Below are 72,089 nucleotides of genomic sequence, written 5' to 3'. Positions count from 1 at the left end.
AATCCTTTCATGTATGCTAGGGAAGTAGAGCATGTATTGCACACATAGTTTTCATCTGAGGCATTCCACTAGTTTTTACAAAAAAATGAAGAAAAAAATTCTTGTTCTGTGTAGTTAGTTTTCCTCTTTTTTCTGTTTTCCAGAGAAATAGTTTTACAGGCTAACTGGATACAATACAATGAAAATGAAATAAATTTCACAATTAAGATACAAATGTCTAGTTGAGGCAAATGTGGCAAGATGTATAATTTGTTCTGAAGAAACATTTTGTTCTGCATATAGATACAAAACACAAACATGCCAGATGGGGATTTTTGAGTTTGAAAAAGACATACAAACAAAAATCCTCATCAAATACTAGAACTGGAGAAGATCTTTCAAAAGAGATCATAAAAACCAGTCCCCTGCCCTCACAGCAGGACCAAGCACCATCTAGATCAGGGCTGGGCAAAATATGATCCACAGCCTGGATCCGGCTTGCAAAGCTGCCAGATCTGGCCTATGAGACCCTCAGCTGTCTCCCTGCCTGCCCCGCCCCACCCCTGCTTGCCACTTGGTAAAGCCACCTGTGGAGCCATGTGGATCTCTGAATGCTGAGAGCCTGGGGGAGATGCTTCTCACACTGCTCCCACCCCCAATAGCTCCCATTGGCCAGTGTCCGGCCAATATCTGCTGCCTATTTGCAGGACAGGCAGCATGTGAAGTGCCCCTCCTCCCTCATTCCCCAGGCTCACAGCAGAAAACATGGCTTCTGTAGCTGTTGTGAGCATGTACAGAGGCATGGAAGGCAGGGACCCTTGCTAAGGAACCTGCTGGGCTGTTGGCTGGAAACTGCCCAGGTAAGGTCTCCCAGCCAGAGCCTGCCTCTGGCAGCCCAGCCCCTACCTCTCCCAACCCTCTGCCTCTCTTCTGCACTGCTACCCCACATAACCCAAATCTTCTGCACCCTGCACCACCCCCATACATCTTCCTAGACACTGCATCCCCTCCTACACCCCTCGTCAGGTCACAACCCCCTCCCAGACTTTGCACCCCAATCTGCTGTCCCTGGTCACAACCCAAATCCTTGCACCCACTCCCTGCACTCCTGCTCTAGGTTATAACACCCTTCCAGATTCCGTACTGCTTCCTCCTACGCCCTCCCCCAGGCCAGAATCCTCTCTTGCACCCACATCCTTCCTAGACCGTGCATCCCAATTCCCTGCCCCAGGTCACACCCTAAATCCCTGCACTCCTACCCAAAGTCACACTCCCCTCCCAGACCTTGCACTCCCTCCTGCACCCCCAAGTTCATGGCCCTGGGTCACAATCGCCTGCTTCACCCAAACTCCCTCCCAGATCCTGTACCCCAGTCCCTTACCCCAAGCTCCCGTGTGCACCCAACCTCCATCCCAGACCCCCACACCTCCTCCATTAATATAATGGAAGAGTGTGGCCCTCAACCACTTACCAAATTCTTGGAGTGGCCCCCCATCAAAAATCATTGCTCAACCCTGATCTAGATCATCCCTGGCAGACGTGTATCTAACCTGCTCTTAAAAATCTCCAATGATGGAGATTCCATAATCTCCCTAGTCAATTTATTCCAGTACTTAACCACTCTTATAGTTAGGAAGTTTTTCCTAATGTCCAACCTAGGCCTTCCTTGATACAATTTAAGCCCATTGCTTCTTGTCCTATCCTCAGAGGTTTAAGGAGAACAATTTATCTCCCTTCTGCTTGTAACTTTTAGGTACTTGAAAGCTGTTATCCTATCCGCTATCAAAGTCATCTCTTTCCCACACTAAACGAACCCAGTTCTTTCAGTCGTCCCTCATAGGTCATGTTTTCTAGACCTAATTTTTGTTGCCCTTCCCAAAATCTTCTACAATTTCTCCACATCTTTCCTGAAATCTTTCCAGAATTGGACATAATACTCCAGTTGAACACACCTCAGAATGCTCTTTACTTGAGAGACTTAATGGCTCAGTGTATCAGTAACATATCTCGGAACATATCATGTTGGGGATACTGGCTCAAATGCAGGCTAAACTGGTAGTGACTAAACATTACTCGCTGATATCTACCTTTGAGTCTGGTGCCCAAAGGGGAAATGTGAACATCACAATTACAACAATAACCCCATTGACATATCTGTGGTTGAAATCAACTGATATACAAAAAATGATGGAGACTGACCTACCATTTCACATTTGGAGGTCACTACCCATAATCAAGATTAGGAATAGCATGGAGAAACTTGTATTTTTGTTATTGTCTCTATATATAAAAAAGTTTTTCCTGCTGGATGACAGAATGATGTCATCAGCGTAGACTCTCTCAGTGAAGTGAAAGTGGCCAGAGAGAGGTAGGTAGGTGAGTGTAGCGAGGAGAGGGTGCAACCCCCTAGTACCTCTTATACTTAAACTAGACTTCAGTCTCTAGGGGTACCTCTACACAGTGGGGTTATTTTGGGATACCTCCGGTCTTCTAAACACTCCTGTTATTTCAAAATATTTTTTGAAATAATGGATGCGCTATTCTGGCATCCCTCCAACCCATGAGGCTATGTGTAGACGGCCCCCTCTTGTGCAAGAGAATATGTAAATGAGGCAAAGCGGTGAATATCGCCGTGCCTCATTTGCATACTTAATGAGCTGCCATTTTTGCGCAAAATCCCCTCTTGCACAAGAGCCGTTCTTCCTGGAAAAAAGTGTCAGAATGGTTCATGCACAAGAGGGGGGATTTTGCTCAAAAAGGAGCCATACAGATGGCTCCTTTTTGCACAAAAGCCCCTTGTACAAAATGGCGGCAAATTAAGTATGCAAGTGAAGTGCAACAATATTCACCTCTTTGCCTCATTTGCATATTCTCTTGCACAAGAAGGGGCCGTCTGCACTGTTCCACGAGGAGTACAGGTAGTTCGGAATAGGAAGCCTAATCCGAACTACCTAGTTCATGCCGTGTGTAGCCGCGGGCACGGAGTCCGAACTAGCGGACATTTAATAATGGCGGCGCCCGGCAACATGCAAATGAAGCCCGGGAAATTCAAATCCCGGGCTTCATTTGCAAGTTCGTATGACTACATTAACCACCCTAGTTCGAACTAGGGTGGTAGTGTAGACATACCCTCTGTGAGGTCTGTCAAAGTCCCTGTTCCAAAGGGTTTTAAACTCATATTCCTTCTTTTGTCATCTCAAGAAACCATGTCAGAAAAGGTCTAGTTAGGAATGGCTGGTTGGGATAATGGATCTCAAATTCTTTCACATCAATAGCTCCGCAGTTCGCTAGAGATGTTGAACAGCTCCCCAACTTGGCAAAAAGGAAAACAGGACCTGAGGCTTTACAGACAGCTTGTTTTATTATCCTTACCACATATTCTGCCTCACTATTACTCTGGGGGCTATGTCTACACTGCAGGCTTCTTGTGCAAGAACTTTTTGCAGAAGAGATCTTCCACAAAAAGTTCTTGTGCAAGAGCACATCCATGCTGCCATCTACTTTTGCGCGAGAGAGCATCCACGCTGCCATGGATGCTCTTGAGCAAGAAAGCTCTCATGGCCATTCACAGAATGGCCATCAGAGCACCTTTACTTTTTCCCTGTTGTCTGTCCACACACCTTTTTGTGCAGGAGCTCTTGTGCAAAAAGGCTTATTCCTTGTAGAAAGAGGAATAACTCTTGCGCAAAAAGCCCTGTCTTCTGATGATCGACTGTACTTTTTCTTGCACAAAAGCACACTTGTAGTGTGGATGCTCTGCGAGGTTTTGCGCAAAAACTCTGCAGTGTAGACATATCCTGGGAGTACCGAAGGCTGGATGGGATATGAACAGCTGGGCTGACAGCCTCGACAGGCCCCTGGGCAAGGTGTGGGGGCCCTCGAGTGGAAAGGGCAGGACCAGGGCAACAGAACCACAGCGCCTGCTCCCACCCTCAGTGCTACTGGAAGCACAACACTCCTGCCTCCCCAGACAGCCCCAAGAGCTGCCAGGAACGAGTAACGGTGCTCCAGCAGTGATTGAAAGGGTCTGGGGCTCCAGGTGCCACTGCTGCCATGGCAGCAGTGTCAACAGCCAGAAGTACCAGGCCTTCTTGAATGGCAGAGCCCTGGGGCAGTTTCCCCCTTTGTCCCTCACCCCGCTGGTAGGCCTGGAGATGGATGAAACCAAAAGTATCTACAAAACTCTTTCACCAACCTTGTCTCCCAACTAATGGCACATGCCGGACCAATGGAACCTTGTCTCCCAACTAATGGCACATGCCGGACCAATGGCAGTTGGTCACATTTTACTTGTGTATAAGATTTCTTAAAGATTCATTCTGCATTGAGGTGGCAGTTGTGCTCAGGATGTTACATTTCAAATCGAGCGCCTCAGAATTATTAGCAGTCATGAGCTGTAACAAGGACTGACTCACCACCACAGGTGCCTCCTGCTGGACACTGTGGAACACCCTCTTTTGGCTGGTCTCTTGCCCTCTGTTACTTATTTTTCCTCAACCTCTGTGTTAGGACCCACATCCCTCCCAGACCATGGGGCCCTTCCCTTTGGGTACTGGCCCTGCTGCAGTGCTCCTACCCCCTATGCCCATCATGCCTCAATGACCCACTTCCAGTCTTCATCTAGCCCCTGTCACAGGGGAAACTGCAGACTGAAATGGCCACTCATCATTGGCAAAGGGGTGTGAACCTCTGCTATCGTGGCTATGTCCCTTAGTACCCTCGGGCCTTGCATCAGGCCCTGCAGCCTGGGAGCTTGCCTGGCCAGAGCTTCCCCAGCTCTGCCTGCCTTTCCCCAGCCCTACTCTAAGTCATGAAGCCTTTAGCTTCCCTGGCAGCTAGATCCCTCCTGCTCCCCAGCTAGAACAAGAGGAACACTTATTTATACAGCCGCAGATGGGCCCTAATTGGCTGTCCCTGCCTCAGCTGCTGGCTCCATGGCTCCAGCCCTCTCCCAGAGCTGGGTTTTAACCCTTAAAGAGCCAGTGTGGGGCAGATGCCCCATCATATGAGCAGAAGAGGAGTACACAAAAGAACAGGCTAGTTGCTTATAGTGGTGAAATACAGGTTCCAGTGTTATAATCAACTAACCATCCATTATCCTGTTTCTTAGAACAAGATTGATGGGATGTAGGGATCCTTCTTTTACCTGGCTACCTCTCAGAGCTGCGCTAATTAGATTTTCTTGTTGTTCTGTAGGCAAAGGTCAGAAAATCTTCCTTTCAGTGACCAGACATTATAATGGGCCTGTTTTATGGGATGTTGAGCACATCCTTGAATTGACAGTCATCAGCGGGGCAGGAAGTCATCAGCAGCATGTCTGATCAGACCCTATGGCACAGTATAACAAATTCAAAGTAATTATTTTCCTAAAATGACATAAAATAGGTGATCAGGTTTAAAAAGAAAAAAAAAAGGCCACCGCGATGTAGGCTCAAAACTAGGTTGTGAGGCCCCCCTGTTGCTCAAGACATCATTATAAACCCTCTGTAATATAGAATAAAAAATAAGTGTAGTGGAAAGTGTTATAGTAATAAAATTAATTAATCCTTTGCAAATAAGTGCTAGATTGCAAATGGCTTTCTTCTTGCAATACGTAGGAGCAAGCAGCAACAACCCCTCTTTGTGGCCTGCTTGGATCTTTGCTCTGTCAATGGAGGGAATTTAACTTCTGCTGTATCAACACCCATCTTATACACATGGGCAGACAATGAACAAAAAAGGGCAAGGAGTGGGTGAGGACTTTGGCTAAGGTGATAGAGCACTGGACAAGGATTTGGGAATCCTGGGTTCCATTAGTTCTGCCAGTGGTCTACCTTAGGCAAGTCACACCTCATTTTGGTGCCTCAGTTTCCCCTTTTGTAAAATAGTAATAAAAATACTGAGTACCTTCATGCTTTGAGGTCTATTGATTAAAAGTGCTCTATGAGAGCTAGGTAATATTAACCTGCACCCCTTAGGGAGCATGGTGCACCCTCTAAAAGCTTTCAGAAAAGTATTCTCCTGGAGGATCATCAAGGGAGAGATACAGAGTCACAGTTCATCCACAGGGCTGCTCTCAGGTTAGTACAAGCCGTCTACTCCCTTTCGTACAGGGCGAAACATAAAGTCTCAGATTATCCTAATAGGTAAGAGTGACTCCTCAAGGCAGACAGTAGCATATAATGGCATAAGCAGCCTCCTGATTCCAGGGGAGCTATCCATGGAACAAGGTAATATTTATTAGAATTAAAAGTGGCAAAAATCTAGTCTGTCATCATCAAATGCAGCCATATATAATGACTTTCCCAGGCATTGCTGTGAATTTTGAAGGGTATTCTGCAACTGAGGGTTAGTTTTCATGGGGAAGTTTGCCAGTTATACCAGTAGAGCAGTGGTTCTCAAACTTTTTGGCCCATGGCCCACTTCGCTCAATGCAAAACTTTCTGTGGACCATCAGTTGCTAATGGAAACTCACCGTTAATTGCATATTTACACCCAACCCATTTTGTTAATGCTGCAGCTAGGGAGAATGGTTTAATTTAACCAGAAAGACTACATCTAGATTGCACTGTTAAATTGGAAAAAGATACGCAATTTGTGGTAAGCAAATTGCGTATTTTTTTCGATTTACTTTAAAAATAGGCTCTTTCAAAATTTGGCGCGTCTTCATGGTACCAAATTGCAAAAGAAAGTGCTCTTTAGAGCCATCCCTTATTCCTCGTAGAATGAGGTTTACAGGGATGGTGAAAGAGCATGTCCATTCTTTCGAAAAAATGTTCTAAAAAGTGGATGCGATCCTTGGACGTGGTGTTACTTTTTCGGGATACGTCTGCTATCCCAAAAAAGCGATGAAGTCTAAATGTAGCCTAAGAAAGGAAATATTAAATTATAAAAACAGATTACGTGCTTTAATTTTCTCATGTTAATTTATCAAACTTCATTTTAAATTAAATAAAATATGAATTTATGTCCAACACAAAAGGTTTTCTTTATTTATGGCTGAGGTGGGGAACCTTTTTTGAATCGGGGGCCACAGACCCACAGAAAAATTAGTTGGGTACCACACAAGTGAGAATAAAAAAAAAAAAAACCTCCAAAAGCCCCCAACCCTCATTGTTGCCCCCAAATGAGACACCTCGCTCCTCTGGTGCTTCAGCTCCATGGGGCAAGGGGGAGGGACAGGGAGGACTGAGGTTCAGAGCTTCTCACGGGCCAGAATTATTCTTCTGGGGTTCTGGGGTCAGTGGATTTTGTGGGACCCCCCAGGCTTTGGGTTGGGAAGAAAAATGAGGGGTTCAGTGTGTGGGATAGGGCTGGCAGTGAGAGGGATATGGATGGGGGTTCAGGATCTGGGTGGGAGGTAGGGTGCAGGCAGGTGTGCGGTCTAGGTGGGAGGTGGCATACAGGAGAGGGTGAGGGTGCAAGGCCTGGGTGGGAGATAGCGTGCAGGATCAGGCTTGGTAGTAGGATATCTGGCCAGGAGGGAGGATGCAGAAACAGGGTAAGGTGCAGAAGAAGGATGGGTGTAGGGTATCTGGCCAGAGAGGAGGGGGCAAGAGAAAGGGAAGGTGTAGTGTGTGGCCAGGAGGGAGGGTGCAGGAGCAAGAGCAGGTTTAGGAGCAGGGTGGGGGAGGGTGTCTGACCAGGTGGGAGAGTGCAGGAGCAGGCTGAGGAGTGCGAGACATGGGGGATGGGAGGAACACTTACTTGCTTTCGCACCTCAAGTAGCTCCAGCATGGTGTTCCAGGCATGGCCTCCCACTGTTCCCATTGACTGCAACTCTGGCTAATGGGAGCAGCAGGGAAAGCCTCCAAGCAGTGCATCCCTGCACTGTTGTTTCTCTAGCCGGGGGAGCAGCAGCACATGAAGCCGCTTCTGGCTCCACGTGTTCTGCATGAGCCCAATCTGCTCCGCAGAGGGAAGCCAGAGGTGGAGCTCCAATCTTGGGCGGTGGGGTGCGGGAGGCTGGAGCATCAGTGCGATCTCCCAAGTGCAGGAAAAGAGAGGGAGGGAGTGGGGGGAGGGCTGAGTTCAAGCCACAGACCACCTGGAAGCTGTTTGAAAACCACTGCAGTAGAGTTCCACTTATATAGTGTTGTGCCAGTGTATGTCTCTGTGTGGATGGTTATTCCAGAGAGTGTCCACATGGGGAATTATACCAGAATAACAATATCTGTGTCATGCCATAATTTATACCACTTTAACTTTCCATGTAGACAAGCCCTAAGAAAGTTTGGCAGGTTGGCTCTAATTCTGTTTTCTCCTACTTTCTGTGGTAAATGTCTTGCTTTCTGTAAAGCACAGGCTTCTCTTCATTCCACAGCTACAGGCTCAGCTCCTGAATACAGCCCTTTGATACCCTGTTCACATCTCTTTGAAAGTGTACACTCCACCTCCTCTTCGCCTCCCACATCACTTTACTTTGTGGGGAAGTGACACCAGGGCAGGTTTTGCTCTTATCCTGGCCTTTTCTCCATTCAAAGGACTCTGAGCCCTCTTTTTCATTTTGTGTGTGTGCACACATCCCATTCAGCGGGTTTTGTGTCAGTGTTTGATGATTTATTGATAAATAGACAGTGTCTTGTTTCTTTATCCAACTTTGATCCCAAAAAAAACCAAACAACAACAAAAAACCCCACACCACAGGCAGAAGAACAAATAAATAGTTAGTGTGGAGAATTTTCTGACAGTCACTAATGACTGGGACTTGTAGTTACGATTGCTCTGATTGTGGATCCATGTTGTTTAAATGTTTTGTTTGTATTTATTTATTTACTAGAAGATTTACCCGGCATTGCTCAGGTCCTTATCTCAATTAAATGAAAATGTACATGCTTCATTTAAATCATTGCTTTGGGTTTGGAATGAGGGGTTCAGTACACAGGCTGCTCCAGGAAGAGAGGACTACTCCAGCCCTCTCTCACCATAGCAGCTGGGGACATGGTGAAAAATGCCTCTCCATGGTCACTGCAACTATAGCAGGCACAGTTGGGGGAAGGGTGCATGTCCCTCTGCTCAGGTAGGTCCAAGTTCCTCTGCTGCCTGCATTCCCTAGTCAGTGAGGAATGCAGAAAACTGTGCACTTTCCCCTCATCCTCCAATGAAGGGGAACAGCCAGCAATGTTCCTGTATAAATCAGAGGGTCCCCCCCCCCCAGCTTCCCTAAAGGGTGCATGGGGGGTAGGAGGCTCAGGGCTGGAGCAGTCTGGGTATGTCTACACTACCCCGCTAGTTCGAACTAGGAGGGTAGTGTAGACATACCCTCTCAGAAGAACCTGCCTGCTGATTCTGTCTTTTTTCTGCATAGTTTTGTAAGAAGCAATCCAGTTCCAGGCACATCCCATTTTCCTAGCTCAGCCAAATCCTTACCTTGCTTTAAGGTACAATAAGAGGAAGCTGGATACCAAATTTGGCTGAACTAGCTCTTACCATTTAGAAGGAATTCTTGAACAAACAGCTTGATGGACACTCAGACAAACTTGCTCAAATATATTGCAGTTTTATTTATTTACATATATACTTACTTATTTACTTTCTCTTTTAAATTCAGATACGGTCACTGCCACAAACTGTGAATGCTGATCAGTTTAAAATAATTACAAAGATGTGCTGTTTTTCTGAACATTAAACAGTGAAATATCCTGGCTTTCAAATGAGATCCTCCATCAAAGCTCCCTAATAAACACACCTTCAACACATTCTGACCTCTTCATTTTTCCTTGCAAAGATTAATAATAGGTAGCTTAGCAACGATGCCTGTATTGTCAGCACATGTTAGAGACTTGGCAGCATTCAAGGTCGATCTGCAATAAGCTTAGATTGAATGCCATTAACTATACACCACTTTGCCTCTGGAGTTTATTGCTAAATTTTTATTCTAGGGGGGAGAAAATATAGTGCTGACACAGCTAATATGTGGACCACATTGGAAGGTGTGGGAACAGCTTGTATGACTCAGGAGTGAAAAATGGTCCTAGCTTCCATTTTGAAATTAAATCTGCATGACTTATTAGTAAGCAGAGTGGCAAATTCTGCACACAACTTCAGACATTAACAAAATGTAAATAGTTATGGAAAAAATAGTTACCATTACTTTGAATAATGCCACATGAAATAGTGCAAAACTAACGACATTGTGAATTTGGAAGAAGAAACCAAGTTGAATATCATTAGGTCCAATCCTGTGAGGTGCTATGTATCTTCAACTGCCAATGAGTTTTAAAAAATGAAAAACAGAGAAATACAGAACCAGCAATGCCAGCTCATGACTTTCTGACAGTGGCCTTATTTTCCTGTCCTATCTGGGTCCAATTCTGCATCTCATTACACTTTATATAGGCCCCAATACATTCATAATGTCCCATTGATGTCAATTATCGGAGGGGTAGCTGTGTTAGTCTGAATCTGCAAAAGCGACAAGGAGTCCTGTAGCACCTTATAGACTAACAGATTTATTGGAGCATAAGCTTTCATGGGCAAAGACCCACTTTGTCCGATGCATGTAGTGGAAATTCCAGAGGCAGGTATTAATATACAGGCATAAGAAAAGAGTTCCAATCAAGAGTAAGGCTAGAAATAACAACATTAATTCAGTCAGGAAGGATGAGGCCCACTTCTAGTAGCTGATGTGTAGGTGTGAATACCAAGAGAGGAGACTGATTGAATTGACCTCCCTGACTGAATTGACCTTGTTATCTCTAGCCTTACTCTTGATTGGTATGCTTTTCTTATGTCTGTATATTTATACCTGCCTCTGGAATTTCCACTACATGCATCTGATGAAGTGGGTCTTTGCCCACAAAAGCTTATTCTCCAATAAATCTGTTAGTCTATAAGGGTACGTCTAGACTACATGCCTCTGTCGCCAGAGGCATGTAGATTAGGCTACCAGGCATAGGAAAATGAAGCATCAATTTAAATAATCGCCGCTTCATTTAAATTTACATGGCTGCCATGCTGAGCCGATCAGCTGTTTGTTGGCACAGCGCGGTAGTCTGGACATGCGGGTGTCGACATCAAAGGCATTTGTCGACCACCCAGGTAAACCTCATCCCAGGAGGCATATCTGGGTGGTCGACAAATGCCTTTGATGTCGACACCCGCGCATCCAGACTACCGTGCTGAGCCGACAAACAGCTGATCCGCTCAGCGCGGCAGCCATGTAAATTTAAATGAAGCGGCGATTATTTAAATTGATGCTTCATTTTCCTATGCCTGGTAGCCTAATCTACATGCCTCTGGCGACAGAGGCATGTAGTCTAGACGTACCCTAAGGTGCCACAGGACTCCTCATCGCTATTGATGTCAATGGAACTTAAGGATGTGCTTAAAATAAAGCATGTACAGAAATGGTTTGTTGAGTAGAGCTGGCTGGGTGCAGGGTGAGTTCTTAGTAATTTAAAGGTGCAGAACCAAAAAAAAAAAAACCCATAGTATCTCAGCTTCATGGCTATACTCCATTGATATTAGGCATATTTCTTCACAGGCAACTCTTCTCTCAAGTTCCAGCTCAAAGGGTGAAATTTAGGCTCCCTTGAAATCTATAGGAGCATTGCCCAAATTCTATTGAGTTCAGCGAGACCAGGATTTTGCCCAAAATATTCCACAGATTGGAATAACCTACAAGCTTCAGAATATTGATCTGAACAAAACCTTTGGAGCTTCTAAGTTTTGCCATGCACTAAGCTTTGTGTCACTGCTGTTACCAACTCTACTTGCAGAACTATTTGTTAGATACTCAAAACACTGAGTAAAACAAGACAAAGGGCTGGAAATGTCTCACTGAAACTTTCAAGCTTTAAAATGCTGTAATATTTATCTTCTGCCTCTGTCATGATATATATTTGTAGCTAGTGGTACTAGATGTTTATCTATCCCAAATGCTGTGATTCCACATTCATGTTTTATTGCTGCATACCAGGGATATCATATGCAGAATTCCCCCTTTCTCCTAGTATATATTTTTATATTTGCTTTTATGTATGGGGTATGACACACTTCTGGAGCTTGGATGGTAAGTGAAAATGACAAACATATTTTGGATTCTGTTTATGAATCTACTATGAGCAAACAGTAAATGACCCTAGGGCATCAAGAGCTTTTGTCTGTACCTCCTGTTAAAAATCTTACAGTTCCTGTGGAATACAAAAAAGCATAAACTGTAGCCAGGAACACTGAATTGGATATAAAATCATTTGTATTTGTTAGTATAAACTGTAGCCAGCAACACTGAATTGATATAAAATAATTTGTATTTGTTATCTAGCAAACATTGAAAGGGAAGTATTAAAATTTGTTGTTTTTATAAGAATAGGTAAACTAGAGAATTGTAGGGATTAGAACTGGAATAAACTCATCCCCAATACCTCTTGCCCCATCTATTGAAGGACTATTTCCTACAAGTAAATTTTGGGTGTTTTGTCTAAAATAATTTCAGAGTGATGGGATTTCCTGAAGTACCCTGGAAGGAAAGTTCAAACTTCAAATCCCATTGAAGTCCACTGGACTTTTTGCAGAGCATTCACTGTTACTTAGACATATTTAGGCCACTGGGCATTGATTCCATTAGCAAACATCAAGGTACAGGTAGGACCTTTCTCTCCGGTCCAGGACTCTTTGGTCTGGCAACATCCATAGTTTGGTCCCTGCTCCCAGCCACCAAAGCTCTCTGGTCCAGAAACATCTATGGTCCTGCTGAATCACGGATGTTGTGGCAGAGACAGAGGTCCTACCTGTACCATAACATCATGGTCATGTACGCAGAGGTTCATGCTAATGGAATCAATGCACAGTGACCTAATTAAAGGGAGTTTAAGGTGGAAATCAGATCACTTGACATTTTAGGGTTCTAAGTATGGTCCTAGATCCATAACTTTAGGTACCCAGGTTTGAATGGGAATGTTCATACGTATTGTCAAAGCTAGGCAACACAGCTTGAATATCAAATGTCAGACACAATGAATTGCTTACAATCTACCTGTAGTCTGGGAGGTCTTTGTTGATATTATTTGACGATTGTTTGCACAAGGAATAAACTATATGAGGAGGGAGCTCCTGGCAGGGCATTTTCTAGCCCCAGTTAGGAAAGCATCCTTAGTAGAAATGGGGTGATAGATTTTTATTTTTCTTGGATGCAAAGTAGCTATTCATCTGGTGAAGCACTGGAATGGGTTACCTAGGGAAGTAGTGGAGTCTCCATCCCTAGAGGTGTTTAAGTCTTGGCTTGACAGAGCCCTGGCCGGGTTGATTTAGTTGGGATTGGTCCTGCCTAGAGCAGGGGGCTGGACTTGATGACCTTCTGAGGTCTCTTCCAGCTCTATGGTTCTATGATTCTATGAATGTCAACAAACAAATTTCAATTTTGGTTGATATTTTTCAGCTTCCCATTTTTACCAATGGAAAACTAGCCTCCCTCCCCCCCAAAATTGGTAACAATTTGGGGGGGAGGTGGAAATTCAATTCAAAATTCAAATTTGGCTTTTCAGTGCAAAACTGAAAAATTCCATAGAAAAAGAGAGTATCCTTTTTATTACCGCTGTCCCTAATCAGGCAAATGCTATTAAGTGTATGCTTAAGTACCATAAGTTCAGTGGGATTAAAGGATGCACTTTAATCATCTGCTTAAGAGTTTTCCTCAGTACGGATGGACTTAAGCAACTGCGCAAGTACTTTCTGAAACAAAGGCCTATCAGAAAGCCCCACAGCTTTGAAATTGAATCTCTGCTTGGGATAAAACAGCCTGGATCTGGTTATCTTTACGCCCTACCACAGACATCTATTAAGATGGGGCTTGGGTAGGATTTGTCAGGTAGCGACCTATTCCTCAGGCACTTGCTTTCTGGCAAGAAACAGATAGGAGTGGAAAAGCTTCCTTGTTGCCATCAGAGACATAATGGGCACTAATTAAACTAACTAACACTTGTTTTCAATTTTTAAATGGTCTGGCAGACAAGTCTTGGGAGTGGAGAGTTTTCTTAAAGTGGCCTGCTGCACTTGGAATGTACTTTTGAGTCACGGCACATAGTATAGGGAGGGGTGGTCTTTTTTAGCAATGTCTTGAGTGTAAATAAAATATATTCCCAGTCCTTTGCTGAGCTATCATCGTAAATCCACATGCCTGTGGTCTTTGATGTATGGAATGATGCCGTATTCATTTCAATGCTCTGTGTGTGCCAGAGACAATAAAACGGTCTCCTGGAGGAACAATATCTGAAGTGTCTTTGCCAGGGAGAATCAAGCATTCAGGAATATATCATTCTGATCAGTCTCAGCAATCATATGTGTGTTTCTTTGGGGCATACAAATCTTTAGTCTGCTTAAATGGCATGTTGTTTGACTGGGCATTGTGAACATGTGTTGCACTTATCCTCATGGCTTGCTTTTGAAAAGGACTGCAGATAGCATATACACTGAAGAAGGAACTTTGGAAATAAACACTCAACTTTTGAAGTTCTTTCAGTGAAGGAATATCAAGCCCTTTTACATTTAAATGTAATGAATGAAGGGGCTGCAGAGATTAATTTTGGGGGAAAGATTAAAAGAATTACAGGGCCTAGATTCACCTCGTGTGACACTGGGGGTACGTCTAAACTACATGGCTCCGTCGACGGAGCCATGTAGATTTGTTTGTTCGGCAAAGGGAAATGAAGCCGCGATTTAAATAATCGTGGCTTCATTTAAATTTAAATGGCTGCCCCGCTCTGACGATCAGCTGTTTGTCGGCAGATCGGGGCAGTCTGGACGCTCCCCTGCCGACATGAAAGCCCTTTATTGCCCTCCCCGGTAAACCTCATCTTACGTTCAGGTTGGTGCGGGAGTGTCCAGACTAGCGCGCTGAGCCGACAAACAGCTGATCAGCTGTTTGTCAGCTCAGCGCTGCAGCCATTTAAATTTAAATGAAGCCGCGATTATTTAAATCGTGGCTTCATTTCCCTCTGCCGATCAGCCTAATCTACATGGCTCCGTCGATGGAGCCATGTAGTTTAGACACACTCTGGGAGTTGCAAAATACCTTTCCTGAGCCATCCAACCCTAGAGTGGGATTATTGTAAAGAGAGGTGGGTTGTTGAACTGGTACTTCCACCCGTGATGTTTCTTCCCCTTGGAGTGTTTAGCTTCTGCCAGTGGTTCCCTTGTTCTTTAGACTGTCCTCTGCTTTATCAGCCAGGCCATTGATGCGGTTCTCGAGGTCACATTTTACCATAGCCCCAAAAAAGTCCCCTCCACCAGTGCAGGGGGCGTTGAATACGATAGAGAGCGATGAATTCATTTACCCAGGCTACAAGCGGCATTTAAAGGGTTGCAGCAAACCTGGTGTTCTTTGGTAAATGGGTCTCATTCTCCTGCTGTGTGAAATCCATGTCTTGCTAAGGCAGGGGTGAGCAATAATTTTTGACCGGGGGCAGGGCCTAATCCAGAAGGGGTGGGGCCAGAATGCTTCTGGGCTTCCTCACCCCCAGAACATAATTGGTCTGGGGGTGGGGGACCCCTCCCTTTCCACCAGGCACCCATGCCCCTGGCAGGGCAGGAAGAGGCTTCACACACTCCTCCGCCCCCAGGTCCTGATTGGCCTGCGGGCATGGGGAGCACGCGAAGCCTCCTCCTGCCCTACGAGGAGCACACGGCACTCCCCCACCCCCAGGCAAATTAGAGCCTGGGGGCTGTGGAGCATGCAACACTTCCTCCTGCCCTGAGAGCAGCACACAATGCTTTGAAGCACCGCGTGCTGCTCGCAGGGTGGGAGGAGATGTCACGTGCTCCTCTGCCCCCAAGCCATGATTCGCCTGGAGGCAGAAAGAGCACGCGAAGTTTCCTCCGCACTTCCCCCCCACCCTGCGAGGAGCGCACGGCACTTCAAAGTGCCATACGCTCATGCAGAGCGGGAGCAGGGTGAGGGAAGCTTCGCACAGCTCCCCCACCCCCAGGCCAATCAGAGCTTGGTGGCGGGGGAACACGACATGTCTCCTCCCACCCTGTGAGCAGCGCGCAGCATTTCAAAGCACGGTGTGCTGCTCTCACAGGGCAGGAGGTAGCTTCGCACGCTCCTCTTCCCACAAGTTGCAATTGGCCTGGGGGCAAGGGAGTGGCAGGGCCTCCGCGGGCCAGATCAAACCGCTTGGTGGGCCGGATCCAACCAACGGAGGCCCTTTTGCCCACGCCTGCCCTAGCGAGTCACAGATTTGCAGGACTGAGCCAGGTCTGCAACGTTCACTTCACAATGGCTGGTGTGACACCATTGACCATGATAACTCTGGCCCTGAGTAGTCTGTGTGTGTTTGATTGAAATGTATCACCTTCCTCCACTCCTACCACAGGGGAATTTGGTGAGCACTTTGCACCACCATAACATCCAACTGTTGGTCTTTGCACTGCTGGGGCCTCTGCTCCCGAAACCTTGGCTGAATTCGGCACAATATCTCTAGCTTGAATAAATGATATCTACAAGGGAATATGAAAATGGTCCGCTGGCATTTGAATGGAGTGAACGAATGAGGGATGTGAGTTGTTTAGAGGCGCCAAAGGAGAGATCACTTGGTTTAATGAGGATGAAACTGAGCACAGGGAAATTTAGGTAGGACGTAAATTCTAATAAAAATCCTAAAAAAGTATAACACACAGTGGAAGTGTCTCAAGTGGAAATGGAGGAACTTGAAACTAGATTCATTGGAAACTGGAATGTAAAAACCACTGAAAAATACAATGCGGGGAACAATACAACAAAGACAAGGAGATAAATTTTTCCTTTGTAATTTCCGTGCTTCAGTACTTCAGGAAGAGATTTGCAGTCAAAGACAGGAGTAATGGCACCATCCTGATGTATAACTATTGGATTTGGTGGGGCTGCTGTTATGCAGTGATTTCTGCTGATATCAGGTAAAGGCCTGGCTGAAATGGTTTTTCTTTTTTGCATATCTTTGTACTTAGTTAGTAAAATGTCACTTTTGATACTTGTGATAAGAGAAAATGCAATTACAACACCAGATCTAAGTGTATAATCTTCCAGTAAAGTCAACTTTTTTCACTTGTGCTCCTGCAACCTCCGTCATTCCCTGAGTTGTTTATGATTTACTCTTGGTATCTTGTGTTAAAAACATCAGGCACAAACCAATATATCCCAAGAAGAATCCACACTTAATAAACCTAAAAGATAAGCTAAGAAGATGGATTAATGAATCATGCTTGTATTTCTATTCCTTAATTCCCATCACAATACTGATTCAAAAACTCCATTTGGAAAGCTTCTAACACCATATAACTTCACTTACTTCTGAATTGTCTTGTTAGATGTTTCACAAATGCATTTACATATTGACCTGCGTGGTACAACCAAGTTTTGGTACAGCTCAATAGCATGCTCATAGGAAATCAACTACAAGTTTGTTTTACTTATTCACATTACATTTAGCACTGGAAAATCCCTGTTGATTTGATTATGAAGTCTGAACACTCTTTCTTAAGCAGTAGGAGCTTCTGCTGTTTGACAGTCAATTCAGCTATTAATTCTTGGATTCAGAATTATAGTAGAAGTTCTGTCCTCTTTATATAGAGCTCAGTTTACTGTGCACATGGCGAAAAACCCATTAATCACAACACACCCTCTGCTACTGCCTTGTGATCCTTAATTAAACAGTTCCTGCCTGAAAACATAGTGTAAAACCAGGCCTGGCTTTCATCCCATTTATTGACTGTAGGTGGCACAACCTTTCCATCAACATTAAGCAGCCCCATGAAATACATTTGGAGTGAGCTTGATTACTCTGACTTATGCATTTGAGTAGCCCCACTGAATATACTAGGGCTATTCTGGTGACTAATGAATATCCACTCAAGCTCCCGGAGGATCAATGTTCTTATTACATATAGCAGAAAATCCCTGTTTCTTCAGGAGATAAAAAGGGGATGTGTCATGATCTAGTTGCCAGTTAATCAGCAGATCATCATTTCTTATATTCATTGATTAACTTTACAAATAATCTAGGGCAGATTGTTAATTCAAATGTGTTTTTCACCAATGGAAAACTGGTCTCCTAGATTGATGTAAACACAGGATGTGTCAAAATGTTGCTCATTGAATTATATAAAGCACTGCATTGCAGTTTTTAACTACCATGTTGAATCAGGACTCGGCTAACAAAACTGATGCCCAAAAGCAATACTACAACATTTGTTAATGGCTTTGGAATGGTTACAGATTAGCTTCATGGCTATTCTCACTACCGGTAAATCAGTGCATGTGGTTTGACAACTGGGCAGCAAAACTGTTCCAGGCATTGATCCCATCTGGGATAGCTAGAATTGGTAAACCTGCGGGAGCCAGCTGAAATGGGAAATGGAGCTGCGTGAATATTCTTTACAGGTAGCATGGCCTAAAGAATAGGGCACTGGACTGGGAGTCAGGAGACACACATGGACTCATGTTCATTAGCCATGTTACATCTGGAAAAGGGGGTCATTATTGGTTTGTGATAATGGGAAGAAGAAACTGGATTTCAAGCAATTTGCATTTTGTAATGAAGGCAAAGGCACCAAACGAGCTCAATCTAGTTAGAGACATAAAGGGTAACAAGAAAACATATATTCTACAAATATATTAAAAGCAAGAGGAAGACCAAGGACAGGGCAGGTCCATTGCTCAGTGTGGAGGGAAAAACAGTAACTGGAAATTTGGAAATGGCAGAGGTACTTCATGACTTCTTTGTTTCATTTTTCAGCAAGAAGATGGATGGTGACGGGATGCCTAACACAGTGAATGCTAGTGGAAGTGGGGTAGGTTTAGAAGTTAAAAAGAACAAGTTAAAAATCACTTTTAGAAAAGTTAGATGTCTTCAAGTCACCAGGGCCCAATGAAATACACCTTAGAATACTCAAGGGGCTAATAGAAGAGGTAGCTGAGCTTTTAGCTATCATTTTTTAAAAGGCATGGAAGTTGGGAGAGATTCCAAAAGACTAGACAAGGACAAATATAGTGCCCATCTGTAAAAAGGGAAATAAAAACCCAGGAAACTACAGACCACTCAGTTTAGCTTCTGTGCCAGGGAAGATAATGAAGCAAGTTGCAGGAGGAATACCAGCTACTTTGAATTAGGGCTTTAAATCAGACTCCCGTTTCACTGCTGCGTGTAGACATGGGCAGTTACTCCGGGCTAGTGAATTTCTAAAATGGAGACCGGCCGGGAACATGCAAATCAAATGTGGGATATTTAAATTCCGGGCTTGATTTGCAGCTTCGGTATGCTTCATTTGCCTCCCTACTTCGAAGTAGGGGGCAAGTGTAGACATACCCTCAGAGAATAGTTATAAATAGATCATAGTCATGCTGAAAGGGCATAACAAGTGGGGTTCCGCAGGGGTCTGTTTTGGGACCAGGTCTATTCAATATCTTCATCAATGATTTAGATGATGGCATAAAGAGAATTCTTGCGCAAAAAGGTGTGTGTGGATGGGGAAAAGGAGGTTTTTGCGCAAAAAGAGGCAATCAAAAAAGCACAGGTGCCCTGATGGCCATTCTGTAAATAGCAACCAGAGCTTCCTTTTGAGAGAGCATCCATGTAGTCTGGACGCTCGCTTGCACAAAAGCACATCACTTTTTTGATGCACTTTTGCAGTGTGGATGCGCTCTTGTGCAAGAAGTTTTTGTGGAAGATCTCTTCTGCAAAAAGCTTCTTGCGCAAGAGACCTGCAATGTAGACATAGCCTGAGAAAGCTGGGCTTACGCAGGCTCCCCTGGCTGAGGAAGCCCTGCCCCCACAGCTCTGCCGGGCATGCTCAGACTGCAGCCCAAGTATAAAAGCCTAGAGCAGTGTTTCCCAATTGGTGCTCCATGGAACCCCAGGGTTCCGCAAAGTGAAAGTAAGGGTTCTGCGAGAATGCGGCATTGCCCCGCCCCCTCTTAAAGAGACAGAGTATTGTGCAGGTTTTTTTGCCAGGGCTTTTTTTTTTTTTTTTGCTTGCCATATTTTACTCTGGGAACCCTAGGGGCTCCTTGAAATTATTATAAGCTGAAAAGGGTTCCGTGGCCAAATAAAATCAGGAAACACTGGCCTAGAGAGAGGCTCAGTCTGGGCTGGCTGCTGAGGAGGGAGGAGGTATTGCCCGAGTTCCTGCAGGTGAACCACCAGAAGGACCAGCCCTGGAAACCAGTCAGTGAGACATCAACGCTGCAGCAGGGGATATGGAGGAAGTACCCTGAAAGGAAGCCAGCAGAGACTGTTGGCTCTCTGGGAGTGAGGAGACCCGACCACTGCCTGGCTGGGACTCTGCCGTGGCTGTAAACTGGTACACCGCTCGTGATAGACACTTGTCGCCCTAACTTAGGGCTGTGTCTTAACCTGTGAACTATGACTGTTTTGTGTTAATCCCTTGCCTGTCTGTCCATCCTGACCCAGGGTTGGGCCCTGTAAACTGTCTCTCAGCCAAAGGTTAGGCCAAGGCCTGCAGCCCGAACTTGTGGGCCCTGGAGGGAGTCAGCACGACCTCTAACTGATGGTGGACCCTGTACAGGCTCTCACAAAATGGAGTGATTAGATAGCAAAATGCCACATGAAATTCATAGTTGTTAAATGCAAAGTAATAAATATGGGAAAACATCCTAACTACGTGTGCAAAATGAAAAGGTCTAAATTAGCTGTTATCACTCAAGAAAGGGATTTTATACCAGTGTGGCTCATCATGGATAGTTCTCTGAAAATGCCTGCTTAATGCGCAGTGCCAGTCTAAGGTGGAAATCTTAGGAATGGATGGAAAATACCATAATGCAGCTTTATAAATACATAGAATATCCACAACTTGAATATTATGTGCAGTGCTGGTCACCCTATCTCAGGATGTCTCTACACATCTGATTGCCAGAAACTGGAACTGGGTGACAGGGGATGGATAAGTTGCTAATTGCCCTGTTCTTCTTCGAGTGCTTGCTCATGTGCATTTGAATTAGGTGTACGCGTGCCGGAGCCTTTTTTCCCCAGCGGTATCCGTAGGGCCAGCAGGGAGCCCCCAAGAGTGGCGCCAACATGATGGTGAATAAGTACGCCTGCTGGCCTTCCCCTCCCTCAGTTCCTTCTTACCACCCATGACTTTGCACCCAGCATGTTCATAGTTATCTTTGTAGTTAGTAGTTTGAAGTGTAAGTAGTTAGCAATTAGTTAGGTCATCATTCTTATAGTTCTTGTTGTTAACTTCAGGTCCACAGGGATTCAGACCTGCGTGACTTGTGCAAAACCCATGCCCTGCGGGGACCCCATGACTCTTGTTTAAAGTGTCTGAGAGAGGGCCATCTAGCAGACTCCTGCATAAAAAGAGAATGCAGTTCCCATCTCAAGCTGCTCCTTATGGAGTCCGCTCTACAGCTGGCATTGGAATGGGCACCAGTGATCGGGAGCACACCGGTGTCGGTGCGCAAGTCATCTGCGGCACTGGCTGCCTCAGCACTGCAAAAGTCGACATCGTCGATGCACTGTTCACAGTCCCTGGTGCCAAAAAAGAGATGGCAACACAGGAAGATCCCCTGGGAAACGGGCACAGGGGATGTCACCGTGAAGACTCGCCCCCTTGATATCTGGAGGCTCCCGGCTCTTCTAGACATCGGCTGAGCTCGGTGTAGCCTAGAAGTCCAATGCAGGAGAAGGCCCCATATGTATTCAGGTTGTCAGCCCCTGAGACTTTCAACATCACAAGGGAGCTAATTGAACTCACCTCCTCGCCCGTCTCTTCCCCGGCACCGGAGTCAGCACCGAGACAGGGCAGACACTCAGCGCAGATGAGTCTTCTGTTCTCAGCTTCGGTAGGCGGAGCTCTCTGGCACCGGGGGCCTTGTTGGCACCAGGTACATACGGGTCAACAGAGGCATCGTTGGCACCAGTAATTATGGTTTCACTGGTGGCTTCATCAGCACCAGTATCTGTGGTGGCACCAGTAGCCTTGGCAGCACCGGCAACCCTGTCAGCACCAGCGGCCTCAGTGGCACCGGTCATGCCATTGGTGCAAGAAGGTCTGCCACCTTTGGCTCTGGGCCTATCGGTACCAGGAGATGGTATGGATCAGCACACGGCAGCAGCACTGCATCAGGGTGCACCTGGGGCTTTCCCACCTGCTGCAATGAGACCGCCTGCTCCAGTACATCAAGGCAAACCTGAATCAATGGCTCGGCACCAGCCTCACCACCTCTCACAGGCTCCCTTGTCGGCACCACCATGGTCTGCGTCAGACTCTTCATCAGAGTCCGATGTGGAATCAGTACGATCTGGGGCAACCTCACGTAGATCCTCTCCCCAGCACCGATTCCGCTTACAGCACCGGTCCCGACACCAGGGATTCCAGCCTCACCAAATATGGCTGCCCCCGATCTAACTGCAGTGGCCTTTCTGGACACCTTGAGCCTACCACCAAATGCAAGTGTGGAGAAATCCCTGTAATATTATCACTCTCATATAACTTTGTATTAAGATCTTGTCCTTTTAGATATATCTTTAAGTGTTCGTATAGGATCTCTGTAACATTTATCCTATAACTTTGTATTAAGAGAAACTTTCCTTGTAAGAAAAAAAATGTCTTTTGAGCTCTCCCCTTTCCTTGATTGTCCTGTTGAAATGAATAAGGTGTGAATGGAGAATGAAAGGGGAGCACCTCCAGCAGCAGTTGCCAGGGTGGAGAAGGTCTGGGAGCCAGATCCAAGACAATACCTGTAAAATGAGCTCATTAAGAAGACTGGACATACAGACACCTTGGGAGTCAAGCAGCAAGTGCCTGCCCTTGGAAGAACTCTCTTTGAAGCAGCATGAAGAAAGGCAAGGTAATGACTAATTGGCTGCATGAGAGGGATAAATAGGAGGCATCTTGCAGAGGGACCCCGGGTTTTCGTCTTGTCAACATGGGAGCATCGATCCGGATGGTCAGAAGCCCGGCTCCACCCCTTCCCCTCCTAACTCACCTGGCCAGTGCAGTTAGGGGGAGCAACTTTTGGTAACAACAAGACGGAGTATGCTTGTGTGTGAGAGAGAGTGCATGAGTGTAATGTATCATATTCATATGATAAATATTGATTGATCTATGTATGTTCAATAAATGTGGCGTGTTGCCTTATCACCCTGAAAAAGATCCCGGGTGCTTCTTTTAAGCACAACACAAGGTCCAGCTCCATCGACTCAGGGCTCCGTCCAGTCTTGATCCAGGCACGCTGTCAGCAACCCCCTTGTTAAGAGCCTTTGCCTCGGAGTATGTAGGTAGCCCGCAGAGGTTGAGGGTCAGGGAGCGCAAGACCAACCACAGTCCCTGGCAACCTCCCAGGTGGCAGACCCAATCCAAGGCCAGCCGGTGGTAAGAGAGTTCTCGTCATCATCTCCGGACGAGGCCCTGGCTGACCAGCTCCGTCTATGCCATCTATGGATGCTAGAGCCCACTAGGAGCTGCTGTGCCATCTAGCAGCCAATTTGGGGGTGCAGGCGGATTCAGACTCCAAGATTGACATTTTGTTGGCAGATGCACCACCAAGACTGGCGCTGCCACTCTATAAGACAGTCTCTAAAATTACCACCCATCTATGACAGATGCCAGCATCCATCCTGCCTACTCAAAGGAGTAGAGAGGCATTATTTTGTCCCCCAGACCGGACAGGAACATTTATACTCTCATCCAGTCTGAGGCTCAATCGTAGTCCAGGTGGCAGGGCAAAAGGAGAGGTTGGATCAGCCAGAACCTACCCCCAAAAGCAAGGAGCTGAAAAAACTGGACCTGCTGGGTAGGAAGGCATATGCCACTGAAGGCCTTCCTCCGCACATTGCCAACCAACAGGTGATGTTGAGCAGGTATGCATAATACCTGGACGGTGGTAGATAAATTTAAAGAACGCTTGCCACAAGACGCCCACCAGGAGTTTACAGCGCTTGGGGAGGCATAAGGATCTTGTGCAAAAAGGGGGTTTTGTGCAAAACAGACCGGTCCACACTGCTTGCTTTTGTGCAAAAACCCCTTGTGCAAAAACAGCTCGGAACAGATTATGCAAATGGAGCGCAACAAAACGCTAATCAGTGCTTCTTTTGCATTGCCTCTTCCAGCAAAAGCCATAGTATAGACAAAGCCTCAAGGTATGTCTACACTAGCCCCCTAGTTCGAATTAGGGAGGCTAATGTAGGCATTCGAAGTTGCAAATGAAGCCCGGGATTTAAATATCCTGGCCTTCATTTGCATCTTCCCAGGCGCCGCCATTTTAAAATGGCTACACGCGGCACGGAGTAGGTAGTTCGAATTAGGATGTCTAATTTGAACTACTGTTACTCCTCGTAACGGTACATTAGCCTCCCTAGTTCGAACTAGGGGGCTAGTGTAGACATACCCTCAGAGAACATAAAGGACCATTCTTGAGATGATGCTATCTTGCATTTTTATTGCTAGTAGTGTCATTGAGCCCCTTTCTTAGGAGTTAGTTAGCCATCCACTTATTTCTTATTTCGGTCTCTACTCCTGTGTAGGTTATAGCTGGCTGCCCATCATCATCTTTAGCTGCAGAAGTTGACTACCTTTAAAACTGCTGATCTAGACTTGCCAGGCTTTCCCCCCAGCTTTATAAATGATGCTGTCCAGGAGAAGGACACTGCATTAATGGATATTATGGATGTGCTTTCTCTACTCCAGGCTGTATTGTTAGAGAGATGCAAACAAACCCACTGGGAAGTCTACTGAGCACAAGGCAGTTGAAAAATAATGGCAATATTAGAGAAGACCTGGCTATCATATACATTCTGAATAGACAGTGAATGTGACTCTTTATTGTGAAGATAGTAATTCATAAGCTCTTCTTGTCTTGTTTGTTTCTTTACACTAAAGAATGGACAGAGAAAATACTGTTATTTAATTTCAAAATGAAATGATCCTTTTTTAAATTGTTCTCTTCTGCAAGCTGTGTTGGTGTGGTCGTATGAACGACATCCTGTGGTTCTGAAACAGTTTTGAAGCAGAGAGTGAGACAGTGGTGTAATTGGGTGGACAAAAATGGTGTCGACTATGTAGCTCTGCTTCAGATTAAACCTGTGCCTGAACATTAAAGTTCAGATCTTCAATGACATTTAGGAGCCAAAATCCAACTGACAGACAATGAAATGTAGGCTCCTGAGTATCTGAATCACTTTTGAAAATGACAATGCCAGGGGTCTCAAACTCAGTTTATCGTAGGGCCCATGACAGTCCTCAAATCCTCCTGGGCCGGCGGGTATCTGGCAGAGCTCCGGTGTGTGTGTGTGGGTGTGTGTAAGTGTGTGTGTGTGTGTGTGTGTGTGTGTCTTCCATGTGTCCCTCCTCACCATACATATCCCAGCCCTGTCTGCCACCCTGGGCAATTTAACCCCCCCAATCCTCACCACCATCACCACAGGCAACATGGTGGGACTAACGCAGCTTCTGGCTGCTAGCTCTGTGCCATTGCTGGCACATCCCCATGGCCCAGGCGAGGTATGTGCAGAGCCATCCTATCCAAAGGGGGGCCCATGGCAGCTGCCCCAACTGACCTCTGGACAGAATGGTCCTCCATACTCATGTTAGCTCACAGAGCCCTGGGTGGGCTGGGGTTAGTCTGGATGCTCTCTTTCTAAAAAGCCTGCTTGCTTTCAAGAACGCCTTCTTTCGAAAGAGCACTTTCGAAAGAAGGCGTTCTTCCTCGTGGAATTAGGTTTACCACCGTCGAAAGAAAAGCCGCATTCTTTCTATTTAATTTCGAAAGAACGCGGCTGCAGTCTAGACGCAGGTGAAGTTTTTTCGAAAAAAGGTTACTTTTTTCGAAAAAACCCCTGAGTCTGGACACAGCCTTGGTGCTGAAAGGAGAACACACTCTTCTTTTCAATTTCCCTTTTCAGCCCAGCTCCTTCTCAATGGAGCCACTTGCTGACTCTTATAATCACTTGCTCCCTCCCCAGCTGGGTCTGATAATTGAACAATGATAACTGGCCCTAGGCTTCTGACCCTTAAAGGGACAGCCCACCCTGTAACCTTCTGATTCTCTTCTCTTGTTTTCCACCCTTGAAAGTTAACTTTAAGGAGAAGCACCTGATTTAGTCCGTGCTAAGTAAAAGGATGTCAGGGTCAATCAGTGTAAAATTAATATTTCTTTAATCCGTTGATAGATCTTAATCATCTAGTTTAAACTTCTGCATGCAAAACATGCAAAAGCCTTACATATTTTTTTGGTGTCTGTTCTTCCCACTTTTTGTCATGTAGGCTTCTTTGAAAATTGCTTGGAACCACTTAGCGCTTAACCTACCACTGTCAGATGTTCAAAAGTCTGTGTTCTCTGCTGTTGCACTGGATAGCAATTGATTACTTTTTTACTATTTTTTTTTTTTGCCCTATGTTATCCGTGAATCAGAGTTCAAGCCAAAATAGTAAATGAACACAATATTTTGAAAGTGAATTATAGTAGAAGCTGAAATGAATTAGTCCATTGATCCCATGGACAATTTCCATGATGCTTTAAAGTAAAATTTTTTGAAAAGTTAATAGCTTTCATGTAATTTAGAAACATCCCCAAACAGATTAGCAAATTGATTTGCAGGTGGAGGGCAGAGGGTTATTTGCCATGATGAAGTGACTGGAAATTATTTACCTGTGGTATGTGAGTAAATTTACAGGTGAGTTTTAAATTGAATGGGACTCTTGTGAAAGTGTTTGCAGGGCCTTAATATTATTTTGTCACAGTATCAAAAGGAGGGAACTAAAATTAAACAAAGAGAATGAAGCAATAGACCTTAGCCTGAATTACTATTATAATTGTTTATATAAGGTTTCAGTATTTTATAGGTTTTAATGGTACTGTGCAGGACAAGTAAGACACATGATTAAATTCTTCTCTCGCTTATGCTAGTTTCAATTTAAAGTAAGCAGAGACTGCATCACAGGTACTCCAGACTCACATCAGTGTAAATGAAAGCAGAATCTGATTCATTATGAGCTTGATTCTAATATCTATTACACTTGTGTATAATTGATACATGATCAGACCATATAGCTCTGTAGTCCTCGATAGCAGAAAGGCCTTAAGATTCTGAACTCTGTGGTGTTGTCTTTCTGGCTAGAAAGTACGGCAGAGCAGGGTTGTTTAAAAATGCTTAATCAGGAACCATACAAACTCCTGACTAAGCTTTTTAAATAACAAAGTTTAAGTTTAAAACCAGCAGGGCATAAGAAATTCCCAGTGCAGTGAGTACCAAATCATTAGTCTGAACCACTTTTAATTTCTGCTTGGAATTTGTTAGTGGAGTGGTGTGGTTAATTAAACTGTGTTCTCACTTTTGTATAAAAAAGCATGCCGTGATTGTACATTCATTTTTACTAATCAGAAGATTTTCAGAAACAGTGCAGCTAGCTACTGCTATCATTTTATTTTGGAATAGGGAATAAAATTCTCATAGAAAAGGCTTGCCCTCTGCTATGTATCAATCATCGCAGCATAAGAGCAGCAGGAATATCAGCTTGAAAGCCCAAGTGCAGTATAAATTGTATGGTAATGAAATAGCAATCTGTGCTATATATGGCAGGCAGGAGGAAGCCACAGCGTTCTCACCTCTACTCATGATTTTGTATATAGCCATATATAGAGAAACATAGCTTTGGATCACATCTGCAATGGTGTAAATCAGGTGCAATACTATTCATTAGAGTGTAAAACCAGAGTAAATGAGATCAGAATCAAGCCCGTGAACTCTTTTGACCACCCATTCACAATACGTTCTCTCTCATATCAGGGGATGTTGCCCTGTGTAGTTTTCCCCAGGATATAGGTTGAACGCATGGTGAACTCCAACCACAGTCCAGCCTACGGCTGTGATTCTCCTGTTACCGAGACTGGAGTAAATCAGGAGTGACGCCACTGAATCAACAGTTACACTAGTGAGAGAAGAAACTCGGTGGGAGTTAAAGGTGCTCATTGCATCCCTGCAGGTACTTGCATAATCAAGCCAGTAATCAGCAGGAGAGCTTGAGGAAAACTTCTGGTAGAATCTCTGGATAATAAGCAAATAGCACAAGGAAATTTTTAGATAACATTAAACCCTTTCCTCTCTGGATCACAGAGGCCTTGCCTCTTGCATCCTGCTTAGGAAATTAAGAATTGTAAAAAGTGTATTGGTAGCCTATACAGTTTAAATCTAATGATCCTTTGTGGCAGATTGACAAAGAATAATTTTGGGTTTGCATGAGCCTGCCTTCAAAGGGTGCAGCTGGCTCCTAATGTGGCTGGTTTAACTCTGCTGGGCTCTGGTGAGAGTTTCTCTTATCTCCGCCATGTCAAGCAGTACCCCGTCCCATAGTAAATATACCACTTCCACTGGGAATTCTCTTTCAAGTGAGTTTCAGATTCCCTCTCTCTAAGGATGTCAATTTAAAACTAGCTTTTCCCAAGTATTAGGGTACGTCTTCACTGCACAGCTATTTCGGAATAAGCTATTCCAGAATAGTTATTCCGAAATAGCTAATTTTGAAATAGCATGTCGACACTGCATGAAAGCCTCAAAATTAGTCCAAGATAGGCTTCCCTAATGTAGACATGCTATCTCTATTTAGAACCCCAGGAGGCACTGGTGAGGAATAACTTAAAATGACCCTGGTGAGGGGCTATTTCAAAATAGCACCAGTGGAAAGTCTACACATGGCGTATTTCGAAATAGCTATTTCAGAATAGGTGTTATTGCTCATAGAATGAGGTTTACAGAAGTCAGAATAAGCCATCCAATATTTCGAATTTATTTCGAAGTAACGGAATTTCTGTGTATTCACATTGTTATTTCGAAATAATGCTAGTTATCTCAAAATAATGGTGCAGTGTAGATGGAACCCTTAGTGAACGTAGGGGCCAAATTCACTGCTCAGAGGAATTCCACTAAAACCAATGTATCTGCACTTGTTTGCGCCAGCAGTAAGTTTGGCCCTAAATTTCTGTCACTTGAATATTCATGGAGCACAAACGCAAAGTAGGAGTGAACTCCGCCAAAATAAATTCTTTGTATAAAGTTAAGAAAATCTTTGAATGAAGTGAATGTTTCAAAGCAAGTTTCGGCATGTAAAAGTTCACAACAAAAGGCAAAGTGAATCTGGGCGTCAAGGATGGGTTAAGGGGAAGCAAGAAAGCATAACACGTTAAAAGCAATAAACATAACGACCTTGTCCTGGATGAAGGTGGTTGGGTTTTTAAAACTCAGTTTATAAATGTCCTTGGGGGCACCGCCTTGTCAGCCGACGGTCAGGGCAGTGTGTGTGTGTATGTTTCCGAGAAAAGGTTTAACGTCCGTGCCTTTACTGCTAGGACCGGGGTCCCATCGCAGAGGGTGGCCAGCAGGCCAACAGACGCCCCGTTATATAGGAAGAGCTTATTACATCTTAGATTTCAGCTGCTAGAATTTCATAATTCCTTCGCAGTGGGCAGCCTTGGAGAAAGACTGAAAGATGCCCCAGTGGATCCTGTCACCTGGGAGTGACACAGATCCAAACGCCCAAGCTCTCCCTATATCTGTCCCTTTATGACCGGCTGAAGTTCTTTTAAATTGTGCTTGGTTCTGTTACAGCAACTGAAGGAGTCAGGTTAAAGCTTAAACAGTTACAGGTTTATTGAGGAAGCTTATAAATCATATGGTTGCAATGGCTATTCTATTTCTTAACTATTAGCAAAATATAGGTCTTAAAAATGGTTACAAAGAAGATAAAGATAGAAAAATAGAAATAATAGTACCAAGTAACAGCTTACTCTTTCTATGTGTACACTTAAGACAGAGGACCACATCCAGGTACCATTTTTACCCCCTTCTGTGCCTCTCGACTCCAGCATGTCAGGCCAGGGCCGGTCCCTCAATTCCTAGGAAAGACGAAAATACGAGGTGGGCGTCCCCATAGAACCTCGGGAGGTCAAACACCTAACCCGACCAGCAGGTAGAGGGTAGAATGACACACAAAGTGAGTGTGTGCTGGGCCCATCTTTTATAATCATGGGATCACGTATTTCTCTTTCTTATCTGTAATGCCAATTGATGCTGGTCTGTCTGCTGTGAGACCAGTTCTTACAAGGGAGTTGTGAACTTAATTTACACTTGTAAGAGAGAATTGAGATGATTAAATTGGAAGTACAGGACATTGTTTTCTCAGTGGGAAATTCTCCTTCCAGGGACTGTGTGTGTTCGAATCAACATAGGTGCCAGCCGCAGCCTCGAGGCCAGCTTATTGACTTAACTGCTCTCTATCCACATATCTGTGTTTCAGCTTCTCAGGATCAGATGAGCCAGCATAGACTATGCTGATATTATTGCTCCTTCTCTGCCCTGTGCTTCAGAGAGGCAAATAAGATGGATGATATGGGGTTAGTCTGTCTGGCCACACGCCTATAAAGTGAAAAGAGTCTTAGTATTGGGCAAAGTTCATAGGCTCATGGTTGGAGCATACCCCATGATGTAATGTGTCCTATGCCTTCTTTGGTCTGGTGGTTTTCCTGCAACAAGAAACATAGTCCATCAGGGAAGGAAGCAGAAGCTTCCCCTGACCTCACTGGCCATCTCTGTCAGTTTCTGTTATCCCTCATTGTTGATCTTGCATTGCTTTGGTGAAAAATATGTAGTTCATCAGCGAGGCTGTGGGTGCTTCTCCTGTCCTTAATCCTCATCACTGGTCTCTGTTGTTCTCCGCCATCCCTCGTTGGTAGTCTTGTATGGAGCATTTGTGGCAAACACATAGTCTGCCAGGGGAGGCCGGGGGTGCCTTCCCTGATCTTGGTACTCAACAGAGGTCTCCGTCACTCTCCATTGTTCCATGTCGGTGATGTTGTATAGCATTTTAGTGGCAAATACGTAGTCCATCGGGGAGGCTATGGGTGCTTTCCCTGATCTTGTCCTTCATTGGTGGCCTCTTATTGATGGTCTCTTCTACCACCTGTAGAAAGATACAAAGCACGTCGGGGAAGGAAACGGGTGATGTCCCTGGCTGGGTCCCTCCTAAGTGGGCTATCTCATGTATCTCTTTGATAGATAAGTCCATAGTCCATTAGGAAAGGCAGTGGCAGTGGGCATTTTCCCTCCCTCATTGGTGGTCTTGAAAGATCGTCAGTGTCTCTTGTTGGGGGTCTTTGGCACCTGTAGGAAGAAACAAAGCCTGTTGAGGAAAGAAGAGGGTGATGCCCCTGTCTGCGTCCCTTTTGGTGGCTGACCTCATGTGTCTTTTTGATAGCAAAGTCCACAGTCTGTCAGGGAACGCATCAATGGTCTCGGTCGGGTCAACATCCCTCGTCATCAGTCTTGTCTGGCATCTGTAGGGAGACACATAGTCTGTATGGAAAGACTCTGTATGGAATGGCTAGGGACACCATTCCTACCTATCCTGGCTAATAGCCATTGATGGACCTAACCGCCATGAATCTATCTAGCTCTTTTTCGAACCCTTTTAAAATTCTAGCTTTCACCGCATCCTCTGGCAAGGAGTTCCACAGGTTGACTGTGTGCTGAGTGAAGAAAAACTTCCTTTTGTTTGTTTTAAACCTGCTGCCTCTGAGGACGAAGGAGATGCAACTTCATAAAAAGTAAATTAATTGTGTAAAGTCAAGTAAAATACTTGAGTGTTTTCTTGTCCAATATTCACCCTCTTTCTCCTCTTAATCCACCTTTCTAATTTCATTGCCTGAGACACACAGAGATAAGTAATCAGTTCCATCTCAGATTAAGTCAGTGGCTCATTATTGGAACTCAAGGGTCCTCCTGGTATCCTGTCCTTTGCTCAAACCTACCTAGTCCCTGCCGTTTATTGCTTGGGATAAAGGGACAGGCTTCCTGCTATTTCTATTCTACTAGCAGCGATGCTCAAATTTAGCAATAATGTGAAATTTAGGATGATGCTGACCTCCTTTTGACTCTCTCATCGTGCCTGCTGCTCCGCTGTGCTCTGCTCAGACAACAGGTTCATCACTGAACCTGCCCGCTGAAACTCTGAAAGGCAACAGAAGCAAGAAGAGGTTATTCTATTAGGCTCTAGCCTACATGAAGCTGAACTGCCCCTTTGAGATGCTCAGTTCCTTGCTCTGAGAAGACTCTGAGACAGCACCTCCGTGTGTTGTCAGAGTCAGGGCTCCTCTTGCTGGAAAATTTTTAGGATCAAATACATGTGGTGTGATGGAAGGATGAGTGGAATAGTCAGTGTTGTCCTCCACGAAACATGACACTTGCAGACCTGAATAATTGATCCCTTTGCGTTATCCGTGCATGACCCTTGTTGTGAAGGCCTGAACGTCAGGATTTCTGAGTGCTTTTCCCAGCTCTGCAACTGATGTCATTATATCCTTAATCAAGCCCCTTAACCTCTCTTATGTCCGTCTGTAAATTATGCTATATGGATGTTATAGGTAGGGCCCTACCAAACTGATGGCCATGAAAAATACGACATAGATCATGAAATCTGCTCTCCACCTATGAAATCTGGTCTTTTATGTGTCTTTACACTCTACAGATTTCAAGGGACGACACCAGCATTCCTCAAACTGGGGGGGGGGGGTTCTGACCCAAAAGGGAGTCAGAGGATTTTAGGGGGGTCACAGTATTGCCATCCTCACTTCTGTGCTGACTTCAGAGCTGGGCAGCGTACCATACCGTGCTATCCTTACTTTTGTACTGCTGCTGGCAGCAGCTCTGCCTTCAAAGCGAGGTCCCGACCAGCAATTGCCTCTCCCTAGCTGCCCAGCTCGGAAGGCAGCACTACCGCCAGCAGCAGTACAGACGTTAGAGTAGCAGTACTGCCACTCCACAATAACCTTGCTCCCCCAAACTCTCCAGAACCCCTACACTTACAACACTGTGAAATTTCAGATTTAAATAGTTGAAATCATTAATTGGCCATTTTTAAAATCCTCTCGCTGTGAAATTGTTTGTAAAGCTTATTTAGAAATTCAAACAAAAGGTATTAAAAGAAATAAAATTCTTACGTTTTGAAACTGAGCCTGAAGGGCGTCTGAATCTCCATGGGTTTTACTCCTCCTTACTTAGGATTGTGATTAACTTCACTGATTACCCAGCAAGGGAGAGAGTATACAGATGAGAAAGGGAATGAAGGAAAATATGGCTAAGACCCCACACTGTGAATGAATTGCGAAAAGCTCATTCCAGGCAACATGTTGGGCTCATAACATTTGATTGACAGATTTCACAGAATTTTTCCACTCAAGTGTAACTTACTCTTCTGAGCGCCTAAAGGGATGTGACCTGATGATGTTAATGTTCTGCTTCCAGATTAACACTCTTACATGCTTATCCTGTGCAATGACTATGTAAAAGGAGCAATCTGCCATGCATAACCTGGGAGGACACAGCAGAGATAAAAGTGGGCAGAGAGGAAGATTTATATTTAAGAAAGCAAGAAGGGGGAGGGATTGAAATGGGAATTGGACAGTCTTGGCCTACTCTATCCAAGATGCAGAATTCATGACAAAAAGAGTAGCAGGCTTACCAAGAGTCCTGACTAAAATTTGATATAGGTAGAGGGACTGACAGACTTGCCAGATGCCTGGGCAAGGTGGAGAGGGGCAGAGTCCTGAAAGGGGCGGGGCCTTGGGTGAAAGGGGCGGAGCCAGCCCTCAGTGCCACCGGGAGCATGTTACACTGGCTCCTCCAGCCTCAAGCAAGCCCTGAAAGCTATCCAGTGTGCCATACAATGCTCTGGCGGCCCAAGATGGTGGGTGAAAGCTGGTACCTGATATAAGTTGTTAAGCATTTGAAAGACAGCTATTCATAATCATTGAAGGGTCTGCGTAGTCTTAGTCAGGAGCAGCCCTAGACGAGCTGCCGGCAACTGGTGCCCTAGGCAAAACGCACGATCGGCGTGCGATTGGCACCCTCGCCTCCAAAGCCCTCAATGGCTGATTATCTTGGCACACTAGGCAACCGCCTAGTTTGCCTGTATTGACGGGCCCCCACTAGTCTCAGTGGTACATCTCCTACACAGAGTCCAAACCCTATCGTGCAAGCAGGGCTGTTTGGAATGCAGGAGTCGCTGCCCTGGATCAAGGGAGACTTCATAAGAGAGAGCAAGCTCTGAACAAAGCCAAGGGGCTATTGGTATCTACGCAGCACAATGACAGGCAGGCCAGAGCGATCAGAGAAAGAGATTTGCTTTCAAGGGATGTAAGACACTCGCTTTCTTCTTTTTTGCTCCATAAATGAGCTGAGGGAGACGTATCTGGCTTAGCTTCTGAGAAGAGTGAATCTAAATATGTTGAGCAACCCTTTCTGTTTGTTTTAAAAGCATTTCCTCTCTGTTTTCAATACAATTTGACTTTATGGTCACTGTGGTATGGGCAGTTTCACAGAGTGATCCCTAAAGACAGAGGCGTAGTGAAGGAGGTGTGGGGGGGGCCAATTGCCCCCAGGGACCACGCTAGGGGGGGCGCCGGGCCGGGGTGAGAGCGAGCACATGCTGCTGTGAGGGCAGGGGACTGGCCAGCCCTCCCCTGGCCCCGGGCCGGCCCTGCCGGGCGCAGAGTTCAATCAGCTCCCCCTTGCTCGCGCACGCTGTGCACGGCAGGGACGGGACGGGGCTGGAGGCAGCAATATAACTCGCCGACCATGCCAGCATTCAGTCGTCTCTCCCTTGCCTGCGCACGCTGTGCAGCGTTCCCAGGTGACCAGGGAGATGCCCGGGTGTGACGTGACATCATGGCCCAGGACTTTAAAAGTGTTTGGGGCCGCGTAGTGCTGGCCTAGCTTCCGGTTCAGAGTCTGGGGACTTTTGGGGCCCAAGCACTGACTCCGGCCCCGCAAGTGGAAGTCAGAAGGTATGGGAAGGGGAAAACTAGGGGGAAGGGATGAGAGAGGAAGGAGCTTGTGCAGAGGTGGAAGGGAGAGGGAAGGTACAAATGGCAGGGAGGCAAGTGCAGACAACGAGGAAAAGGGCAGGAGGGGAGGTGTCAGTGGGAGGGGGACAGGGTGATGCTGAGAGAGGAGAGGGTAAGGGCATTGGGGGCTAGAGGGGGAGGGGGAGGTGCTGGGAGAAGGCTTGAAAGAAGGGGTGGGCATGAGAAAAGCGGGGATGGAGCAAGTCATGTGAGAGGGCACAGGGGCATGAGAGGAATGGGGGCAGAAAGCGGTGGGGGGTGGGCACCAGGGAAAAAGAGGGCAAAGGGGGCAAGGGCAGTGAGGGAAGGGGGAGGCACAAGGAGGGGGCAGAGCTAAGGGAAGGTGCAGGTGCCAGGAGATTCTGGGGGTGAAGCAGAAGGGCAGACACCTGCAGGGGAGGGACCAGCACCAGAGGAGAGAGGCAGGGCAGGTGTGTAGAGGCAGGTGTTCGAAGAGGGGATGAGGAGGGGTAGCTCACCTGATCAGAGTGGGGCTACTGGAGGAGTGGGCACAGCAGTGAGAGAAGGGCTGGTAGAGGGGGTCAGGTCGCAGGAGAGCTGAGGGAGGGAGAAGGGAAGGAGTCAGGATAGCAGAAGAGAGTGAAGGGTTGGGGGGCAGCAGGCACCAGGGGAGCTGATGGAGCAAGGAGAGGAGACATGGCAGCAGAGAGAAAAGGTAAAGGTTTAAAAATATTTATTAATAACTTGGTATGCTGCCCACGGCCAGTTTGTTTGCGCCCCGCGGTGCAGTTTGGGTTTATATGCGGATTAACATGTGGCTGGCGAGTGGGAGCCAAAACAAAAAAGTAGTCAGTGTAATGAGCTTCTGTTGATATGCATTTTAGTAGTTAAATTCTTGGACTGTCATTGCTCATGAAAAGTGCTGTCACATGGGTAGAAATCGGGTAAATATTGCATTTTATTAATATCTGCAGAGCTGACTTAAATGGGATCTGTGTGTTGTGTAATCCTGCCTTAATCTTTGTATTCATGCCTGTCAGTGTGAGAGAAGCTATTTGTATATATTTGCTTGCATATGCAACCACACTAAAGTTGAGGCCCTCAGCATGTTCTGTAAGTATCAGTGTGGCCCCTGGGGCTTCCAAAGTTGAGTTGCCCTAGCTCATCTCTGACAGGTGTCTGTCTAACCTGGTCTTAAACATCTCCAGTGATGGAGATTCTGCAATCACCTAGGCAATTTATTCCAGTGTTTAACCACCCTGACAGGCAGGAAGTTTTTCCTAATGTCCAACCTAAACCTCCGTTGCTGCAATTTAAGCCCATTGCTTCTCATCCTAACGTCAGAGGCCAAGGAGAACAATTTTTCTTCCTCCTCCTTATGATACTCTTTTAGATACTTGAAAGCTGCTCTCATGTTCCTTTTCAGTCTTCTCTTTTCCAAGGTAAACAAGGCCAATTCCTTCAGCCTTGCCTCATATCTCATGTTCTCTAGAACGTTCATCATTTGTGTTGATCTTCTCTGGGCTTTCTCCAGTTTCTCCATGTTTTCTGAAATGTGGCGCCCAGAATTGAACATGATGCTCCAGCTGGGGCCTAATGTAGATGGCTCAGCCCCTGCCTAGGGGACATGAGACTGGGCGGGTTAATTTCCAATCCTCCTGTTTATTCTTTTCCTAATCCAGGAGGGCACGGTAGTTCTGATGGGGGCTCTGCAGGAAGGCAGCCCACACTGTTCCCTGCCTGAAACCTTGTGCAGGTATTACACAGCTGTCCAGCCCACCCTAGAGGTGACTGCATTTCAGCGTGCCTAAAGCAACACAGCACCAGCAATGGACAGGAGAATGGCTCCCGGGCATGGCTTACTCATGACTGCTTCAGTCCCATTGGATGGGCCTCAGCCTCTTTTCTTCCCCTCCCCCTCTTTGCAATGGGGCTGTAGACTCTGGGGGGAGAGAGGTGGAGGCAGGCAGAGGTGTCTCCCTGCAGCAGATGTAGACACGTCTCTGTATTAATCATTCTCTCACTGACGTTTTTAGCTTTGTAGTGAGTCCTTTTACATGGAACCTTTGTATTACGTCTTGGTAGAATAGTCCCTAGGACAAGTGAGGCAGAGACTGTCCCTGTGGGGTGAATGAGGTGGGAATGGAGAAGGCGGAAGGTGAGCACCTCTGGGCAGTTGCAAAGGTTGGAGAGGGGATGGAAGCCAGATCCGAGATCAATGAGCCCTGGGAAGTGGGCCCATTGAAAGGAGACTGGACCTGTGGATGCCCTGGGGGTCTGCAGTAAGGGCCTGCTTTGGGAAGCCCCCTCTTTGGAGGTGAATGTGGCAGCACTGAGACACCACCCAGAAGCCGGCACCACAGACACTAACTGCAGATTCATGGACCGGCTCTCTCAGATCTTGCACATGCATAAGATGATAGATCTGCAGGAGGGGGGGCAGTGGGGCGTAGCGAGGGGGCTGGAGGAGTCAATTGCCCCTGGGCACCATGCTAGGGAGGCTCCAATTTAATCCCATTCTGCTCCCCCCATTATCCCTTCCACTCACGTGCTCCTACTCCGCCTGCCACTGGCAGTTGGAGTCTCCTCCCTGCCTCTCTGCTCCGAGCCCGACCCTGCTCCAAGCTCGACCCTCCTCCATCTCCACTGGAGGGTTAGTGCATGCGAGAGCCCGGCCCTGAACTGTAGGGGGTGGGGGAAGATGCAGTACAAGTTCCCCTCAGCTGTGCACCAGGTTCGGGGCCGTGCCACATGGCGGCGGTGGGGGAGACGCAAATTTTTCCTTTGCCCCCGGGTGCATAACACCCTCGCTATGCCTCTGCCCAAAGAACTGGCAATCTTGCAACCTCTAATGGAAGTTGATGATGAGTAAAGAGTTTTGATGCCCCTTTCTGAGTCTCAGTCAAGGGGCCTTGACAGGGGAGCTGACAGGATTGTTGGGCCCCTGGGCAATATGAGGGGTGGACACTGCACTCCCAGAAAGGGCCAGACTGGAGCAGCCAGCCTTCAGCTCTGCCTGGATGGCCCAGTGCCCCCTTCCCCACCAGCTCTCAGAATCCGCTAGAGTATATGGTCTGGGCTCGGGAGCACACTGCCTGGCATTCCTGAGGTGATTCCAAAGGTCCTTGGGCTCCGGCCACTGCTACTGCAGCAGTCGGGAGCCCCACACCGCTTAGAGTCACCTTCCCCTGGAACAATTGACGCCTTGGCCCATCCCCATCAGCAGGCCTTGGCCTGGTCTAAAGTATCCTATCCCATGACACAAAAGGAGAGAAGCTCAAAGACCAACCAAGTGGCCAGGCCAGGGCTGGTTGGAGTGCCGGTCAAAGAAAAATAAAAGGAATGATTCAGTCTGTTTATCAGTGGTACTCTGGAGTGAGCAGCCAAACTGTGGAGTCGGAGGGGATGTTCTCTACAGGGAAGTGTGGCGGGATCCGGCTCAGTCCACCTGGCTGCACCCCCCCTACCTTCAGTCTCTTCCCCTCTTTAAATATCCTGGGCTTCATTTGCATCTTCCCGGGCGCCGCCATTTTTAAATGTCCCTTAGTCCGAACTCCGTGCCCGCGGCTACACGCTGCATGGAGTAGGTAGTTCGAATTAGGATCTCTAATTCGAACTACCGTTACTCCTCGTGGAAAGCCCTGCTGTTGAACTCAGTGGGCTCTGCATGAAGCCCTTAATGCAAAACCAGGCAGAAATGAGTCTATTAGGCATAAAAGGCGGGAAGTGAATATCTTGCCCCATTTCAGTTTGTCAAAGATGTACACAGCTAAAAAGAAAATATTTTGACACATATTTTTGAAGTCTAAATGCAGAAATATTAACTTTGGAACTATGTGAGATGTAAGGGTAACTAATCTGCTAGAAAGTGTATTGCTCTGATATGACAGGGCACAATTCTTATCTCATTAGTGACTGATATTGTGCATAGGAAATGTGCAAATGCAATATGTTTTTGTCATATAAAATACGGTTAATTTTGCTCCGGCCCACTAGGGAAATCTCAAGGTAATTTTGTCAACATGATCTGTAATGAAATGGATTTCAGGACACACAGGCTCAGAGCACTAGCTTTCTCAGAAGTAGAAATAGCAATTCTTAGTCCCTCTCTGGAGGCTGCAGAGAACTATAAAAACTATAAATATTTTAAACTTAACATTTAAAAGATTAGAAATCTGCTACAAAGAAATTGACTTCCTTTTTCATGGGAAAGGGAGGGAATAACAGCAAAGAAAATCAAAGCTGCAGAAAGTTGCCAGCTAAATCTAAGCACACTCTGAGGAGTGAGTGAGTTTGAATAGAATAAGAACTTACCTCCATGTCTGTGGCTCTGGCAAAGGTTGGCTGCGTAACAAACTGCCACGTTAGTAGCTGGTCCTTCTAAAGATAATAGACTACTACCGCATCCAGTTATTAGATTTACTTCTTTAATGCACAGAGAAGAGTCTCTGCCAAATATCCTGGGCTCAATGACTCAGGGACGTAGTTGTTACGAGAATGGAAATGTCACAACATAAGTGAGCTCTTTTCACAGGGTGTTCATTTGAAAAAAGAAGCCGGAAAACATTGTGGTTCTCATTAATGTCCATCTGTCCAATAACACATTGTCTGTCTGTTAAGCATTGATCAAAGGGCAAAGGTTACCTTCTTTCTTGTGGCCAGGAGCAGAGCTGGTGTAATTTTCCTGTGTTGGGAGGACAGAGGATGGCAAAGTGTGAACCCATTGTTCACTATAAAATCTAGCACAGAGGAAGCTCCCTGTACATATCTTCAGACAGTTTTTGGTATGAGCCTGGGAGGGAGTGTGGGAGAGGTAGTAGCGGCAGAGCTGAGGGACCGGATACTATGCTCATTAACAGCATAGCAGTGCCCGCAGGCATCCTCTTCAGTGTACACAGAACAGGGATGGGCTATAATTTTTAATGGGGGGGACGACTCCAAGATTTTGGCAAGTGGTCAAGGGCTGCACGTCTGTGGAGGGGGCGTGGAGTCTAGGATGGACGTCAGATGTAGAAGTGGGTTTGGGGTAGGCGTCTGGAGTACAGGAGGGGGCATGGGGTCTGAGAGGGAGTATGGGTGAAGGAGGGGGTTGCAATCTAGGGCAGGGGTTGGGATGCAAGGTACAGGAGGAGGTATGGGTGCAGGAGAGGATTCTGGTCTGGGGGAGGGCTATAGAAGGGGGCGCAGGATCTGGGAGGAAGTTTTGATCTGGGAGAAGCGGGGAAAGGGGTACAGAGAGTTTGGCTGGTGACCTGGGGCAGGTAGTTGGGAGGGAAAAGAGGGAGTGGGGTGCCAGAGGCAGGCTCTGGCAGACACTTACCTAGGCAGCTCCCAGCCAGCAGCCCTGCGGGAACACGAGGCAGGCTCTCTGCTGAAGTCTCAGACGGCTGGCTGCTCCACATGGTGTCTGCTCCAGGCATAAGATGGGAGAGGAGGGAGAAGGCTTCACATCCTGCTGGCCTCACCAAAGTTCTCACCTCCCATTGGCCAGAAATTGGCCAAGGAGAGCTGAGAGATTTTGCCTGGGACCGGAAGCAGTGTGCAAAGTCTCCCTCCTCCCTCCCTGGCAGTCCAGAGCAGAGAGGAGCCTGCTGTTTAATGAGTGAGTTGCTCTCTGCATAAGGGTTCCAGCGAAGTAGCCACAGCCTGGATCCAGTGGCCTGGTGAGTCGGATTTGACATGCTGGCAGCCTCTTGCATAGAAAGATACTGGCCCCTGATCAAAAAAGTTTTACACTGCAGCACTACCCCAGCAAAGAGGGGACAGGCCCAATGCAGCATTCTCTAGCATGAGGTGAATATTGAGCAGCCCTGATTGCAGTCTGTAACCAATGCAGGGCATAAACGGAGTAGCTCTAGCTCTAATCACCTTCTTTAGATAAGGGAATGGAGAGAGAGAACAATAATCACCTCCGTGTAACTTATAAATGTTTCTGAATGGCTCTGAAGAGCCTGTCTTGAATTACTATCGCTAATAACTGGCATAATTTCTAAAGCATAAATGTAAGGGCACTAAAGCTTCTGTGTTCACGTGATGTAGGGGAAATAATAATTTAAAAAGTGCAGTACATAAGCTAAGACACTTCAGGTACGCAGTCCCAGTTATAGAGCATCGTCTGCCTACCCATACCATGTCTGTGAAGATGAGTGCAAAGGAGAAGCCTATACATGGTTAAAAAATAATGCACAGTAATAAAGTCCTGTTACAAAATATCAGTTAACCATGGCTCCAGCCTTTTAAAGTTCTGTCTATCACTCTGCCCACCTGTCTGAAAAGCCTCACCTTGGAATTGCTATGCTTAGGTTATTTTATAAACTATATTTATATTAACTTTACAGAGTTCTATGGCTGAAGGCTTGGCTTTTTGTAAGAGTCAAAGGCAACTGGCACCCAAAACCCGTTGGACTTTTGGCTTTTAGAAAGAGATGAAAATATATTTCTTGGAAGGTGCTGCTGTGCTCTAGAAACTCATCCATAATTACAGGCCTTGAATCACATGCAGAATTCCACTGAAGGATTAGACCATGTTTTATGCAAGTCCTTGATGCCTTGGTGAGAGAGAAACTACAAAAAACCTAAAATAGAGGGATTAGGATAGGCCAAGTGTTTCCATAAAAAACGTTACACAATCCCAGACAAATTAATATGTCATGTTTTGATTGATACAGGGTTTGTAAAGCACAAAGATAACACAATAAAGTGCTGAATTTCTGTGCACCATTGACTTTAATTAAACTTGCCTCTGGCTTACAAGCTTTGATGAACTAGGCATAAACACAAAAGATTGCTCTGCTGGTTGGATTTTCCTCACTAGGCACCACTGTTTGGGGGGTGCCTCACATACATATGGTACTATGTATGATTTACCCGGCATTGCTCGGGTCCTTAGCTCAATTTTTTTATGCGGAAAATAAAAATAAAAATGTACATGCTGTATTGAAATAATTGCATTTTTCAAAAATATAGTGTTATTTTCATGAAGGTAATTTTAGTATTTTTTTTTTAATGGGAATTCCCTCAAGTGTATTTTTTTCTTCATCCCTGTAAAATCTTATCAGTCATTATATTTTAACAAAAAGGGGTATCGTCAATTTGGTTTCCAGTAACATTATCTTCTAGTTTTCAAACTTTAAGCATTGATTTAACTGCCAAAACGGAGCGCTAGTCCAAATTTCTCTGTTTTAGTTCTTTTATGTAAGATCTATTGAGAAGCAATCCTGTTCCAAGGTTCATTCTATTTTTCTGGCTCATCTTGTGTCAGTCTCTTTCAACATTTGTTTCAGTGATATCAATTTTGAGGACTGTATTTAATTTGGCGATTCTCTCTTTTCTGCTTGGTTTTACGAAAAGCAGTCCCATTCCAGGCACATCCCATTTTCCTGTCACAATCAAATCCTTACATTGCTTTAAGTTATGATAAAAAGAAGCTATATATTGATTGTGTGGTCCTAGATTGTACTGTTTAGGAGGAGATTTTTAGCAAACAGACAAACTCTCTAAAATATATAGTATATATGTCTAAACAGGTTAATAATATGTTAGACACATTATTGCTCTGGAGGTGTGACTCAACTGTGCTCTATATGATTGATGGCCAGAGACAGAAGAGGGTGTCTGCATTCCAACCTTTCTCAGAAATTTATTATTGTATGCAAACTGCAATATAGCAATGAAAATGAGGGCGTAACTAGTTAGATCATGAAACAGAGGCTGTTGGTTGTGCACTCTACCCAGAGAGTATGTCATGAATTACTAGAACTATCCTGGCATTTGAAGTAAATGCATAAAGAACCAACATAACCACATGGCATTTGTTTATGCAGAAAAAAAATCGTATTCCAAATGGTCAAGAATGAAAAATTGATGCCTCTGACTTCACAGATGTCCAGCAGACAAATGAAAATATCAGGAACTTTGTGCAGTTTTAAGAGGGAAAAGGAAAAACAAAACACTGTTTAGATGGTGAGACATCGTACCAGGAATGTGACAAAGTTGAGGAATAAGCCATGAAAAGGAATGAATGGGGATACTCTACTGCTACCCGTGACTGCCAATGTGCTTTGGGATGACAACATCAAAATATTTACTTTCATCAGCTTTGCATCTAACTCACTTAGGGCCTACTCTAGGCCTATTGATGTCCAGGGGAGTCTTTCCACTGAGTTAAATAGGCTTTGGATCATGCCCTTACATAAAGTCTGGGGTAGTTCTTTTGAAGTCAGTGGAGTTACATCCCTGCAAAGGTAGCATGAGTGTACGATCAGGTCCATTTTGTTCAAGGCAGAATGTATTTAAAAAAAAGTTTCAATTTGTGAGTGAGAGAAACTCTCCCTGAGTCCATTTCAAATTGTTCTATCTATCCTTCCTTGCACCAAAGCCCACCAAAGGGACCCTTGCTCTCCTCTGCACAAATCCAGCCACTCCACAGAACCTTTCTTAAATGTGTTTTTTGAGAAACTTCCTGAAAACAATAGGTACCATACAATATTTATTCTCAACTGCCTTGGAAGTAGGGTTGCCAGATGGTTTCAACAAAAATACCGGATACACTTGACATTACATCATAATCTACATTACATCTTATTTAGAAAATACCAGACATTTATATTTTCTCAATTTGTTTCCCAAACAGAAAGCTCAAATACTGGACTGTTCGGTTCAAAACCGGACACCTGGTAACCCTACTTGGAAGACCAATCTTGAGCAGAACATAGCTCTTCCCTTAGCAATACAAGATCTCTTTCTATTAAGCTTAGCCGGAGTCGCACATCCACTCACTATAGTTTCAAAGTTTGAGTCGGATCACTGCTAAAGTAATTCTGGCTGAGAATACAGTCTCAGCATGCAGCCCCAGGCGCAAGCTGGGGTGCCCCTCCCACGTGTAACCTCCCCTCCACCCAGAGTTGCCCCCCTCCCTCCCCGGGGATGACGTGGACCTATATTTTAATCCCTATAGAAATCAGTGCAACTTTTCTACCATTCAAAAAAAGATAATGGACTACTGTTTTTCTACATTTTGTTCCTCTGGTTTCCCGAGCAACGCTGGGGAACTCCAGCTAGTAATATAATATATGGAGATATACCATCTGATAGAACTGGAAGGGACCTTGAGAGGTCATCGAGTCCAGTCCCCTGCCCTCACAGCAGGACCAAGTACCATTCTTGTTTTTGGTTTGATGTCCTCAGAAGGTTCCAATTCAGACCAGCGCTTAATCCCTTACTTAAACCTATCCCTGTTCTGGCAAGAACTTAAGCATGTGCTTAAACCATATTGACATTAATGGGAGTTCATATATCCATAGGATCTATGGCCTAATTGACCATTGTGATAATTTAGCTCAACCACCTATACCTATATAATACAGACCATAAAACTTCCCCAAAGTTGCCAGAGTACAACTTTTAAGAAAATATCCCATCTTGATTTTAAAATTGTCATTGATGGAGAATCTGCCATGACCTTTGGGAAATGGTTCCAATGGTTAATTACCCTCACTGTTAAAAAAAATATAGGTGTTACTCTTCCAGGCTGAATTTGTCTAGCTTCAACTTCTAGCCACTGGATCATGTTATATCTTTCTCTAGGAGACTGAAGAGCTTATTATCAATATTTATTCCCCAAGTATGTACTTGCAGACTGTAGGTCACCTCTTAACCTTGTCCTTGTTAGACTCGAGCAGATCATTCCATTTAGTTTATCACTAAAAGGCATGGTTCCTAATCCTTTAATCATTCTCATGGCACTTTTCTAACCCCTTTCCAAATTATCAATATCCTTTTTGAATTGTGAGTACCAGACATGGCCATAGTATCCTAGCAATTGTCACTCCAGTGTCCAACACAGATTTAAAATAAACTCTCTACTTTTAATTGAGATGACTCTGTTTATGCGTCCCAGGATCACATTAGCCCCTTTAGCCAAAGCATCACCCTGGGATCTCATGTTCAGCTGATTATCCACCCTAACTCTTTTCGAAAGTCACTGCCTCCCAAAACAGAGTACCCCACCTGTAAGTATAGCCTACATCATTTGTTCCTAGATGCATAGTTTTATGTTTAGCCATGTTAAAAAAAACATTTTGTTTACGGAGCTCAGTCTACCAAGGGATCCAGATTATAGAATCATAGGATAATATAGGAGGTCAATCTAAATGAGCCAGTCTGGCCTTGGAACCTATGAAGCTATGAACTTTCATTAATGCCAATAAAAGGTTAGTTGGTCACCTAATCCAGTTCCCTGCATTCATGGCGGGACTAAGTATTATCTATACCATTCTCAACCTGGTGTTTCTCCCTTAAAAATCTCTAATGATGGTGTTTCTGCAACTTCCCTAGGCAATTACTCCAGGGCTTAAAACAGATTACTCTGAATCAGCCACTCCCCTTCATTATTTATCACTCGTCCAATTTTTGTGTAATCTGCAAACTTTATCATGATGATTTTGTTTTCTTCCAGGTCATTGATAAAAAATGCTGAATAGCACTGGGCCAAGAACCAATCCCTGAACCCACTACAAATAAACCCATTTGACAGTGATTGTCTATTTACATATAGATGGACATATGTACATAAACATATACATTTGTTAATCTATAACATGTTGTTTTTAAGTTTATCAGACCATTTGTTGTTTTTTAAGTTTATCCTGTACAGACTAACTCGGCTACCCCCTGAAGCTTCTCTCTATTTACAGTTAGAGTTTGAGACTTATCAATTAACTAGCATTTGATCCATTTATGGTATGCCATGTTAATTTTATGTTAATTAACTTTACATTTTGTTTTTAATCAAAATGTCATATGGTACCAAATCAAATGATTTGCAGAAATCTGTTACATTAACACTATTACTTTTAGCATTAACGGTATTACTTTTAGCAGTAAACTTGTAATCTCACCAAAAATGATAGCAGATTAGTGTGACAGGACCTAATTAAAACCCATGTATATTGAGATTAAGTATAGTACACTATTTTAATTCTTCATTAATCAAATCTCATAGCAGTTATGCCATTATCTTGCATTAACTGTTTAGTGGGTTCCTTAGCCATTTCTTTTAAAATCTTGGATGCAAGTTACCTGAACTTACTGATTTCAAAATATCTATATTTAATAGCTGCTAGGGGAATGGAAAAAGTACTACCATCCACATTATCTGATTTCCCACCAAAACAGAAGAGAAATATTTATTAAACACTTCTGCTTTTGTATTATTACTGATAATTCTATCATTTCCATCTAGCAATGGACCAATAACATTATTAGGATTATTTTTGTTCCTAACATGCATTTAAAAATCCTCCTTATTGTCCTAAACTGTGTGGGCTATAGGTTTATCCTTGTGTCCTTTTCTTCCCTTATCAGTTTTCTACGCTTCTTAGCTTTTGATTTATATTCATGACTGTCAACTTCCCCTTTCTTCCTTTTGTTATATATTATATTTAAACCTTTTTATAGCTGCATTCACTTCCCCCTTTAAACCAGGTAGATTTTTAACCAATACATCTTTCTTCCTTGCTTAGTAAAATGTTCTTAGCAATTCCCAGTTATGATTGACATTTTTCTTCTTCATAGCTCATATGGATCAGAACTGTTTTCAGCTTTTTGAAACTGGACTTTTTAAAGCACTCTTTACATATGTTACAGGTCTGGATTTTATTCTGTTTGCACAATAGAAATGTGATTAGTCATTACTTGTACCTAAACTACCATTAATTTTCAGTTCTGTGATTAGTCTGTAATCAGTTCTACTCATGTTGTACTGCTGTCAAAATGAAGATGGTTTTCTGCTGGGGCCTCAGTGACAGATGCTATTATGCCTATTATTGGAAGACAGAAGTAGTCTTGTATCAAAAGTGGATTACTATATTTATATTCTGGTAACCTGATAATTTATTATTTGCTCATGAAATATAATGTTGCAATTTTTAAATACCATAATACTAGTGTCATCTTTATGGATTAAGTCAAAGGAATATTACAGTTAGTTGAAAAAATATTTGCATAGTGCACAAATCAATATAGTGAAAGAATTTTTTAAAGTTGGTATTTAATTTCTGAGTTTGTCTAATGTTAAAAACAATTTTCCAATTTTTCTAAGAAAAAGTATTCTGTCACTGATTGGAATTTCTTATCTTCCTCATATCTAGCAATTTGAGAGTATAACAAGGCATTAAAGGGACCAAATTCTGCTCTCATTTCTGCCAGTATGAATCTGGAATAACACCGACTTTGACTTCAATGGAACTACTCTGGATTTAGACCAACTAGGGCATGAGCCAAATCCTTTGAAATCAATTATATTATCTCGTTTTACTTTGCTAGTTTCAGGTGTTATGTGAAAGCCAAGTTTAGGCTGTTCTGGGTTTAAAAGCGCAGAAAGAGTTTTCTGTTCTCCCAATCCTACTTCCTAGTCTCTGATTTAACCCAAGAATTGGTGCCAGTAAAGCAAGCCATCACAGCAACAGAAAGTGAAAGGAAAACTCATTGAATGAAAAATCACATTAATTTTGCGTATTTTGTATAATTGCTTTACTGGCTATTTTAGATCAAACTGTGCAAAGATATTGAATATGATGATGTAATACTTAACTTTTCTCCTGTTTTATCTGCATCTAATGCCACAGATTCCAGTAGAACTACTTCTGATTTGCACTGGTATGAATAAAACGAGAATTAGAACAAGTGATGTAAAGGAAGTTATTGGAGATAGAGCAAAAGACTGCATCTTTGAAGAGATAATGGGGCCCTTTTCAGATAATGCTGCTCTGTGTCAGGTATGTCAGACCATGGTCTCTTCCTATTTACATCAGCGTAAACCCAGCCAGCCATCACTGAAGTTTGATTCATTTTGCTGTCAAACTACAGTAATGCTGTAAAATAACTGATTGGATGATTTCTGCCTTGGAGGTTGAATTTTTAAATTGCAGCCTCGCTAGAAATGTCATTTGGAATTCCCTGCTTCAAGGACTGATGGCTGACTGAGAGACTGGGAAAGTACCTGTGAATAATAAATGTCTTCAAACGTTTTTGGAAGCTGGATATTTGTGTTGGACAGTCTGTAGGGGTACCCCTAAATTCTATTCAAGTTCAGCAGAGTAGGATCCTTAAAATATTATATTTATTATTGTGTAAAAGTATAGGCTCAGCTGAGACTGGGATGGAATGGACTTTGGAATGACTGAAAGGAAGAACAATAGAAAAGCTAATTGAAGTATTTCCTATTGAACCTTTGGAAAACTCCATGGAAGGGGTATTACTGAGAAAACAGCAGGGGCACAGAGGATAAATAAATCATCAGCAAAATTGCCTGCAACTGTCAGATCACGAGAAGCAATAAAACAGAAATGGACAGTATCTGTCTGAAAAAGATTTATAAAATCCACCAAAACAAAGAGAGAGAGACAGAGATGCAAAATTATAAAAGCAATGGTGTTTTCAAAAAATGTGTATTCAATTTACTTTCATAGAATTGGAAGGAACCTCACGAGGTCATCAAATTCACTCTCCTATACTCATAGCAGGACCATGGACCAGCTAGACCATCCCTGACAGGTGTGTGTCTGACCTCCACTTATCAATCTCTAGCGATGAAGATTCCACAACCTAGGCAATGTATTCCAGTGTTTAACTACCCTGACAGGGAGTTTTTCCTAATGTCCAATCTAAACCTCCCGTACTGCAATTTAACCCCACTGTGTCTTAGAATAATAGAAAACTAGAACTGAAAGGTCCTTGAGAGGTCATCGAGTCCAGTCCCCTGCCCTCATGGCAGGACCAACCACCTCCTAGACCATCCTTGACAGATGTCTGTCTAACCTGCTCTTAAATATCTCCAATGATGGAGATTCTACAACCTCCCTAGGCAATTTATTCCAGTGTTCCATCACCCTGATGGCTAGAAACTTTTTCCTAATGTCCAACCTAAACCTCCCTTGCTGCAGTTTAAGCCCATTGCTTTTTATCCTATCCACAGAGGCCAACGAGATAAATTTTTCTCTCTCCTCCTTATAATACTCTTTTAGATACCTGAAAACCATTATCGTGTCCCCTCTGTTTTCTCTTTTCCAAACTAAAGCCCAGTTCTTTCAGTCTTCCTTTATAGGCCATGTTTTCTAGACCTTTAATCATTTTTGTTGCTCTTCTCTGGACCATCTCCAATTTCTCCACATCTTTCCCAAAATGTGGCGCCCAGAATTGGACATAATACACCAAGTGAGGCCTAATCAGTGCAGAGTAGAGCGAAAGAATGACTTCTCATGTCTTGCTCACAACACCCTGTTAATGCATCTCACGATCATGTTTGCTTTTTTTGCAACAATGTCACTCTGTTGACTCATGTTTCACTTGTCATCCTCTATGACCTCTAAATCCCTTTCTGCAGTACTCCTTCCTAGACAGTCACTTCCTATTCTGTATGTGCGAAACTGAAACTGAGTCTTGTCCTATCATTAGAGGACAAGGCAAATCATTTTTCTCTCTCCTCCTTGTAAAGCTGTTTTTATGTCCTTGAAAGCTGTTGTTATGCTCTGTGACAGAGCTCTTCCTCAGCCTTAGTGAGTCCTGCACTTTCAGGCAGATTGCATGCCTCAGAGGCTCACAGTAGCCCTCAGTTTAGGCACTTTCTCTAGGACACCAGCTTGCTCTTTGTTGAGCTACTTTCATCACTGGCCAGCATGGGGAAAAGAGGGGAAACCAAATTCTATCATCTCTGTGGCCCTTCCAGGGATGGATAAACCCCCTTCCCAAAGGCAGTTCCTTTTCGGTGAGGGGAAACCAGGCCCAGCCTCTATTCCAGGTTCCAGTCCAGGGACCCTGTGAAAACAGCTAATTTCATCCCTACATACTTTAATTGTTTATATTAATACTTTGTAATTTAACCTTATTTCCCTTCATATTCTGGGGCATCTAACTATTTCAACCACAAGAAACAGCAGGAGGATTGGCTCTCTCTGTGTGTGTGTGTGTGTGTGTGTGTGTGCGCGCACGCACACGTTATATTGTTAAATGTAACATATTAGTGTTAGTCCTTCAACCCGCACGCCCAATGGGAATTTGGGAATAACCCTGACAATAAAGAAGAGTTTATAAAAATTGACAAGACAGCCTTGGATCTATGTGGACCAAACCAGGAGCTGTGCACTCATCAAAAGTTTACGAATATTTGTGAACATTTCAGTTTCCACAAGAAATATTTTCCCCCCAAAGCTAATTCTCATGGATTCTCACAACTCAGACCATACTGCATTTGATCAGATATGAAGTATTGCTCCCAAAGGTGCTTTCTGCCAAGAACATTGTGACTTTGGAAGATTCTAATTACCTGACCCTGAAGTACTAAATCAACATCAATCAACAGCGTGATCACTGACTGGCTATCACTGAAATTAATTTGATAGGATATTTAGAGGTCTCATGTGTGGTCAGGTAACGTCTGTTCAGTAACCGTTTGTGTCCTTTCCTGAAGTCTTTATTTCTGAGAAAACTGCTGCTGACATTTAAGAGGAGCACATGTGTTTGTATTACAATAATAGTCAAGGCTAAGGAAACAAAATGTTCTAATTTATGAAAAATAGAAGCTAATAGCAAAATTAATGGTATTGTATCTATTTAACTTTCTCCTATCATGGCTACCACCGTACTGTTTAGATGTCTCAGAGGGATAGCCATGTTAATGGGTAACTTCAAGATCATTTCATGTGAAGAAGTGGCTTTTGCCCACGAAAGCTCATGATACTATATATATAGTAGCAGGAGCTGACAGTGCAAACATAGGTGGAGCAAAGGATGGATAGGATTATAGTCCTTTCCTGGTGCACTAGTTGCTAACACAGATTGCTGGAAAACAGAAAAGGACAGTTAAAGGTGCCTATCTAAATAACTGATGTCACCAGAAGGACCCAGTACCTTTGTTTTCTCCCTTCCAAACATGTTCTGCTTGTGGAAAGTGATATGCTGAAGCAGACAGGATATTTTATTCTATTTTTGCTGGGTGGTCCAACTTGTTTGTTAGTTTCTAAGGGTATGTCTTCACTTCGGGACAAGGTCGAATTCAGATATGCAACTTCAGCAACATTAACTGTGTAGCTGAAGTCGAAGTAGCTTAGCTCAACTGCAGGAAGTCGAAGGGAGAATACTCTTTCTTCGACTTTGCTTACTCCTGGTGGAAGCAGGACTACCAGCATTGACCGGAGTGCCCTTCTCAGTTCGAATTAGCTGTCTTAACTAGACCTACTAAATCCAACCCTGGGAGATCGATAGCAGCAGCTTCGATCTTCTCTGTAGTGTAGACATACCCTAAAGTGCCACAGGACTACTTGGTTTTTTAGAAGGTATCTCTTGATAGATGCAGTATGATTTTTGCAATTTTCCTAACTTTTCATGAGCAGGCCACCTTAAAAACATGTAGAATAATCAGCATCATTCCCAAAATAGGTGGCTTTGATAAACACATTGATGATGCCTTTTTTGAAACAGCCATTGCTTGTATGCTGCTGGTGCATTGGTGTTGTTGGTGAATAGTTGAGATTATTTTTTACAGTTTATTTCTTTGTTTTACCAACTGAGATTGTTGCAATGAGACACGACGCAGATGTGAGCTTTTCTGTATGAAGAAATTTCTCTGAGCGATGGCCAGCTTCTAAAGTCAGGCAAAGTAATGCGAGGCTGAGGTAACAAACGTGAAGCATCAAAGTTTGTAGCTTTCTTTTCTGCTCTCTCATCATCTAAGATAGTAAAACAGCACGCATCAAGGGATTGACGAGAAAGGCCCATATATTCCTTTTTATGGAACTGTTTCTGCTTGATGTTTGTGAACACTGCTCATGCTAAAAGCTCGTTAAAAAGCTCTTGTAAAAAAGACAGAGAATAAAATAAACCTTAATTAAGCAACTGCTTAACTGATTACCTGTACCAGCTTTCTTGAGAGTCTTTTAATTCTAATTGCTTAACTAAAGAAAAGAACTTCAGAGTTGAATTTAGTTTTACACAGTTGTGTTAAATATCTTAACAGCAATGAATAGTATAGAACAGAAGGCAGCAAAAATGGTATTGGACTATGTTTTGGCTAACAAACTGGAAAACTGATCAGTATAAAATTGAGATTTTCAAAGTCAATTGTACAACTACAATAGAAACAACACTTACACTTAATCCTTGCGTTGAGAGGATGACTTCATTTGGAGTTTTGACTGGGTCCCTCAGAATGGCACTTTGCTTATATCAACTGGTTATCGGCTGTAGTGTTGCTAATACAACAGAGGAAAAACAATCCAAAACAATTTGGTCAATTACTTACATTCCAATTTGCTAAGATCTTCTTTCCGATGGATCAATAGTACCTATTTAGCAGGATCTCACTAACACTCCTCAACTGTGTGATTGTCAGAAAGCTTGCATACTTGGTGCCATTTGAGGTTTATAGAAACCCAGAACTTGAAAGGCAGCATGAATCCAATTAACTATGATAAACACATATCCAATGTTCTATAATCTTAGTTAACAGCAGCAACTTGAAAGGTAGCTGTAAGAGTGAACAGCAATCTTAATTTAAATCTGTTACAAAACTAAGGCAAACTGTAACTTTGTGACAATCTGTAAACACACACATGCCTGTCAATTACCTTACAAATTAGATATTCTATTTGGGACATGGTCAACTGATTGATTTTGAAGAGTCTGCATGGATACAAACTTCTGTAGCTGCATCCACATCTGTATCTGCAAAAATGAGCCATTGATATCCACATCCACATCTGTGGAAGCAGAGCCCCGTGGATATAATGTGGATAGCCCTGAACCTGCAGGGCTCTACTGATTTCAGTCATCATGTGAGAAAATGTGGTACTTTCACCAGGTCTTTGCTTAGCCATCTGCTTTCAGCTCAGTTATTGTTCACAGCAGGAGTTGACAGTGCAAATATAGGTGAAGTAAAGGATGGACAGGACTACAGTCCTTTCTTAGTGGCTTGCTGGCAACACAAATTGCTGGAAAATAGAAAAGGACTAAGGGTGTGTCTATACAGTACAGTTATCTCAAAATAACTGATGTTATTTTGAAATAACAATGTGCGCATCTACACAGCAATTCTTTTATTATGAAATAAGTTTGAAATAATGGATGGCTTATTCTGACTTCTGTAAACCTCATTCCCCGAGGAATAATGCCTATTTCAAAATAGCTGTTTTGACATAGCTCCTTCCCAGGGCCATTCAAATTACTCCCCAGTGCCTCCAGGGGCTCTAAATCAAGGTAGCACATCCACATTAGTGAAGTCTGCCTCAGATGAATTTTGAGGCTTCCCTGTAGTGTAGACGTGCTATTTCAAAATAAGGTATTTTGGAGCATTTCTTCCAGAAGAGCTTATTTTGAAATCAGAGTGCAGTGTAGACGTACCTGAAAGTGATATGCTGAAGCAGACAGAACATTTTGTTCTATTTCTGCTAGGTGGTGCAACTTGTTTCCTTTTCTTGGATCTTGGAGATGTTAGCATGGAGTAATCAGACAGAGAACTATACTTCTTCAGAAGATTCAAAATATTACCTTCTCCAACCATTCAGTCAGGGAACAACACATCATCTTTCAGATCTTGCAAATGGAACTGGAATTTTCCAGTCTCTTCGCACAGCTCAACTTGTCACACCATCTTATGTTAAACAAATTAGATTATAACTATTGGTACAACAATCTTGGGACATTTCTTGAATATCGTGATTTGCTTCAGTTAGCAACTTTACTTTCACAAGTCACGTTTTCTGGGCCTTTTTCATCCTTTGGCCATCTTTGCAATTATACTTATTCAGCTTGAAGTTTTTTCCACCAACATTTTGCTAGTGGCTTAAATGTCCAGTTTAAAGTTTGTGTAATTCATACAACATCCCCCCATATTTTAGGCACTTTTTAAATACTGTATGTATTAATAGCCCGTTAGACAATGCAGTCACTTCAAGAACTGTAGTTTCAGTAGGCTGAAACAACTATATAAACCTTCCATTTCTGTTCTCTTTGTTTTAACAATAGTGGGTGTGTATAGCTGAGATTGTGAATGATTAATCTGCTCCATTTCTGATTATTCTACTGTGGTCAAATGTCCTGATAAACGTATTGTTTGGTTTCTATTCCTTTTATTTGCAGCTTTTCTTAGCACACGCATATTTCGCTAATGTGCTAGCATAAGAACTGTCATACTGGGTCAGACCAAAGGTGAATCTAGCCAAATGGCCAATACCAGATGCCAGAGGGAGGGAACACAACAGGTAATCCTCACATGATTTCTCTCTTGTCACCCATTTACTGACAAACAGAGGCTAGGGACACCATTCCTACCCATCCTGGCTAATAGCCATTGATGGACCTAACCTCCACAAATCTATCTACCTCTTTTTTGAACCATGTTAAAAGTCCTAGCCTTCACCACATCATCTGGCAAGGAGTTCCACAGGTTGACTCTCCTTCGCGGGGTGCGGTTGCAAGGGCATTGTTCTCACACACAGGCAGAGGTTCTCAAGGATGAACTTGGAGTTGAGAGCATGCAGAGCTATGAAGGCAGCCTACAGAAACTGCAGCATGGCAGTGTGGGGCCATCGCATGCCCAGAGTCAGCTCCGGCACCATGGCATGGAGTGCTGTGGTGTCCAAATACAGGGCAATGAAAGCATGCAGTGCAAATACTTTGCTGTCCCTCGGAGAGGTAGGCAAGCAAGCAAAAGAACCTGAGAAATGGCTGTCCAAAGGGGTCCCTTTAAGCATGTGTCTCAGCTAGCCTTAGGCAGCAGCACCCAGAAGCAATTGCTGGCCTAATGCCCTGCCTGAACTGCTTCTGGGTGGCCTTAAATGTGAGATAGCGTCCAATCAGTGTGGACACTATCTTTTTAAATAGCAAATCGCTATTTCGCTGCACTTTTTGAGTGTGGATGCTCTTGAAATAAGCTTTCCTGGAAACTCTCTTCCAGAAAAGTTTATTCTGAAAGAAGCTTGCAGTGTAGACGTAGCCTTTATCTCTAGAGCAAAAAGAAATCAATATGTATGCAACTGCTTTCTTTTCTAACGGGATTGCCCAGAAATAAACGCTTTATCATTAACGTTTACAAAATGTTGCCCAAAGCTGTATCATTTACTGCTGGCTTCCCTTTTACACACATTTTAGATTTCCTTGTGTTCCCCATTTTACTGCCATATCTGCCGTATCATATATTATCAACATTTGATATTAATTTAGTATGATCTTTAATTCATTTATTTATTCACAGACATGGAAAATTGGAGACATTTTTTGCACTTCCCCAGTAGTACACTTTTTGCAAAAGACAGCAGAAAATCTCAGTTTCTTTTAATCCGGCTGTTAAACCTTGGGTTTTTATTCTTTTTTTAATCTCTCTGTTCTGTCTTTCTACCCTATGGTTTTATAGCCCTGCAACCCGAACCTTGTGAGCCTGAGTCAGCTTACCTGGAGTCTGATACTCGGTCCTGGGAATTTTTTATTGCAGTGTACACATATACTTACAGTGCAAACAATTACTGAATTACTTGGTATGCAATGCTGCCATCTTGCTGTTGTTGAATGTTTCTCCATTACCTCAGTCAGTTGGAAGTGCTTGCCTTTTCCTCAACGGTATAGAACAGAATCATCTTCAGAATTCACATTAGGTCTTACATGAGAACTTAACATTTGCTTAGGATAGCCTGCTGTACAATGTTAAGGATGTATAAGAATCCAGATTTTTCATTAAAGCCCATCCCTTCTTTTGGAATCTCTTCTAAGCTGGTATTTCTGTGTCCTCATAAGATACTGTTTTCCATAGGGTTCCATTTTTTCTGGCAATTCTTGGAAGTGGTTGGGAAAAAGTGTTATGTTCATGTATATTGCTATAGCACCTAAGAGTCCCAGTTATGGACCAGGAACCCATAGTGATAAGTGCTGTACAGACACAGAAAAAAAAGAAAAAATGGCTCCTGCCCCAAAGGGTGAAATATGAGGCAAGGCAAGAGGCAAATGGAAACAGACAGATGCGGGAACACAAGGAAACAAAGGGTATGTCTACACTACAAAGTTAATTAGAACTAATGGACGTTAGTTCGAATTAACTTTGATAGGCGCTACACTAGCGCTCCACTAGTTTGAACTTAATTCGAACTAGCGGAGCGCTTAGTTCGAACTAGGTAAACCTCATTCTACGAGGACTAAGCCTAGTTCGAACTTACTAGTTCGAATTAAGGGCTGTGTAGCCCCTTAATTCGAACTAGTGGGAGGCTAGCCCTCCCCAGCTTTCCCTGGTGGCCACTCTGGCCAACACCAGGGAAACTCTATTGCCCCCCTCCCGGCCCTGGCCCCCTTAAAGGGGCACGGGCTGGCTACGATGCCCGTGCCAGGTGCAAGCCTGCCAGCACCCAGCTAGCAGACCCTGCACCTGGCACGGCTCGAGCCAGCCACCCGATGCCCCCCAGCCCTCCCCCTCTTCCCGAGACCAGGCTGGCGGCTCCCGGGAGCTTGCCCGGGACCGCAAGAGGCGGGCACCCGCCTGGTCTAGTGCAGACATCGTGGACCTTGTCCATGACCTCCGCACTAGGCACAGGAAAGTGGCCGTCTAGGGCAGGAGAGCTGCCAGCCTGGCCCCCCAGGAGCAGGTGTACATGAAAATCAAGATGGTCCACTGAGACCCCCGACCCTGAGCTTACAATGGCCGTAAAGGGTCAGACCAAAGGTCCATCTAGCCCAGTAGCCTGTCTGCCGACAGCGGCCAACCCTAGGGACCCTGGAGGGGATGGACCGAAGACAGTGACCAAACCATTTGTCTCGTGCCATCCCTCTTCAGCCTTCCACAAACTTTGGGCAGGGACACCACTCCTACCCCCTGGCTAATACCACTCCATGGACCCAACCTCCATCACTTGATCTCACTTCTCTTTAAACTCTGTTCTAGTTCTAGCCTTCACAGCCTCCTGCAGCAAGGAGTTCCACAGGTTGACACTTTGCTTTGTGAAGAACAACTTTCTGTTACTAGTTTGAAGCCTGCTACCCATTCCTTTCCTTTGGTGTCCTCTAGACCATCTATTATGGGAACTAATGAAGAACTTTTCTTGATGCACCCTCTCCACACCACTCATGCTTTTATAGACCTCTATCCTATCCCCCCTCAGTCTCCTCTTTTCTAAACTGAAAAGTCCCAGTCTCTTTAGCCTCTCTTTATATGGGACCTGTTCCAAACCTCTGATCATTGTAGTTGCCCTCCCCTCTCCCACCCTCTCTTCCCCTCTCCCACCTCCTTTTCCCAGTCTCCCCGAGTTTTGTTCAATAAAGAGAGATTCTATTTTTGAACACACATTTTCTTTATTTTGTACATCAGGAAGGGGGGCTAGGGAAGGGTAAGTGGAAGGAGGTGAGGGAGGAATGGGGTACGAGCCCCCGATGGGGAGGACTGGGCTGGCTCTGCGGGCTTCTGGGGGTGGAAGCTCTCCTGCAGCCCCCCAATTGCCCCCTCTCCCCAGATGGCAGCCTGCGGCAAGTGCAGCCGGTCTGATGGCCGAGTGCTGTGATGTGCCCAGTGTGGGCACTCAGGGCACTCCAACCCAGGACTGCTTTGCAAGCGGGGCACCCCTGAGAACTGTCTGTCCGGAGTGGGGGTCGGGTCCCTTTAAGCACAGCCCTCGGCTAGCCTGAGGCAGCAGCTCCACGCTCTAAGTCCTCATCTGATGCCCTGCCGGCACTGCTTCCGGCCATCCTTAACCCCGGTTCAGGGTCCACTTAATGTGGACATTCTAGTTCGAATTAGCAAAACGCTAATTCGAACTAGTTTTTTAGTCTGGATGCGTTAGTTCGAATTAGCTTAGTTTGAATTAACTAATTCGAACTAAGTTAGTTCGAATTAGCGCTGTAGTGTAGACATACCCAAAGAGACTATGATGGTCAGTATGATAGACAAAGGTCTGCCTAAGTTTTTTGTGCAATTTCTTTAGTGGGTGAAATATTTTGTGGAATCGCTAATAAAAGCTGTACCCAAGCATAAGAATTTAGATTTGCAGGTGGATCCAAACTTCCCCAAAGTTTAGGGGTATTAGGATTCAGGATTCCGGTTTGGACCTATACCCATTGATCCCTGTAAGCTGAGCACTTGGATGGCCACCCAGAAGACAGTCAAATGCCACCCACCTGATTAGCTGAGAGCCCACAATGCCCACAGCCAGCAACATGTGTTTCTACTGGTGGTGCACACACACACATGCCTTGGTGCCCATAACAGAATTCATTCCACACATGGAATTAAATTGTTTGAGCTGTGAATAAACCCAGAAGTCCTGATTCCTAGCCACGTCCTTTAATCAATAGCCTACACTATTTTCTGTCTTTTTCTCTACTAAAACTGCATGTCATTCTTATTCAGACTTGAACAAAACCTGGAATGTCTAACCTTCAAGAAAGTTAGGTCTTTAGAAATTTGTTTTTCTTCCAAATTTTAACAGAATTTTTGAAATTGTAGAATTTCCTACAAAATGAAAGTCTGAATTTTGAACATTTTAATTTCAAGATATTAAAATATTTAGTTTTGAGTTTGACTTTTATTTTACATTCAATATAAAGTAAAAACAAAAGTGAAACCTTTCGACCTTATTAAACAGAACATTTTGACCTTATCAGAATGATTTGTTTAGATTTTCTTCCCCAAAACAAAATTTTGTCCAAATTGACAAATGTTCACAATGTTTCAGTTTAATCAAATTGGCATTTCCCCTGTTGGGGCCACATTCTGATCTCACTTAATCTGGGTTTAAAATGATGGATATGAGGACCAGAATCTTGTCCATTTAGGGTACGTGTACATTGTATACTTATTTCAAAATAAGGTATTCCAGAATAGTTATTCCAAAATAGCTTATTTTGAAATAGCATGTCTACACTGCAAGGAAGCCTCAAAATTAGTCTGAGGCAGACTTCCCTAATTTAGACGTGCTATCTTGATTTAGAGCCCCAGGAAGCACTGGAGAGGAATAACTTAGAATTGTCCTGGTGAGGTGTTATTTCGAAACAGCAGAAGTTGAGAGTCTACACTTGCCTTATTTTGAAATAGAATGAGGTTTACAGATTTAGGAATAGTCTGTTCATTATTTCGAAATAATGAAATGGCTGTGTAGATGCTCCTATTGTTATTTTGAAATAATGCTAGTTATCACAAAATAACGGTGCAGTGTAGATGCACCCTTACTGACATAAGACATCAATGTCTTTCCAATTGATGTTATTAATCTTTTGTTGCCAAATGTGTTTCCATTCGGGAAAAAAAAGCCAACAGAAAGTGCTGACCTCTTGTGCTAAATCATGTTAGTTTGCAAGCCACCTGCTTTCATTCCCTAAAACAATGTCCATTACTGTCTTTAAACTGCATAGAAATAAATGCAAACATTTTAGCTGTAACAGAAAAAAAAATCTGATATTGAAATTGTTAAAAAATGCATAGTGTTTGCAAACCTAGTAAATTAATCCCATTATCCTTGTTCGTTGTGAATAACAATGGCCATGATTTTTCTTCTGGCAGCTATTCTTGAGTAATGGTTCAAGGTTACATTTTCCTACCATGCCAGTTATGTGCATGGCAGAATATTATTCATCAAATACATTGTTTATCAATCATTTTAATCAACTGGCAATTAACTGAGTATAATTTTCCCACTATTCAACCACCTTTAACCACAACTAAGAGAAAGACATTTTGAGATCTCGGTTTCCTTTTGTATGTGATTTCGTGCTAATTATAATACAAGCCAATGAAATATATAATGTTGTTTATATTTTAATTATCATCTTAACCTTCTGAATGAAAGAGTCCACAAGGAAGACAGACAAAAAGAGATCATGTAATCTGTAGATGCAAATTGTTGCACAGATTTACTTATGGTTGCCGAATACCAGATTAAGACTCCCATCTGAAAATGTATTTTACTATAAAACAAGTAATTGAAACTAATTGGACATATTATATAGTGTATTGTGACAATAAATTCCCCAAATTTTTGCTTATAGCATGTCAGTGTTTTATTTTCCACTCGAGTGAATTTTCTAATACTCCCACCTGTAAATACACTACACAAATGTCACACCCCTTGTAAATGGGCAATAACAAAATACTCTGATTATATGCCAAAACAATGAGGAGTCCTGTGGTACCTTAGAGACTAACATTGTTTCTGCAGACACAGACTAACAAAGCTACTTCTCTGAATCGGATTATTTGGTCCAGGCCCAGATAACCATATCCAGATAATGAAATGGGGGTGGAGGGGAAGGAAAGCAATGAGCTCAAATTCACGTGGGTCATTATCTAAAGCAGTGGTTCTCAAACTTTTTGGCCCATGGCCACTTGGCTCAATGCAAACTTTTCTGCGAACCACTAGTTGCTAGTGGAAACTCAATGTTAATTACATAATTATGCTTGAGCCATTTTGCTAGTGCTGCAGCAAAGGAGAATGGTTTAATTTAACCAGTGAGAAAGGAAATATTAATTTAAATTATTAAACAGATTGAGCGCTTTAACTTTCTCGTGGTATGTTTATCAAACCTCATTTTAAGTAAAGTAAAATATTAATTTATGTCCAACACAAAAGGTTCCTGTTTTCTTTATTTATGTCATGAGTGGGGAAACTTTTTTGCATCAGGTGCCACTGACCCACAGAAAAATCAGTTGGCAACTAGACACGTGAAAAACAACAACCCAACCCTCACTAATGTGGCCCTCCCAAGACATCTCACTCCTCTGGCACTCTAGCCTCATATGGTGAGGAGGAAGGACAGGCAGGAATGAAGTTCTGGGCTTCCCAGAGGCCAGATTTACTCTTCTGCGGTTCCGGGGTTAGTGGATTTTGTGGGCCCCTGTAGGCTCTGGGATGGGACAAAAATGAGGGATTCAGTGTGTGGGCCAGGGCTGCCAGCAAGTGAGATAGGGATGGGGGTACCGAATCTGGGAGGGAGGTGGGTTGCAGGAAGGGGTGAGAGTGTGAGGTCTGGGTGGGAGGTAGGGTGCAGGAGCAGTCTGAGAGTAGGGTGTCTGGCTGGGGCCAGGGTGCAGGAGCAGGTTAGGGATGCAGGGTTTCAGGGGAGGAGGTAAGCGAGGGGGATGAGTGTGTGGGGGCTGGACATGAGGGTGTAGGGAGGCACTTACTTGCCTTTGTGCTCCGTGCTGCTCCCAGGCTCCCGTAGCCCAGGCATAGCCTCCTGCTGCTCACATAGGCTGGATTCTGGCTCTGCTTTTTCTCTGTGAGCTGGATTGCACAGTGAGGCTTGGGGCTCCTCCCCGCCCAGCTCAAGCTATGATTTAAAGGCCTGATTTTTCATTGCCCAGTGCTGTCATTTATACCTGTGCAAAGGGTATGCTCCCCCCAATGGATCACTACCTTGTCGCGGTTGGGGGGCTTGTGTGTCTCAGTGACCCCAGAGCTGTGTCGGTGGAAGCCTAGTGCTCCTGGGAGGATCATCCATGCTGGACAGGTCAAAGGGTAGAGACCAGACTAAATGTGATTCACTGGTCCTCCAGGTTGGGGGTTCAGCTCAGGGCTAACAAACTTGACCTAGAAAACAGCAATGAAGAATTCTACAACTTTGTGCGATGGCATTCCTAAGTCCTCTCTGGGGACCTGTATGACTGACAGAAGAGAAAGTCGTGAGGAAGCTACTGCCACAATGATAGACACCAAGACAAAGACCAGAACTTGATTCTGGAATGTACGAACCATGTACGATATTGGCATGTTAGCACAAATAGTTGACAAAATGAGACGATACAATCTACACGTCCTTAGTGTTAGTGAGAGTAGATGGACAGGATCGGGGAGACTGAAGACTTCTGTAGGAGAAAGAGACAATGACTCTGGAAGAGACAATGACAGGCATCATGAGGGTGTGGCCATCATCCTTAAGAAGGGGATTGAGAAATGTTTGCTAGAGTGGAAACCTGTCAACAGCAGATTGATGAGGGTCAGATTGAAAGGAAGGCAAGTGAACATCACCTTGATCCAGGTTTATGCTCCCCTCAATGACAGTGGTGAAGACATTAAAGACATCTTCTATGAGCAGCTTCAGGCAGAAGTGGAGCCTACACCACACCATGATCTTACCATCATCATGAGTGATCTGAATGCCAAAGTGGGAAATGACAACACACAGTATGACAGGGCCCTGGGCAGACATGGGTGTGGCACCATGAATGATAATGGTGAGAGACTTGTAGGGTTTTGTTCTGTGAACAATCTGGTCACTGAAGGGAATCTCTTCCCACACCACGACATTCACAAGCTGACTTGGTTTTCACCAAATGGCAGAGACACGAACCAGATCAACCATCTGATGGTCAATGGTACATGGAGACGCTGCTTGCAAGATGTGAAAGTCAGGAGAGGAGCGGATGTTGGTAGTGATCACCATTTAGTGATGGCACTTGTGAAACTTAAGCTGCGAAGAACAGGTATTAAAACATCCATACAAAGACACTTCAATGTTGAAAAGCTATGCGATATCACCACAAAGACTGCCTTCACCGTTCAACTGAGGAACAGATTCCAAGCTTTGCAAGATTTAAGGGATGACGTATCTACCAGTATCACAGATAAAATCAACATGGCATGGGAACAGATTGCATCAGTCTACACAAAGAGCAGCGAGGCCTGTCTGGGTTTTAAGGATAGGAAGAAGAGGAAGAAGTGGATTAAGCCTGATACATGGAAAGCCATCGAAGAGAGACGGGTCACAAAGAAGAGACTGATAGATGCCAAATCAGCCAGAATTCAAGAAAGATACAAGCAGAATTACAGAATCGAAAAGTAAAGAAGTTAGTGAGGGCAGACAAACAAGCTTTCATGGAGGATCTTGCAACAAAAGCTGAAGATGCAGCTAATTGAGGGGAGTAAGGAAACGTACAGAATCACCAAGCTTGTTTATGGCAAGTATCGTGGCAGGACAAGTGCCTCCATTAAGGACAAACCAGGGCAATTACTGTCAACAGAGAAAGAGCAAGAAGCACGCTGGACAGAACATTTCAGAGAGGTTCTGAATAGACCACCACCTGAAGAAGAAGTGGACATTCAGGAAGCTGAGGAGGACCTTGATATTAATATTGATCCACCAGAGAAAGAAAAAATCAGTGCAGCCATCAGGTCCCTGAAAAATGGCAAAGGTCCAGGACCTGACAACATGGACGTGGAGTTGTTTAAAACAGACCCAGAACTTGCAGCCACCATTCTCCAACCACTGTTTGTAGCAATTTGGGAAGGACAACAGATACCCAAAGACTAGACCAAAGGAGTCATCATCAAGATTCCGAAGAAAGGAGCACTCAGTGACTGCAAGAATTGGCACTGGATCCCCCTTCTATCTGTACCCAGCAAGATCCTAGCCAAGATCATCATCCAGTGGATCTCAGATGCTGTTGACAAGTCTAACAAGCCAGATTTCGCAAGGGAAGAGGATGTATAGACCAGATTTTCACCCTGAGAAACATCATAGAGCAGTGCACAGAGTGGCAGAGACAGTTGTACATAAACTTTGTTGACTTTGAGAAGGCTTTTGACAGCATGCACAGAGAAAGCCTTTGGCACATTCTGAGAGCCTATGGAATCCCTCTACAAGTGGTCCAGCTCATTAAGAGTTTTTACACCAACTTCACATGTAGCGTGGGATACTGCGATCTGTCTTTCGAAGTCAATACTGGGGTCAGACAGGGATGTGTCATGTGGTGATCGACTGGGTGATTCGGAGAACAACAGCAGATGTGTCAAAGGCTATCAGATGGACACCTTTTCCACACTGGAAGACCTTGACTTTGCGGACGACCTTGCACTGCTTTCTCATACCCATCAATACCTGCAGAAAAAGACACAACACCTATGCACCGTTGGACTCTAGGTTGGACTAAGAGTTAGCCAGAAGAAAACAGAGATTATGAGTCTCAATATAGATTCACCAGCACCAATCAAGATAGATGATGCAGACTTACCCAGCACAGACAGCTTTATGTACTTAAGCAGCAGCATCTGCCATGATGTAGGCACCAAGAACAACATCCAGAGCCGACTAAGTAAGGACAGAAATGTCCTCAGGAGTATGAACAATGTATGGAGATCTACATAGTACAGTATCCACATCAAGCTTAAGCTGTACCAGAGCTGTGTCATATCAACACTACTATATGGCTCAGAGTGCTGGCGGATGACAGAGTGCAACCGTGCCAAACTCTCATCCTTTCACACCACCAGCCTTTGTAAGATACTTCGCATCTTTTGTCCAAAAAGAATCTCCAACCACAACCTGCTCCTGCGATGCCACCAGGAGGACATGACCACTATCATTATGAGAAGATGCTGGAGATGGACAGGGCACATGATGAGAAGGGAGGCAGACACCATTGTAAAGATAGCACTTCACTGGATGCCTTGAGGATGACGGAAATGTGGGAGGCCCAAGACAACATGGCAATGTACTGTTGAGGATGACATGAAGAGAATGAATTACAACTGGGACACACTGGAGAAAATGGCAAAAGACAAACAAAAATGGAGAACCTTCGTTGCTGCCCTATGCACCAGTGGGCGTAATAGGCATTAACTTAAAGGGTATGCTGCTATTTTACACCTATGTTGCCCAGGCGTTCATAACGATCTGAAGTGCAAGGAGAATCAGATTCCTAACTTTTAATCATAGAAACATGAATGATTTTTGTTAATTCTGGATGAGTTTATAATTTCAGTGAACATTTGAGTAGTAATCAATAAAATAAAACACAATACAAAACAATTCCCCTTCATATCTCTTATTTGTCACAACTTAAACAAGCAAGATTTTTTCCCAAGGTTTAAAATTTTTCTTATGTTTGGGTGTTTGAACTCATGAGTTATGAACATATAAAATTCTTTCCCAGCATTTTGCCCATCTGCTCTGTTCTTATAAGCAGATAGGCCAATGAAATACTTTAGCATCTGTCAGGCTATTCCTTCGCTAGGAGAGCTTCACCAGGGTTTACCTTGACCAGCTAAGAGAGGTCAAAACTACAACTGCCGTATCTTCTCCTGAGGTATTTCTTCACTTCCAAGTTAACTTGAATTGGCCTTTCCAGGTGTCAGCTGCCATGCTGCAAAGTCCTGCTTGAGATACCATTTCCTCACTGGTGCTACACTAGGTTGGGCCTCTCTCTAGGACTTCTGGGGGCATATCCCATGATTCTCTGTAATGAAGTAAACTTCTCCTTGATTCTCCAGAACATATGTGTCCTTCTGAGCATGTTCTTATGGGAAAGCAAGGCAGATTATTTGTACTCTGGGCTGATAAGAGGACAGGAAATGGGGGGCAACTGCACTACAGCCCCCAAAATATCTGTAACTGGGGTGAAATGGGAGAGGGATAGGGCTGCAGCAGATATCCCCATTCCCCAAACTCCTCTCAATGGGTTTGCACTTGACTGGCTTAGCCTGTATTCACACTGCAAAGTGGACTGGTTACCAGTCTAAGGCTATGTGTACACTACAAATAAATAAATTAATGGCGATTGCCTATCTCCTAGAACTGGAAGGAACCTTGAAGGTCATCAAGTCCAGTCCCCTGCCTTCACAGCAGGACCAAGTACCATCCCTGACAATTTTGCCCCAAATCCCTAAATGGGCTCCACAAGGATTGAACTCACAATCCTAGGTTTAGCAGGCCAAACCACTGAGCTATCCCTCCCCCAGGATATTACAAACCGTAATTTGTGTATCTTTTTCTGCTTTTCTGTTGAAAGAGGCTTTTCAGAAATTTGGTGTGCCTATACAGCGCCAAATTTTGGAAAAAAAACTCCTCTTTTGACACAGCCCTTCTTCCTTGTAAAATGAGGTTTACAGGGACGGTGGAAGAGCACATCCGCTGTTCCTTGGATGCGGCATAGCTTTTCCGGGATACCAGGATAGTGTATTTTTAGTACACTAGCTCAATCACGCACCTCCAACTCAAAGAGTAAACATACCCCTGTATGTGTGGACAAGTCAATGTGGGTTAAAAATACAGTGACAATGCAGCTGAATTGCTTCAGAAAGGAAGATGCTTGTGTATGTCAGGATCCTGCCATCTCATTCTTATTGAAACAGAGGTGATATATTGTGGAGAGGTCACATGATATATATGCTTAGTCATGTGGACAACCACATCCATCATGCTGAAGAAACTCAGATGTCCAGGACTGTTCCTGGCAGATTCATCTGAAGAAGTGGGTGGTGCCTACGAAAGCACATGATACCCTCTACATGTTTTGTTAGTCTTTAGGGTGCTGCAAGACTATTAATTGTTTTTTAAGTTTTTCCAGTTACAGACTAACTCAGCTATCCCCCTGAAGTTGTTGGCAGATTGTCCAGTTAAGCAGCTGAATGGTTTCCAAGTTGCAGAAGAATGGATTGATTTTTCATGATCAGGCCAGTTTTAAAAATAATATTGTTAGGGCAGAATAAATTGGGGACCTGTCAACCTTGTGATTTAAATTTTCAGAAACTTTAGAATCAGAATAAACTTCTGAGTTACCAGCTAAACGCCACTGCAATGCCTTTCCTTCAGCAGTGGGAATTAATAACAGCAGCTGAAATTTCTGACTACATGTTATGCATTTCAAAAATGTGTCTTTTTACCCAGCCATACAGCTATTGTTACTTCAAGGATCATGCCATGTAATTACATGATTTACTTTTATACATCATTAGCATATATTATTCAGCTCCTTTTACTGAGTTCTTGTGGCAGGACAACAAGCAGATATGCTCCCTTATTATGTGTAACTCGGTTTAAGTTCTAAGCTATTTCTGTGCTTCAAATCTAATGCATCCTCAGATTTCAGCTGCAGTTCTGAAATTAATGAAAGATCATTCATCAAACACTCACTGGCAGATCCCTCAGAACAATAGGTATTCAGGGACAAATGGTAAGATATGCATGTAATTAACATGTTCTCTTCTCTCTGGCACCAACCGTAATATTTTAGTTATTTCTTAGCTTGATCTTATTAATTCAGATAATCGTGTGGCTGTATATCTACTTTGTTTATTCTCTCTTACCTAAGCCCTAACCCTTTTATTATTTGTATTGCAATAGCACCCTGTAATCAGGTAGATAAATTCAACTCCTGGTGATAAGTGGCTACTTAATTGGCAGAGTAACAAATTCCTCTCTTGAGAGTTTGAATCTGTTTACACAAAATTATCGCAGAAATTCCACTGAGTACCTTACAGATCATAGTTAGTTTTTGGATTTGATTTTCCTTCCAGAGTTGGACAGGACCAAGCCATCCAAGCCTTCCTCATATTAGTAATAGAAATGTATCCGTGTTAGTCTGGTGTAGCTGAAGCAAAATGCAGGACTTTGTAGCACTTTAAAGACTAACAAGATGGTTTATTAGATTATGAGCTTTTGTGGGCCAGACCCACTTCCTTTTGATCTGAGGAAGTGGGTCTGGCCCACAAAAGCTCATCATCTAATAAACCATCTTGTTAGTCTTTAAAGTGCTACATAGTCCTGCATTTTGCTTCCTCATATTAGTATTCCTTTTTACTATAAATGTTCCTCGGCATACATAATCAACAGGGGCAAATTTATGTACGTAGGTTTCATTACACATAGAATTGGAAATAATCTCAAGACAGTGCTGAAAAGAATGGTGTTGGATCATTGGTATGAGGACAACCCAGGAGAGAGAGAGATAGTGAGTGGTAGATCACTGGGAGGTCAGCTGCTGAGTACAGAAAGTCTCACTTTCAAAAGGGATTTAGGCCCTTCAAATGAGATTTCAGTTCCTGTGTGCTTACATTTCTTTTGAAAATGAGAGAGGCTCCTGCATCAGTAAGGTATTACAACACTGAGTATGGCAACACCTACATGCCTTTAAAAATCTGGGCCTAAATGACTTGCCCATGACTTGATGAAAGCTGTGGAATGTATTAAGCATTGTGATGAGCATTCTGGACCCAGATCTCGAGGCCCAGTACAGTGAAGGACCAATTCATTTCACCCACATTATAACCACCATGTCATTTCACAAAGGCCACCATGTCATTGGCAGATCCTGGTCACTCTCAAGCTGGGATTAAATCCAAACCAAGGTCTCAGAAGGGTGAAGAGTTTGGGTTCATTGTATTTTCTGCTGCAAGTAAATTAGATAGTTAACATGAAGGCCATGTCTACACTGGCACAATCTTGTGCAAAAGTGGCCACTCTTGCGCAAAAACTTGCTGCCTGTCTACACTGGCCACATGTTCTTGCACAAGTAAACTGACATTCGAATGTATGAAATCAGGGCTTCTTGTGCCAGAACTCTGATGCTCCCGCTCAGGAATAAGCCCTTTTGCGCAACTGTTCTTGCGCAAGAGGCCACTGTAGACAGGCAACATGAATTTCTTGTGCAGGAAAGCCCTATGGTTAAAATGGTCATCAGAGCTTTCTTGCGCAACAGAGCGTCTACACTGGCAAGGATGCTCTTGCGCACAAGAACATCTCTTGCGCAAAAGCACATGCCAGTGTAGACACTCTCTTGCGCAACTACTTTAACGCAATAACTCTTGTGCTAAAGAGTTTTTGTGCAAGATCACACCAGTGTAGACATAGCCGAAGTGAATGAAATGTTAAATATTTCACCTTTTGCTGAAGTCGAGGAAAATATAAATTCTCTGAACTTGTTTGCAGGCATTTTCTGGCAAGAAGGAATAGTTTAATTTCTGAAATTTAAGCAGCAGTAAATTAGAATAAGAGCAAATTTAAAAGGTGGGGCAGGTTGTAGTCCAAACAGGATTTGCTACATTGTATGTATGCACCCCCACATTTGGAAAGGGAAGCAGATGCCAGTATTTCTGCTTAAAAAAAGCATACTGGGTTTTGGTAGAGATTTTATTGATCTACTCACCATAGTGCAGACAGGAATAATTTAGAGCAGTGTCCTCCAAGCGTACCAGCTTAAACTCTTCAAAATATGTATGATTTCACTGAGGTGTGGCAGATGTTAATCCAAATGTTAAACAGCAGCAGAACTTAGGAAAGATAGCGTGCCAATTCAAAAATAATTAAGGGTAAGTATGTTGTACCTTTGCAATATCCACTTGTGCACCATTGCTTTGAAAGTGCCCACCAGCCACAAGTGGGGAGGGGATTAAAAAAGTTGGTAAGTAAATACTGGCCTTTCACCAGATCCTGTGTGCTCACTGCTTAGATACTAAACCGACTGGTCCATAAAATCATGACTGGTGTGGAGAAAATGAATAAGGAAAAGTGATTTACTTATTCCCATAACACAAGAACTAGAGGTTGCCAAGTGAAAGTAATAGGTAGTAGGTTTAAAACACAATAGTCAACCTGTGGAACTCATTGCCAGAGGATGTTGTAAAGGCCAGAACTTTAACAGGGTTCAAAAAGAACTAAATAGATTCATGGATGACAAGCCCATCAAAGGCTATTAGCCAGGATAGGCAGGAATGATGTCCTTAGCCCCTGTCAGAAGGTGGAAATGGGCAACAGAGGATGGATAGACTGGCACCTGTCAATGCATATGCTAAGTAGATAGCTAGTGACAGACATGGGCATTTTCAATATTAGATTGTGTGGAAGACATCAGCATTGACACAAAGAATAAGCATTTGATGGTTCTGTAGGACAGATCTTCAGATGGCATAAATTAGTGCATTTCTATTGTCTTCCATGGAACTATGCAATTTGCACTGAGGATCTGGCTCTGTATGTATTTATGCTGGTTTTTATTGATTCTTTCTCTCTCTCTCTCTCTTAATCCTCCCCCTTTACTGAAATGGTGATAGAAATTAGCTTATTAGGGTGGCTGAAAAAAAAACTAGAGCACGCTGGATGGGAAATCACTATGCAGGATAAATCTGAGGAGGAGCCATGCTAGTCTGTATCTGAAAAAAAAGAGGAGTCCTGTGGCACCTGAGGGTACGTCTTCACAGCAGCATTATTTCGGAATAACTGACATTATTTTGAAATAGCAAAGTGCATGTCTACATTATTTCGAAATAATGTCGAGCTGGAGAACTTTTTATTTCGACTCCTGTAACTCTCATTTCATGAAGAGTAAGGGAAGTCGGAGGAAGAGTGCCCTTCTTTGGCTTTCTGCTGTGTAGACAGCACTCAAAGCCAACTTAAGATATTTCGACTTCAGCTGCGCAACTGACGTAGTTGAAGTTGCGTAGCTTAATTTGACTTTTGCCCTGCAGCGTAGACATGCCCTTAGAGCAGTGGCCTCCAACCTTTTTCTGCTTCAGATCACTTTTTGAAACCCAAAGTGCCCTTGCCCCGCTTTCTTTGTGCCCCTTCTCCAAGGCCGTGCCCCTGCTCACTCCACCCTCTCTTCCTCCCGCCCTCTCACTAGACTGGGGCAGAGGGTTGCAGGCTGTGGTCTTGGATTAAGAGATCTGGATTGTGAGAGGAGCTCTGAGCTGCAGGCAGTTGGGGTGTTGGAGGGGGTTCTAGGTGCAGGTTCTGGGAGGGCATTTGGATGCAGGGGTACTCAGGGCTAGGAGTGTTCGGGGGGGAGGGATATGACTAGGGGAGGGTTTCAGGATGTAGACTCCAGCTGGGCACTGCTTACCTCAGGTGGCTCCTGGGTGATGATGCAGTGGAGCTAAGGCAGGTTCACGCCTGCCCTGGCCCTGCACCACTCCCAAAAGCAGCCAGCCCACTCCATCCCAGGTCCTGTTGTGTCCCCTCTCTGCTCTGTGGAGATAGGATACAAAGTGGCAGAGGAGGCCCCTTGACATCTGTACCCCTTTTCTGTCTCCCCTGCCATGCACCGCAAGCAGGAAGCTCCTGAGGGGACAGCTTCAAGGCAAAAGGCAGGAGGTGTGCAGCAGTGGGGGGAGGGGCAGCTGAAGTGTGGGCACTTTGTAATAGCCTCTTGGCCAAACCAGATAGGATCACCTGTCAGAGGCTCCAAAATCTACCAGTAGATCCTGAGCTACTGATTGGTGGTCACTGCCTTAGTATAGTATAATCCACAAAAGTTTATGCCCTAATTCATCTGACACTCTCTAAGGTGCCACAGGACTTCTTGTTGTTTATGCAGGATAAAGTGATGCACAGCAAAACTCAGGATGCTGTGGAGAGCTTAAGACCAGTGGATAGTACAAATGGATGCAGCTACTCATTTTCTTTCCAACCTCAAAAAAAGCGGCAGAGAGATAAGGAGAAAAAGAAAAGAAAAAGCTACACTGCCTAAGACTGTTAGGAACTCTACTGCTTAACTCCACCGATGACCCTGTACAGATCCCAAAGTGTACCTGCACTACTTATTTTTACTGATTTACAGTGGATACAGTGAATTTAGAGGTATCAGGTCCTTGTGGATCTTCCAGAGTTTGCAATAGAGGAACTGGGGACTCAATTATTTCTTGAAACTACCATGTGTCATTTGGGAGTTTAACAGGGAGACACCTGCCTGCATAAATCTGCAGTCTGCTCTTATATGGTCATCAAACAGAATTCGGCAGATAAGTTCCTTTTTTGATTTTTGAGTTTAAAAAAACGAAAATAAAACATCTTGTGATGGTTTGGGTCACAGAGATCCTGCTAAGACTGTTACCTCATGGGCTGATCATGCCACTCAGCTGGCCTACCTGCCCTCTGGGGTGCCCCACCACCCTGTCCTGCTGAGACACAAGCTCGGGTCTCCCCCAGAAAAGGCACAGAGTCGGGGTTACAGCCCATCGCAGGAGTAAAATAGATACTGAAATCGCTCAGCTCTGGGAAGGCTCAGTCACAGGTACACAGATCCAGTAGGTTTAAAACCCCAGATAAATCCATCTTATGCTCCATAAAGGTTTTACACGGAGAAAGTTTATATGTTTTCCCCCTTTATCAATGAAAGAAGGATATTCACAGCTGTTACCCCCCCCCCCCCCTTCTTCCCAGGTAACAATTATTTACACTGAGTTGAATAAAAAAGTAATTAAGTATAAGAAGTAGGATTTAAGTGATTGCAAGTGACAACAGACAGATCAAAATTGTGACTAAGCTAAAACAAAACACTCCAGCTAAGCCTAATACACCAAGAGAAGTCATTTATTGTAATTTCTCACCCTAGCTTTTATTTCAGGTAAAGTCCTCAGGCCAGAGCTGATTTTTTTTTCCGACTTGTGTCTAGCAGCTTCTCTCAACCCCTGTCCTTAGAGTTATTTTGTTCAAGTGTTTTCATGTATCCTCTTGAGGTGGGAAACAGTCTGTGAAGCCAGCTGGAGACAAGCATTGTTTGCTCCCATTATCTATATAGAATTTCCTCAAGATAGGAAGTTTGGCTCAATTCTCACTACCCCTGTGGAAAAGTACAAAATTCAAGATGGATTTCAGCAGCAGGTGGCATGGT

At 44.0% G+C, this 72,089-nt stretch overlaps 1 protein-coding gene and 1 long non-coding RNA gene across 3 annotated transcripts; one reads left to right on the top strand and one right to left on the bottom strand.

Moving 5' to 3' along the window:
- Nucleotides 1–29,275: 29,275 nt before the first annotated feature.
- Nucleotides 29,276–56,033, bottom strand: LOC106732159 (uncharacterized). 2 transcript variants are annotated; one of them, XR_016347534.1, is made up of 5 exons: nt 51,893–56,033; nt 40,068–51,471; nt 31,807–39,431; nt 31,121–31,219; nt 29,276–31,046 (listed from the first exon to the last, which is right to left on the bottom strand). It is a non-coding gene; the product is annotated as an uncharacterized LOC106732159 (long non-coding RNA). The 2 variants fall into 2 exon arrangements; XR_016347533.1 differs by having other exon boundaries at nt 31,807–51,471.
- A 5,426-nt stretch (nt 56,034–61,459) lies between these two features.
- LOC149521942 (protein CFDP2-like) lies at nt 61,460–62,548 on the top strand. The gene has a single exon (XM_089772033.1). The coding sequence runs from the start codon at nt 61,460–61,462 to the stop codon at nt 62,546–62,548; it is 1,089 nt and encodes a 362-aa protein (XP_089628159.1).
- Nucleotides 62,549–72,089: the final 9,541 nt, after the last annotated feature.

The sequence above is a fragment of the Pelodiscus sinensis genome, chromosome 20, assembly GCF_052426305.1.
Source record: "Pelodiscus sinensis isolate ZL-2025 chromosome 20, ASM5242630v1, whole genome shotgun sequence".
NCBI classification, from domain to species: Eukaryota; Metazoa; Chordata; order Testudines; family Trionychidae; genus Pelodiscus; species Pelodiscus sinensis.
Note: the sequence above shows the minus strand (reverse complement) of the source record. Positions and strands in the feature narration are given on the sequence as shown.

Coding starts and splice junctions, on each gene's coding strand:
- LOC149521942 (XM_089772033.1), top strand. CDS start 61,460: ATGTACGATATTGGCATGTTAGCACAAATAGTTGACAAAATGAGACGA.